The sequence below is a fragment of the Trachypithecus francoisi genome, unplaced genomic scaffold (genome assembly GCF_009764315.1).
Source record: "Trachypithecus francoisi isolate TF-2019V2 unplaced genomic scaffold, Tfra_2.0 Lachesis_group13, whole genome shotgun sequence".
NCBI classification, from domain to species: domain Eukaryota; kingdom Metazoa; phylum Chordata; class Mammalia; order Primates; family Cercopithecidae; genus Trachypithecus; species Trachypithecus francoisi.
In genome coordinates this window covers 34,982,483-35,050,224 of record NW_022681458.1, presented here as the reverse complement: position 1 = coordinate 35,050,224, position 67,742 = coordinate 34,982,483, and the positions used below count along the sequence as shown (strand labels likewise).

Sequence of the window (67,742 nt, the reverse complement as noted above, 5' to 3'; positions counted from 1 at the left end):
AATGGTCATTTCAAACCACAGATGTCTTCAGAATTTTACAGTGATGAATGATGAAGCATACCATTTTGAAATCTTGATTCCATACCCTTGAATAAAAAATATTTTGATGGTTATCTTTTAACTTCATATTTAAAAAACAGATGGCTGGAAGCGGTGGCTCACCCTTGTATTCCCGGCACTTTGGGAGGCTGAGGCGGGTGGATCACGAGGTCAGGAGATCTAGACCATCCTGGCTAACACAGTGGAACACTGTCTCTACTAAAAATACAAAAAATTTGCCAGGTGTGGTGGCATGCGCCTGTAGTCCCAGCTATTTGGGAGGCTGAGGCAGGAGAATCGCTTGAACCCGGGACACAGAGGTTGCAGTGAGCTGAGATTGCACCACCGTACTCCAACCTGGGTGACAGACGCGAGACTCCATCTCAAAAGAAAAAAAAATAGGTAATATACCAACAGTTCAAAATTCAAGAGCGAATACAGTGAAGTCTCTCCTGTCCCCTAGGCCCTCAGTTCCACTCCATCAAAGCAGTATTACCAGGTTCTTAGGTCTTTCCAGAGCTACTATAAGCTTATGCGTAGACTAATTGTAACCACGTAGACTTCTACACCTTTTTTTTTTTTTGAGACAAAGTCTCGCTCTGTCACCCAGGCTGGAGTGCTGTGGCCAGATCTCAGCTCATTGCAAGCTCCGCCTCCCGGGTTCATGCCATTCTCCTGCCTCAGCCTCCCGAGTAGCTGGGACTACAGGCAGCCACCACCTCGCCCGGCTAGTTTTTTGTAGCTTTTAGTAGAGACGGGGTTTCACCGTGTTTGCCAGGATGGTCTCGATCTCCTGACCTCGTGATCCGCCCGTCTCGGCCTCCCAAAGTGCTGGGATTACAGGCTTGAGCCACCGCGCCCGGCCTGACTTCTACACCTTTCATTTTCCTTATGAAAATGAACACCTTGGGGCCGGGCGCGGTGGCTCACATCTGTAATCCCAACACTTCCGGAGGCCAAGGTGGGCAAATCATGAGGTCAAGAGATCTAGATAATCCTGGCCAACATGGTGAAACCCCGTCTCTACTAAAAATACAAAAATTAGCTGGGCATGGTGGTCCACACCTGTAGTCCCAGCCACTCGGGAGGCTGAGGCAGGAGAATCACCTGAACCTAGGAGGCGGAGGTTGCAGTGAACTGAGATCTCACCACTGCACTCTGTCTCAAAAAAAAAAAAAAAAAAAAAAAAAAGGGCCAGGCTCGGTGGCTCATGCCTGTAATCCCAGAGGCGGGTGGATCACGAGGTCAGGAGTTTGAGACCAGCCTGGCCAACATGGTGAAACCCTGTCTGTACTAAAAATACAAAAAAAAAAAAAAAAAAAAAACAGAAAAGAAAATGAACACCTTGGAGATTATCCCTTGGATATCCCATTAATAGTACATCATTATTTAATAGATGCATAATTCATGTTCTCGTTTCATAATTCATTTTCTCATAGTTCATTTAGACAGTCTCCTGTTGATTGGATCCTTAGGTTGCTTTTAATGTTTTGTTATTATGGGCAGTGCTGCAGTACAAAACCCTGATAATCATTTTCTTGAGAGCCAGTATACTGAATGAATTGTTTTGTTTTGTTTTGTTTTTTTGAGGTGGAGTCTCACTCTGTCACCTGGGCTGGAGTGCAGTGGCGCAATCTCAGTTCACTGCAACCTCTGCCTCCCGGGTTCAAGCGATTCTCCTGCCTCAGCCTCCTGAGTAGCTGGAATTACAGGCTCCTGGCAGTATGTCCAGCTAATTTTTTGTATTTTTAGTTTGATGGGGTTTCACCATGTTGGCCAGGCTGATCTCGAACTCCTGACCTCGTGATCCGCCCTCCTCGGCCTCCCAAAGTGCTGGGATTACAGGCGTGAGCTGCTGTGCCCAGTCCATGAACTTGTTTTAAACCAATAGCTCAGAAGGCACTGGTTTACAAAGAGACAGATTTTTTTTTTTTTTCCCTGTTTCTGGCTTTAGAATGGAAGGAAGCAAAGATAAAAAAGAGCCTACTTTTTTTTCTGCATTCCCCATAAATGATTATAATGACTATGAAAGTTTTTCTTTTCTTTTTTTTTTGTTTTTTTGAAACAGGGTCTCCTCAATCTGTCATCCAGGCTGGAGTGCAGTGGCACGATCACGGCTCACTGCAGCCTTGAACTCCTAGGCTTAAGCAATTCTACCTCAGCCTCCTGAGTAGCTGGGACTACAGGTACGTGCCACCATACCCAGTTAATTTAAAAAGAAAATTTTTTAGAGATGGGGTCTTGCTATGTTGCCCAGGCTTTGAACTTCCTGACTCAAGTGATCCTTCCACCTTGGCCTTCCAAAGTACTGGGATTACAGGTGTGAGCCACCGTGTCCAGCCTGAAACAATATTTTGCATGTTCGGCATCCCTAGCAGAGGGCTGGGCACACTGTGGGAGCTCAAAACTGATTCCTTCCATATTGCTTTGTTAGATGAAACAAAAAAACACAAAAGAAGAGAAGAAAATTAGTATAGGTAGGCAATTCAAACATAAAATTGTTAAAAAATAAAAGTCATTTGGGGATTAAGCAAAAAGTTCAGAAGGTCAGAGAAGGCTAGAATTGATGAAAAGTTTTTTGGAAGAATCGGATATAAAGATTTGGGAAGGAATTAGACAAATTCATGAGATTTTGCAGTGTGTGTTTGGAATCTTAGATAGGATGCGGCCAGCCTGTAGACATATTTGAATTACAGACTGGCATGTTATATGAGGTTTCCAAACCAGAGAATATTAACATTAAGACAGCTTTGATCTGGGGGTGATGTGAATGAAAGCAAGGAGATCAAATGACTTAAAATTCTCACAGATGGAAATGTCTAAATTATGGCATATGTATTCAATGAAACATTTTATAAACTTTATTTATTTTTTTGAGATGGAGTCTCACTCTGTTGCCCAGGCTGGAGTGCCATGGAGTGATGTCAGCTCATTGCAACCTCCACCTCCCAGGTTCAAGTGATTCCCCTGCCTCAGTCTCCCAAGTAGCCGGGATTACATGCATGTCCCACAATGCCCAGCTAATTTTTGTATTTTTAGTAGAGATGGAGTTTCGCCATGTTGGCCAGGCTGGTCTTGAACTCCTCACCTCAAGTGATTCACCCACCTCGGCCTCCCAAAGTGCAGGGATTACAGGCGTGAGCTACCACGCCCAGCCTAAACTTTTTATTTTTTAAAAGCAAGTCTATAGCAACATTGAGAAATGCTTGATATTTCATGAAAAGATATGCTTATGGACAAAGGCATAAATACAAAAGAGTTACAATAGTGTTTGAGAATATATGTATAATTTTTTTCCAAACAAATGCAATTTGGCAGTGGCAATTGTTTGTAGAATAAAAACTGTGCCTCATAAACATTTTCTAATTTCAACCCTATTTTATAAGCCTGAGATAAACCAGGCAGACACTGTTATCACCATTTACAGATGAGGAAATGGAACTCTGAAAGATTATTTGTCCATGATTATTCAGTAAATATACTAAGTCACTAGTAAGTGACAGAGAAGGAACACAAACCAGGGTCTTCGTAGGCCAGATGATGTGTTGGTAACAGAATACGGAAGGTTCTTCATCCCTGCTTTTAGACAGTTTAATCCTATTTCATCAGTGTAATCCTTGCTTCATATTCTCAATTAAGGTGAGGGATAAGAAAATATCACATAAGGGTAAACTTTACCTTGTGTAAATTGAGACTGATAGACATTCTCATTACATACACTGTATGAATCATAATGGTTGCATTCAGGAAATGTCTTTTTTTTTTTTTTTTCCTTTCGAGACAGAGTCTCGCTCTTATCACCTGGGCTGGAGTGCAGTGGTGTGCTCTTGGCTCACTGCAACCTCTGCCTCCCTTGTTCAAGCTATTCTTCTGCCTCAGCCTCCGGAGTAGCTGGGATTACAGGCACCTGCCACCATACCCAGCTAATTTTTGTACTTTTAGTAGAGACGGGGTTTCGTCATGTTGGCCAGGCTGGTCTCGAACTCCTGACCTCAGGTGATCCACCTACCTCAGCCTCCCAAAGTGCTGGGATTACAGGCGTGAGCCACCGCACCCAGCCCAGGAAATGTCCTTAACTGAGGGTCTGTTATTTGGAATATTATTAGCAGGCCTGAATAGCTTTCCATAGAATAAAAATCAAAGCAAAATAGACTTCTCAATGTGCATCCCAAAAGAACAGTACTGCCCATATGTAAGAGTACTGAAGAATTATTCAAACCTGACACTAGTGTGTAAATCTTATTTATTTATTTATTTATTTAGAGACAGAGCCTCACTCTGTGGCTGAGACTGGAGTGCAGTGGTGCAATCTCGGCTCACTGCAACCTCGGCCTCACAGGCTCAAGCAATTTTTGTGCCTCAGCCTCCCAATTAGCTGGGATTACAGGCATGCGCCACCACACTTGGCTAATTTTTTGTGTTTTTAGTAGAGATGGGGTTTCGCCATGTAGGCCAGGCTGGCCAACTCCTGGCCTCAAGTTGATCCATCTGCCTCAGCCTCCAGAGTGCTGGGATTATAGGTATGAGCCACCATGCCTGGCCTTTTTTTTTTTTTTTTTTGAGACAGAATCTCACTCTGTTGCCCAGGCTGGAGTGTAGTGGCACGATCATGTCTCACTGAAGCTTTGACACCCTGGGCTCAAGCAATCCTCCTACCTCAGCCTCCCAAGTAGCTGGGATTACAGGTGTGTGCCACCACACCTGGCTAATTTTTTTAATTTTTAGTAGAGACAAGGTCTCACTATGTTGCCTAGGCTGGTCTCGGACTCTTGGCCTCAAGCAATCCTCCCACCTTGGCCTCTCAAAGTGCTAGGATTATAGACATGATGAACCACTGTGCCAGGCAGAATCTTCTATCCTCGCTCTGTCCCTATAAAATGGGACTAGTCTCTTTTTTCTGAACATAGTCCATAGTTTCCAATCTCTGAACATTTGCTATTGCTGTGTCACCTACCTGAACTATCCTCCTTTCTCACCTGCACTTGTTAACATTGTTGGCACTCTTCAAGATGCCCTTCAGATACCTCTTTCAAGAAACCTTTCATTCCTCTCCTTCCCTACCCCTTGCAGCTTGCTAGCACATAGTACTTCTTTTGTAGCACTTATAATAACTCTTGTTTTAGAGTTATTTGTGTGGTTTCCTTATTCTTCTGGTGAGCTTGTTACAGTCATTCAAAAGGAGGAAGTGATCTAACATTTATTGAACAGTTACTGTGTCAGAAGGTGCCAGGCATTTCATTTAATAAGTATAATGCCAGCTATTACTCTGGAAGCTGAGGCAGAGAAAAGAGCCTCAAGGATTGCTTAAGCCCGGGAACTCAAGGCTGCAGTGAGCTATTATCACACCACTGCATTCCAGCCTGGGCAACAAAGCAACACCCTGTCTCAAACAAGCAAACAAACAAACAAACAAAACACCCGCCGGGAACGGTGGCTCGTGCCTGTAATCCCAGCACTTCGGTAAGCCAAGGCAGATGGATCACTTGAGGTTAGGAGTTCAAGACCAGCCTGGTCAACATGGTGAAACCCCATCTCTACTAAAAATAGAAAAATTAGCTAGGCATGGTGGCAGGCGCCTGTAATCCCAGCTACTTGGGAGGCTGAGGCAGGTGAATTGCTTGAACCCAGGAGGCAGAGGTTGCAGTGAGCAGAAATCGCGCCACTGCACTCCAGCCTGGGCATCAAGAGTGAAATTCCGTCTTCGAAAAAAAAAACCACAATAACAACAAACCCAGCTGGTATTATCTATCAAGTATTTCTAGAGCTAAAACACTGTTCTAAATGCTTTAACTGCATTAACTCATTTAATTTTCACAGTAACCCTATCCCCATTTTCCAGATGGGTCTAGAACTTGGAATTAATTTAGCCAAGGTCACAGGACTAGAATGTGTTTAAGTCATAACTCAAATCCAGATATCCTGCTTCTGTGGCCCTGGGACTCACCCTCTATTTCAAAGCACTTCCTTTCATTGAGAGGGAGGCAAGTCTGTCTCATCAGTTCTATGCCCCAGTAGAAAGTATGCCTCTTCTCCAGCCCCTCTGTCCTATAGTGAGTCATCCTGTTCTTGGTCATTAGATCTCTGGAGATCCCTTTCCCTCCCTCACGGATAACCTGATTCCAACCACCAGGGAAGAGGCTTGGAGTCCCCATGCCTATGCCCAAGCTTGGGGTTTTACGTTACTCTTTGGATCTTTCCTTAAACTGAGAATTTGAAAAATTAACTCCTGTTTCTGTTGAGAAGTGCCTACACTATTTGCTACTTTCCACTGGTGGATTCATGTTACATCCCAACTATTAGCTATTTTAAAAACCACCAAAACTAGGGTTCTTAAACTGGGGTCTAGGGACTCCCTGAAGTTTATTTAAAAGCATTTTTCTGGGGAAACAAACTATAACTTGCATTAGATTCTCAAATGGATTCAGAATTCCTCTGAGACTTTTGTAGACCTTCAGACATTTTTCTTTTTGGAAGCTCCACTGCTCAGATCAAACACTGAAACATTTTTATATAATTATGAAGCACTTCATTTGATTAATTGACATAAGGGTATATTTTATAAATGTGATTAAGGATTTATTAGTTTTGACTTTCAAGTTTTCTTTTTGTATTCTAGAGCCTATATATATACATATATATAGTTTGGGTTTTGGTTTTTTTTTTAATTTTTTAGAGATAGGGTCTTGCTCTATCACCCAGACTGGAGTGCAGTGGTAAAATCATAGCTCACAGCAGACTCAAACTCCTGGGCTTAAGGTATCTTTCTGCCTCAGCCTCCCAAGTAGCTGGAACTGCAGACACATGCCAATGCCAATACATTTTTTAAGGTCTCAAATATTTTCTTTTTTTTTTTGGAGGCAGAGTCTCACTGTGTAGTGGTACCATCTCAGCTCATTGCAACCTCTGCCTCGCGGGGTCAAGCGATTCTCGTGTCTCAGCCTCCCGAGGTTAGCTGGGACTACAGGTGCACACCACCATGTCAGGCTAATTTTTTGTATTTTTAGTAGAGACGGGGTTTCACCATGTTGGCCAGGCTAGTCTCAAACTCCTGACCTCAGGTGATCTGCCCATCTAGGCCTCCCAAAGTGCTGTTACTACAAGCATGAGCCACCCGCCCAGCCCAAACATTTTCTTAGGTCCTTAGAAAGCTCACAGGCCCATAGTGTGTGCTGTGCCCATAGTGTCTAATGGGAAAAGTGCCTCTGACGAAGGTTGGGAAGCACGTCCCTGGAGTGTTACCTTCAGAAGACCCCGTGCTGCATAATTCCCTTCTGCTTCTGGTTGCTTAGTTCCCTTCCTCCTCCTCAGTCTTCCTCTTTCACCTACAGCCTTGAGAGTCTCTCCTTTTACCCAGACAAAGGATGAGTTGACAGAATTCTAAACTCTTTTGGATCTTCTTTTCTCTTGATCCTGGGAACCCCAGAATGGAATATTTCAAACCTTGGTGGTGGAGGAGGCAGGGTTAAAGCCTGCACAAAGGGCTGGAAGCTCAAAATGGACTTTTTTTTTTTTTGAGACGGAGTCTCGCTCTGTCACCCAGGCTGGAGTGCAGTGGCACGATCTCAGCTCACTGCAACCTCCGCCTCCTGGGTTCAAGCGATTCTCCCGCCTCAGCCTCCAGAGTAGCCGGGATTACAGGCACGTGCCACCACGACTGGCTAATTTTTTGTATTTTTTTTTTTTTTTGAGACGGAGTCTCGCTCTGTCGCTGGGGCTGGAGTGCAGTGGCCGGATCTCAGCTCACTGCAAGCTCCGCCTCCCGGGTTCACGCCATTCTCCTGCTTCAGCCTCCAGAGTAGCTGGGACTACAGGCGCCCGCCACCTCGCCTGGCTAGTTTTTTGTATTTTTTAGTAGAGACGGGGTTTCACAGTGTTAGCCAGGATGGTCTCGATCTCCTGACCTCGTGATCCACCCGTCTCGGCCTCCCAAAGTGCTGGGATTACAGGCTTGAGCCACTGCGCCCGGCCTATATTTTTATTAGAGATGGAGTTTCACCGTGTTAGCCAGGATAGTCTTGATCTTCTGACCTCGTGATCCACCCACTTCGGCCTCCCAAAGTGCTAGGATTACAGGCATGAGCCATTGCGTCCAGCCTCAAGTCACATCTTATGTGAATGGTGGCAGGCAAAAAGAGTTTCTCTTGTGCAGAGAAACTCCCACTTTTAAAACCATCAGATCTCGTGAGACCCATTCACTATCACAAGAACAGTACAAGAAAGACCCAACTCTGTGATTCAGTCATCTCCCACCAGGTCCCTTCCACAACACATGGAAATTATGGGAGGTACAAGATGAGATTTGGATGGGGTCACAGAGCCAAACTATATCATTCCACTCCTGGCCCGTCCCAAATCTCATATATTCACATTTCAAAACCAATCATGCCTTCCCAACAGTATCCCAAAGTCTCAACTCATTTCAGCATTAACTCAAAAGTCTAGAGTCCAAAGTCTTATCTGAGACAAGGCAAGTCCCTTCTGCCTATGAGCCTACAAAATCAAAAGCAAGTTAGTAACCTCCTAGATACAATGGGGATACAGACATTAGGGAAATATAGCTGCTCCAAATGGGAGAAATTGGCCAAAACAATTTGGGGCTACATGCCTCATGCAAGTCCAAAATCTACAGGGCAGTCAAATCTTGAAGCTCCAAAATGATCTCCTTTGACTCCATGTCTCACATCCAGGTCATGCTGATGCAAGAGGCAGTAAGTTCCCATAGCCTTGGGCAGCTCCACCCCTGTGGCTTTGCAGGGTACATCCTCCCTCCCAGCTGCCTTCATAGGCTGGCATTGAGTGTCTGCAGCTTTTCCAGGTGCATGGTGCAAGCTGTCAGTGATCTACCATTCTGGGGTCTAGAGGACAGTGGCCCTCTTCTCACAGCTCCACTAGGCGGTGCCCCAGCAGGGACTCTGTGTGGGGGCTCCCACACCACATTTCCCTTCTGCACTGCCCTAACAGAGGTTCTGCATGAGGACCCTGCCCCTGCCGCTACAGGAAACTTCTGCCTGGGCATCCAGGCATTTCCATACATTTTCTGAAATCTAGGGGGAGGTTCTCAAACCTCAATTATTGATGTCTGTCCACTTACAGGCTCAACACTACATGGAAGTTGCCAAGGTTTGAGGCTTGAACCCTCTGAAGCCATGGCCCAAGCTCTACGCTGGACCCTTTCAACCATGGCTGGAGTGACTGGGATGCAATGCACCAAATCCCTAGGTTGCACACACTATGGGGACCCAGGGCCTGGACCATGAAACCACTTTTTCCTCCTATGCCTCCAGGCCTATGATGGGAGGTGCTGCTTCAAAGGTTTTTCTGACATGTCCTAGAGACATTTTCCCCATTGTCTTGGTGATTAATATTTGGTTCCTCATTACTTATGTAAAGCTCTGCAGCCAGCTTGGATTTCTCCTCAGAAAATGAGATTTCCTTTTCTATCGCATTGTCAGGCTGCAAATTTTCCAAACTTTTATGCTCTGCATCCCTTGTAAAACTGAATGCCTTTATAGCACCAAAGTCACCCCTTGAATGCTTTGCTGCTTAGAAATTTCTTCTGTATCATGCCACTGCAATCCAGCCTGGGTGACAGAGTGAGACTCTGTCTCAAAAAAAAAAACAAAAAGAAATTTCTTCTGCCATGATATGGTTTGGCTGTGTCCCCACCCAAATCTCATCTTGAATTTCCATGTGTTGTGGGAGGGACCTGGCAGGAGGTAATTGAATCATGGGGGCAGGTCTTTCTCATACTGTTCTCATGATACGCAGTCATGGGTATGTTTTACTCATGATTTAGGGCATCTGGTGGAATAAATTTCTAAGCAGCAAAGCATTCGAGAGGTGACTTGGGTGCTGTTAAAGGCATTCAGTTTTGTAAGGGAAGTAGAGCATAAAAGTTTGGAAAATTTGCAGCCTGACAATGTAATAGAAAAGAAAATCCCATTTTCTGAGGAGAAATTCAAGCCAGCTGCAGACATTTGCATAAGTAACAGGGAGCCAAATGTTAATCACCAAGACAACAGACAAAGGGAAAATGTCTTCAGGGCACATCAGAGGTCTTCATGGCAGCCCCTCCCATCACAAGCCTGGAGGCCTAGGAAGAAAAAGTGGTTTTGTGGGATGAGCCCAGGGTCCCCGTGCTGTGTGCAGCCTAGGGACTTGGTGCCTTGTGTCCCAGCTGCTCCAGCCATGGCTGAAAGAGGCCAATGTAGAGCTTGGGCCATGGCTTCAGAGGGTTTAAGCCTCAAGCCTTGGCAGCTTCCACATGGTGTTGAGCATTCAAGTGCACAGACATCAAGAATTGAAGTTTGGGAACCTCTGCCTAGATTTCAGATGTATGGAAACACCTGGATAACCAGGCAGAGGGGCAGGGTTCTCATGGAGTACCTCTGCCAGGGTAGTGCAGAAGGGAAATGTGGAGTGGGAGCCCCCACACAGAGTTTCTACTGAGGCCGCCTAGTGGAGCTGTGAGAAGAGGGCCATTGTCCTCCAGACCCCAGAATGGTAGGTCCGCTGACAGCTTACACCCTCCGCCTGGAAAAGCTTCAGGCACTCAATGTCAGCCTATGAAGGCAGCCAGGAGGGAAGCTGTACCCTGCAAAGCCACAGAGGCGGAGCTGCCCAAGACTATGGTAACCTACTACCTCTTGCATCAGCATGACCTGGATGTGAGACATGGAGTCAAAGGAGATCATTTTGGAACACTGCCACTATGCCCTGCTAATTTTGTATTTGTAGTAGAGACGGGGTTTCTCCATGTTGGTCAGGCTGGTTTCGAACTCCTGATCTCAGGTGATCCACCCACCTCAGCCTCCCAAAGTGCTGGGATTACAGGTGTGAGCCACTGTGCCCGACCTGGACTGTGGACTTTTGAGTTAATGCTCAAATGAGATTTTGGAGGACTGTTGGGAAGGCATGATTGGGTTTGAAATGTGAGGACATGAGATTTGGGAGGGGCCGGGGTGGAATGATATGGTTTGGCTGTGTCCCCACCCAAATCTCATCTTGAATTTTCATGTGTTGTGGGAGGGACCCAATAGGAGGTAATGGAATCATGGGGCAGGTCTTTCCTGTGCTATTCTCACAATCGCAAGGAAGTCTCACAAGATCTGACGGTTTTAAAAAGGAGAGTTTCCCTGTGCAAGCTCTCTTCTCTCGTCTGCCCCATGTGAGAAGTGACTTTCGCCTTCCACCATGATTGTGAGGCCTCCCCAGTCAAGTGGAACTAAAAGTCCATTAAATCTCTTTCTTTTGTAAATTGCCCAGTCATGGGTATGTGTTTATCAGCAGCCTGAAAACGGACTTTTACAAGTCAGATACCCTAAATCATCTCTCTCAAGTTCAAAGTTTCACAAATCTCTAGGGTAGGGGCAAAATGCCACCAGTTTCTTTGCTAAAACATAACAATAGTCATCTTTGCTACAGTTCCCAACAAGTTCCTCATCTCCAGCTGAGACCACCTCAGCCTGGACCTTATTGTTCATATCACTATCAGCATTTTTGTCAAAGCCATTCAACAAGTGTCTACGAAGTTCCAAGCTTTCCCACATCCTCCTATCTTCTTCTGAGCCCTCCAAACTCTTCCAACCCCTGCCTGTTACCCAGTTCCAATGTTGCTTCTACATTTTCAGATACCTTTTCAGCAGTGACCCACTCTACTGGTGCCAATTTACTGTATTTGTCTGTTTTTGTGCTGCTGATAAAGACACACCTGAGACTGGGCAATTTACAAAAGAAAGAGATTGAATTGGACTCACAGTTCCACATAGCTGGGGAGGCCTCACAATCATGGTGGAAGTTAAGGAGGAGCAAGCCACATCCTCTGTGGACGGTGACAGGCAAAAAGATTGCTCCCTTCATAATTTTCAAAAGAAAATTGAGAAATTGTAGAAACTGAAAAATGTTTTTACACTTGTAGCGAATAGCAGAGTCAGACAAGACAAAGACTCTAGCAGCGACTGGAATAAGAGGTGGATCTTTGGGAAACCTCAAAGACAAGGATATAGATTTCCAGTGTTTCTTCACCTCCATAGTTGGATGCAATCTCTTTCCTCTGAACAATCTGCACTTCTCCTTGGCTCTCTTATGGCACTTAATATTTTCTACCTTATTTTAGGATTTTTAATGCAGGTTTAATCTCACTTTCTAAACCCATTCCACGCTGTGCAGGTCTATGCAAACCAACCATCAAAGTCTGAGGAAGCTGAGAGGCTAAAGAGGCTGACATATCCAGTTTCTCAGAAAGAAACATCTGATAGAGACTTATGAACAGAAGCCGTATCTGTGTCTTGGATGGTGGCGAGACAAGATGGTGGATCCCTGCACCATTACCCCCAAGACCCAGGGCTTATATACTTTAGGGAAAAAGTAATTTGGAAGGGATGTATAGTCTAAAATTCAACAGATTTGCACCATGAAGAGGTCACTGACCTAAAGGTATGCTTTATTGATCTTACAGTGGTGTCTACATAAATATAGGAATAGAAGGTGAAATACATCAATATGTCCATGATTTTTGTGAAATCATTCTGAAATTAGACTAATCTGTTTACCATCTGAATGTCAGTGTTTTCATATACACACTTAGTTTATACACGTTTACATACCCATTTCCTTTTTTTTTATTTCAACTTTTATTTTAGTTAGGGGGGTACATGTGCAGATTCGTTACATGGGAATATTGTGTGATGCTGAGGTTTGAAGTATGAATCCTGTCACCCTGGTAGTGAGCACAGTACGCAACAGGTTTTTTGTTTGTTTTGTTTTTTGAGATGGAGTCTCACTCTGGTACAGTGGTGTGATCTCAGCTCACTGCAACCTCCACCTCCCAGGTTCAAGTGATTCTTCTGCCTCAGCCTCCTGAGTAGCTGGGATTACAGGCACATGCCACCACGCCCAGCTAATTTTTGTATTTTTAGTAGAGACGGGGTTTCACCATGTTGGTCAGGCTGATCTTGATTCTTGATCTTGTGATCTCCCCTCCCTCGGCCTCCCAAAGTGCTGGAATTACAAGTGGGAGCCACTGAACCTGGCTTTTTTTTTTTTTTTTTTTTTGAGACAGAATCTTACTCTGTTGCTCAGGTTGGAGTGCAGTGGCATGATCGCGGTTCACTGCAATCTCCGCCTCCTAGGTTCAAGTGATTCTCCTGCCTCAGCCTCCCGAGTAGCTGGGATTAGCACCTGGCTAAATTTTGTATTTTTAGTAGAGATGGGGTTTTACCTTGTTGACCAGGCTGGTCTTGAACTCCTGACCTCAGGTGATCCGCCCATCTCGGCCTCCCAAAGTGCTGGGATTACAGGCATTAGCCACTAAGCCCAGCCTTAGCTCCCACTTACAAATGAGAACATGCAGTATTTGGTTTTCTGTTCCTGCACTAATTTACTTAGGGTAATGGCCTCCAGTTACATCCATGTTGCTGCAAAGGACATGATTTCATTCTTTTTTATGGCTGTGTAGTAGTCCATGATGTACCATACTTTCTTTATTCAATCTACCATTGGTAGGTACCTGATACACAGAATTTTCTGAAAGCATTTCTGTTTATAATGATACTGTAGAGGATTAAAGATGAGTGCAATTTTTTTTTTTTTTTTTTGACATTCTTCCTGTTGAGAGGTGGGGATCTATGTCTCTTCCTCTTAAACCTGAGATGGTCTATGCTTGCTTTGACCAATACAATACAGTAGAAGTAATACTGTACCTGTACCAGTCATAGCCTTTAGGAGGACTAGAAATGTCCACCTTGGCCTCTTGGAGCCCTGAATTGCCACATAAGAAGTCTGGCTACCCTGAAGTGCCATGGTGGAATAGCTGTGTCGGAAGGGGAGAGGGAGGGAGTGAAGGGGATGTCTTAGGCAGCTTCCAGCTGTGATTTGCATCATCTCAGTCCAGCTGATGCTCCAGATATTGCAAAGCAGAGAGAGATGAACCTCCCTTCTGACTTCTTTGAATTCCTGACCCTCAGAATTGTGAGAATAATATCACAAGCATAAATTGTTTTAAGAACTAGGGTTGGGAGGAGTTTATTAATCATCGTTAGTTAACTGGGTTTTTGGAGTGTAGCGACAGTATCTGTGGACACCATCTCAGGAACATGAGCTGTCATATCCCCTCCTCTTCCACTTCCCATCGCAACCAATAAAGGCTGTTCCTACTATAAAAAAACAGAGAGAAAGAAAGAGGGAGAAAGAAGAAAAAAATTCCAAATCATTAACTAAAACAGATGTTTTAAGATCACCAACAATTACTTTAATTCATAAATGTATATACATAGATTACATAAAGAAATTAAGTACACATGTTGCATTTTAAAAATGTGTCTAGTAGGTTATTTGTACAAAATTAAAATGAATTTAAGAAAACATTGTAATGTTTTAAAAATTAGTTAATCATATATTTATTTATTTTTGAGACAGAGTTTTGTTCTTGTTGCCCAGGCTAGAGTGCAGTGGTATGATATCGGCTGACCACAACCTCTGTCTCCCAGGTTCAAGTGATTCTCCTGCCTCAGCCTCCTGAGTAGCTGGGATTACAGGTATGTGCCACCATGACCGGCTAATTTTGTATTTTTAGTAGAGACAGGGTTTCTGCATGTTGGTCAGGCTGGTCTCAAACTCCCAACCTCAGGTGATCTGCCCGCCTTGGCCTCCCAAAGTGCTGAGATTACAGGTGTGAGCCACCGTGCCCAGCCAATCATATACTCAGTATTAAGACTTAAGGCTTTAGAAAAGTTATTATTTAAAAAATAACTGATATTGCTTCAAAAGTGATTAATTCACCATGGTATAATTAGCAAGAATGATGCATTTCATTTAAGTTGCAGAAAAAATTATGTGGATCCTTCCTAAGTATTTTCAGTTTTTAAAAATTTTTTATTGCCACATCATAAGGAGTCAAGAGGATCCTTCCTAAGTTTCATGTCCACACAAAAATGTGATGCCTATATAGTCACCAGAAACAATAACAATAAAAGTAGAGTCAGCTCTCTATCTTGGAGACAATTTTAATCTGAAAGCATCAGTCAGAGGACCCACATAAAAAGCCATATACTGATTTGTGGAAAAGTAATAACTTATTGGGCTGTTTCCAGGAGACACAGATTCTTGGTTTCTGAGTTCCTGAGCTGTTCACTCACTGTGCCAGAACAGCCGACTTCCCACAGTGTGTACTTGAGTATCTCAGCAACTGAGGACTGGAAGTGAGCTTGGAACTTCTTACTAATTAGGACATAAAGGATGGGATTCAAGCAACTATTGAGGAATGCCAAACCAGTGGAGAGAGGGATTCCAGCCTGCATCACGTGGTGGGAATAGCTATTGTGATGAATGGTGAGCTCCCAAATGCTAAACAGGTGATAAGGAGTCCAGCAAACCACAAAGGCCACAACCACAACCAGAATTGTCCAGAAATGCCTACTGGAAATCAGGATGCTTCGCTTCTTCACCTTGAAGATGAGACACAAGTAGCAAATACTCATTGTTAGCAAAGGGAAGAGATAGCCAACAATAAATTTCACCCAGGTCAGAACATGGTGCCTGATCAAAGTGAGGTCAGGATCATGCTTCTGAAAATTGTTATAGCAAAGAGTATGATTATTGAACTCCACAGTGTCCCGGAAGTATAGGGCGGGACCGCCAATTAGAGATGCCAAAAGCCAGATGAATATAATGACAATCAGAGAGTTCTTGAGGGTTCGATGCCGATGAGATAAGACAGGATGGATCAAGTGGATATAGTGGTCCAGGCTGATTACCGTCAGGAAAAAAACACTGGCAAACATGTTCAACTGGGCAGTGAAGGAATTGGCTTTGCACAGCCAGATGCCAAAGGGCCAGTGGAAATTCATGACCACATACGAGATGTACAGGGGCAGGAAGAGAAGAAAAATGAAATCTGCAATGGCTAGATTGAGGAACCACAGAGTGGTGACTGTCTTCTTCCACTTGAACCCCGTGAACCAAATAACAATGGCATTTCCTGGAATTCCCAGAACAAAAGATAAACAATATAACACCAGGGAGACCCAGTGAACAACTCCCAGCTGGACTTTTTCCTCCAAATCAGACTCCAGAGAGTAATAGTCTAGGGCATAGGAATAGTTTTCAAATTCTTCAAATAATGTTTCCTCCAAATCTTCCATGACCTTGCTAAATGGAGAATGAAGAAATCTGTAGAAGCAAATTTAAAAAGAAAGAAAAAAAATTTTTTTAAAGGAAAATAAAAGTTCAGTGAATGATAAGGAACATGAAGATAAAAATATTTCAAGTTATGGACTAGACATAGTATTTTTTTTCTTTTTTTTGAGACAGGGTCTCACTCTGTTGCCCAAGCTGGAGTGCAATGGCATGATTTTGGCTCACTGCAGCCTTGACCTCCTAGGCTCAAGTGCCTCCTACCTCAGTTTCCCCAGTAACTAGGACCACAGGTGCTCACGACCATGCCCAGCCAATTTTTGAATTTTTTTAGAGACAAGGTCTCACTATGTTGCCCAGGCTGGTCTTAAACTCCTGGGCTCAAGTGATCCTCCTACCTCAGCCTCCCAAAATGCTGGGATTACAGGCATGAGCAATTATGCCCAGCAAACACAGTATATTTTTTGATAGGACTTGTGGTTATACTCCATATGTTCAAGTCTTGGTGAGCCTCAGTTTCACTCTGATTATCATTCTCCCAGCATGAGAGTTCATTTCTGTAAATTATTTAGTAATTGGTAAATTAAAATGACAGACTACAGTTATAATTCTTCTGTTTGTAATGCTTGTAGGGCTGACTAGAGAGAATCTAACATTCAACAAGCATTTATTAGATTCCTATATGCATTATGATTTTATGACAAATGCAAAAGAAAACAGATTAATACTTACAGAGTGATAACTTCACAATCTGTATTTCAGCCAGGCACAGTGGCTCACACCTGTAATCCCAGCACTTTGGGAGGCTGAGGCAGGGAGATCACTCGAGACCAGCCTGGAAAACATAGCAAAAACCTGTCTCTACAAAAAAATTTTTTTTAAATAGCCACGTCTGGTGGCTCATACTGTAGTCTCAACTCAGATGGCTGAGGCAAGATGATTGCATGAGCCCAGGAGTTTGAGGCTGCAGTGAGCTATGATCAAGCCACTGCACTCCAGCCTGGGCAACAGAGCAGGACCCCACCTCAAAACAAAAAATTTTCCTGAAAAATCTGGATTTGTTGTTGCCCTGACTACTTAAACTCTAGATAAAGAGTTCCAACTACTTCCTAGATCAATGCACCTGCAGGTCACTGGAGATTTTGACCTGAGATTTTGCATCCAAGGATGTTTTGAGTCCATGTTTATGAAAGCAAACATAGTAATCAGAATTATATCAATATAGATGGCTTCTCATCCAAAAGGTGGCTTTTGGAGTAAATTTGATTATGACCACTTAATTTCTATATTAATTTCCTACAGAATGCAATTAAGCTTTATTTAAATTTTTACCTTATTAATTCTTTTCTATAATAATTTATGACAAAGATTAGATTTTTTTTTTTTTTTTTGAGACAGCCTCCTGTTTTTTTGTTTTTTTGTTTTTGGGACAACCTCCTGTTACCGAGGCTGGAGTGCATGGCATGATCTCGGCTCACTGTAGCCTCTGCTTCCTGGGCTCAAGCAATTCTCCTGCTTCAGCCTCCTGAGTAGTTGGGATTACAGATGCCTGCTACCATCCCTGGCTAATTTTTGTATTTTTAGTAGAGACAGGGTTTCACCATGTTGACCAGGCTGGTCTCAAACTCCTGATTTCAAGTGATCCACCCATCTCAGCCTCCCAAAGTGCTGGGATTACAGGTGTAAGCCAGAGTGTCTGGCCAAAGATTGTATTTATTAATCAGTTTTACTTTAATTTTTGCCCATATCAAATTTTGTCTCTTAGAATTTCTACCAAAGTAAGTTTTATTTTGTGCCCACCGCCCTGCCCTTTTTTTTTTTTTTTTTTTGAGACGGAGTTTTGCTCTTGTTGACCAAGCTGGAGTGCAATGGCGTGATCTTGGCTCACCTCAACCTCACCTCCCAGGTTCAAGCAATTTTCCTGCCTCAGCCTCCTGAGTAGCTGGAATTACAGGCATGTGCCACCATGTCCGGCTAATTTTTGTATTTTTAGTAGAGACGCAGTTTCTCCATGTTGGTCAGGCTGGTGTCGAACTCCCAACTTCAGGTGATTCGCCCACCTCTGCCTCTCAAAGTACTGGGATTATAGGCATGAGCCACTGCACCCAGCCTTTTTTTTTTTTTTTTTTTGAGACGGAGTCTTGCTTGTTGCCAGCCTGGAGTGCAGTGATGCCATCTCGGCTTATTGCAACCTCCACCTCCCGGGTTCAAGCAATTCTCCTGCCTCCGCCTCCAGGTATTTTTAGTAGAGGTTTCACCATGTTGTCCAGGATGGTCTCAATCTCTTGACCTCGTGATCCACCCACCTCGGCCTCCCAAAGTGCTGGGATTACAGTAATAAGCCACCCCGCCTGGCCCCTCTGCCTTTTTTCTCATCAAGGCCAGTTTTCTGGGTTAAGAAGACTTGAATGTCAGTTTTTCAATCAGCACAAAAGTGTACTGTGTGCAACTCTGTCTTCTTCCATTTTATTTTGTGCTATTTATATCTGTAGTATTGAAGATCAAGCAGAAAAAAAGATTAATAGTTATATTCATTTCGTGGAGCTACAATCATACATGAGGCAAATATGTAAAATTTTAGATTATAGTATAAAGAGGTCAAAACATCCTGTGTTGCTCACAGTCATCTCAAATTCAATTTGACTATCACTGAATTCATCATCCTACCTAAAACGTTCTGAGAAATCTAGCAGGACATAATTAAAAAACAAAAGCAATTTATTTCCTTCCTCCCAACCCTAACCCAGCAACTTTTTGTTCTTCAATATTCAATTCAAATGCCACCTTTCTTAGAAAATTTTCTGACTTACATTCCTGCAGATAATAATAATTATTATTATTATTAAAACAATTTACAATAAAATAATAGTCAATGTTATTGCGAATTTACTAGATGCCAGACATACATGATCTAATTTGATCCTCATAAGAATCTTACATACACTTGTAATCCCAGTGCTTTGGGAGGCTAAGGCAGGAGGATTGCTTGAGCCTAGGAGTTTGAGACAAGCCTGGGCGAAAAGTGAGAAACTGTCTCTTAAAAAAAAAAAGATCTTACATTGTAGGTAACTACAGGTGACCCTTGAAAAACATGGGGGGTGCCTAGAGGCACTGACCCCACACACAGTAAAAAAATCTACATAAAGCTTTTCATCATTATTGAGACATAGTCTCCCGCTGTCACCCAGGTCAGAGTGCAGGGACACAATCATAGCTCAGTGCAGCCTCAAACTCTGAGACTCAAGTGATTCTCCCACCTCAATCTCCCAAGTAGCTGGGACTACAGAAGTACACCACCATGTCTGGCTGATATTTTTATTTTTGTAGAGATGGGGTCTTGTTATGTTGCCCGGGCTGGTCTTGAACTCTTGGCCTTAAGTGATTCTCTTGCCTTAGCCTCCCAAAGTGCTGGAATTATAGAAGTGAGTCACTGTGCCCAGCCTATAATAATAAGCCCTGTTGCCCAAGCTGGAGTGCAGTGGCGCAATCTTGGCTCACTGTAACCTCCACCTCCTGGGTTCAAGTGATTCTCCTGCCTCAGCCTCCCTAGTAGCTGGGATTACAGATGTCCGCCACCATGCCTTACTAATTTTTATATTTATAGTACAGATGGGGTTTCACCTTCTTGGCCAGGCTGGTCTTGAACTCCTGACCTCAGGTGATCTGCCCACCTTGGCCTCCCAAAGTGTTGGGATTATAGGCGTGAGCCGCCATGCCTGGCCTTATTATTATTATTATTATTATTATTATTATTATTGTTACTGAAACCAACTCTCTCGCTCTGTTGCCCAGACTGGAGTGCAGTGGTGTGATCTTGGCTCACTGCAACTTCTGCCTCCTGGGTTCAAGAGATTCTCCTCCCTCAGCCTCCCAAGTAGCTGAGACTAAAGGCTTGTGCCACCATGCCTGACTAATTTTTGTATTTTTAGTAGAGACAGGGTTTCACCATGTTGGCCAAGCTGGTCTTGATCTCCTGACCTCAAGTAATCTGCCCATCTCAGCCTCCCAAAGTGCTGGAATTACAGGCGTGAGCCACCACGCCTGGCCCTATTTCTTTTTTTTAGAAACGAGTATCACTATGTTGCCCAGGCTGGACTCAAATTCCTGAGCTCAAGGGTTCTTCCTGACTCAGCCTCCTCAGTAGCTGAGACTACAGGAACACACCACCAAACTTGGCTTGCATATAACTTTTGACTCCCCCAAAACTTAACTATTAATAGCGTTCTGTTGATCAAAAGCCTTACTAATGACATAAAGCATCAATTAACACATATTTTGTATGTTTTATATATTATATACTATATTCTTGCAACAAAGTAAGCTGGAGAAAAGAAAATGTTATTAGGAAATCATAAGGGGCTGAGAGCAGTGGCTCTTGCCTATAATCCCAGCACTTTGGGAGGCCGAGGTGGGTGGATCACCTGAGGTCAGAAGCTCGAGACTAGCCTAACCAACATGATGAAACCCAGTCTCTACTAAACATACAAAATTAGCTAGGTATGGTGGTACATGCCTGTAATCCCAGCTGCTCAGGAGGCTGAGACAGGAGAATTGCTTGAACCTGGGAGGTGGAGGTTGTAGTGAGCCGAGATCGTACCATTGCACTCCAGCCTGGGCAACAAGAGCAAAACTCCATCTCAATTTAAAAAAAAAAAAAGGGAAATCATAAGGAAGAAAACATGTATTTACTAGTCATTAAGTGCAAGTAGACCATCATAAAGCCCTTTATGATGGTCTTCATCCTCATCATCTTCACAACAATAGGTTGCAGATGAGGAAGAAGATGGGTGGGTCTTGCTGTCTTGGGGTGGTAGGGGCCGAGGGAAGAAAATCTATGCCTAAGTGAATCTGCACAGTTGAAACCCATGTTGTTCAAGGGTCAACTGTACTATTATTGGTCTCATTTATAAGAAACAACACTGAAGCTTATAGCAGCTTAGTAACTTACTCAAGATCACACAACCTGCAATTGCAGAGTCAGGATCTAAAGTCAGATCTGTTGGACCCATGGCCTGAGCTTTTAACCACCACAGCATTCCCCTCTTCTGTCATACTTGTCTTATCACACTTAACACATTATGTTGTCATTAATTTATTTTTAATTTCTCCCCTAATAGACTGTGAACTCTTTGAGAATAAGGACTGTCATTGCTGTACCCCCAGTGCCTTGTAGATCTTAATATATCACAGGTGATTAACAGATGCTTAATAAATGATTGGCTCCCATTCCAAACCAAAGATCATTTTAAAACTTTAAGTGAGATTTTGTGAGTTCACCCCATGTCAGTGTCACTGCCAGACTCTCTCTAACCTTGACCCACAGTTCCAGTTTTTTTTTTTTTTTTGAGATGGAGTCTCACTCTGTCGCCCAGGCTGGAGTACAGTGGCGTGATCTGGGCTCACTGCAATCATTGCCCCCCGAGTTCAAGCGATTCTCCTGCCTCAGCCTCCCGAGTAGTTGGGATTACAACTGCCACCACACCTGGCTAATTTTTTTTTTTTTTTGTATTTTTAGTAGAGACAGAGTTTCACCATCTTGGCCAGGCTGGTCTTGAACTCCTGACCTCGTGATCCACCCGCCTCGGCCTCCCAAAGTGCTGGGATTACAGGAGTGAGCCACCGTGCCCGGCCAACCCACAGTTCTATCACCAGGATCTTGGCTTATTCCTCAACACCAAATCCCTTCCTTCGCAGGTCCCACTCCAGTGAGCAAGGATTGGCTCCTGTGGTGGTGCCCCGTTCTTTCAGGCCTGAGATCTTGCTCTGCCCTCTCACTCACTCCTTCTGGTGACTGACTCTCCCCAGTGTCAGATCCTTGCCAGCTTAGTCTAAAACTTTGTCTTTTCTGTGTACTAGGACATCCTTACCTTCCAGGTGCCTATGATCTGTTCCTTTAGGCTATTAGCAATTCAGAAGCCATATGGCCTATGGGGTGGTATGAATCACCTTATAAAACCCTAAACAGAATCTCATTCCCCAAAAAAAGAAAAGCCCATGGAAGACCCCTAATAGCTTCTAACCACTATCCTCACCAAAAGTCAGGAGCCTCCCCTTCCAATGTCATTACTGCCCGCTGGGACAGTGTGATCATCTCAGGGCCTGTTGAAGGCAACCATCTTCTTCTGCATTCTGTTGGGGAAGGGGGTTGGAGGGTGGGATAGTGGTATGTTTACATGTGTGTGCGTATGCCTTGAGGATGAGTGATCTATCTGAACAGAACACCTTCAAACAGAAAGCCCTGCACCAGAGAGGTTCTAATCTTCCAGGAAGCAGATGAATACATTAGATTTAAGGTGTAGTTCAGGCTTGGAGAAAAAGCTTCAAGAACAGCTGGTTGATGCTCACCTGAATCTTTTATGGGAAACAGGTGCTTAGGAAGTCCCCTAAGACTTACAGCAGATGTTTTTGTGTGATGGTGATGGTGAGGCGTAGGGATAGATTGGAGAAAAGAGAGACGGCAGAACTTCGCAACTGTCCTACTGAGTCCTTGAGTGGACACAGTTAACTTTTGAAGACATACTCTTGTTTACCTATTATACTATGTTTGGCTATTGCTTTACAGTTTTCAGTTACTTCCCGATCTAAGTAAGTTTCCAGACCTCATTTAGACCTTTCCAAATATCTAGAGACTAAATGTATTCATTTCCTAGGGCTGCAATAACAAAGCACCAGAAACTGCTTGGCCTAAGACAACAGAAATGTATTGTCTCACAGTCTGGAGGCTAAGTCTGAAATCAAGGTTATTTCCTTCTGAGGGCTATCCTGGAAAATCTTTTCCATGCCTCTTGCCTAGCTTCTTGTGGTTTGCTGGCAAACATTGGCTTTCCTTGGCCTGTACACGTGTTACACTGATCTCTGCCTACATCTTCACATAGCATTCTCCCTGTGTGACTCTGTGTCTAAATTTCCCCTTTATATAAAGACAGCAGTCATTTTGGATTAGGGCCCACCCTTACCTCATTCTATTTTCTATTCTATTGCCTCTGTAAAGACCCCATTTCTCTCTCTCTCTTTTACATTTTTACTTTTTTTACTTTTTTATTTTTTTAGACAGGGTTTCGCTCTTGTTGCCTAAGCTGGAGTGCAGTGGCATGATCTTGGCTCACTGCAACCTCCATCTCCTGGGTTCAAGTGATTCTCCTGCCTCAGCCTCCTGAGTAGCTGGGACTACAGGTGTGTGCCACCACATCTGGCTAATTTTTATATTTTTAGTAGAGACGGGGTTTCACTATATTGGCCAGGCTGGTCTCGAACTCCTGACCTCGTGATCTGGCTGCCTCAGCCTCCCAAAGTGCTGGGATTACAGGCATGAGCCACTGTGCCCAACCTAGACCCCATTTCAAATAAGGTCACAGTCTGAGGTAATGGGGGTTAGGACTTCAACATATCTTTTTTTGGTGGGGTAGGAGGGTTACCATACAACCCATAAGACTAACTCAGGAGTGGCAACCACCATTTTTGAATCCCGATCACTCATTCATTCAGTCAATATTTGGTGTGCTCACATTGTTCAGGCACTACTCTACCTGACTGAGATACTTCACTAAATAAGACAACTATTTCTTCCCTCTTAGATTTTATATTTACCAGGTAGGGATAGATAGTAAAAAAAAAGTAATTAAAATTACATAGTATATTAAAATATGGTAAGTGCTATAGAAAGATGAAAAAATTGAACAGGATAAAGGGAATAGAAGGTGGTTTTAACTTACTTTCTTTCTTTTCTTTAAGACAGAGTCTTGCTCTGTTGCCTAGGCTAGAGTGCAGTGGCATGATCTCGACTCACTGCAGCCTTTGCATCCTGGGTTCCAGTGATTCTCCTGCCTCGGCCTCCAAGTAGCTGAGATTACAGGCATGAGTCACCACAGCCAGCTAATTTTCATATTTTTAGTACAGATGGGGTTTCACCATGTTGGCCAGGCTGGTCTCAAACTGCTGACTTCAAGTGATCTGCCTATCTCAGCATCCCAAATGCTAGGATTACAGGCTTTAGCCACTGCACCCAGCCTGGTTTTAATTTTCAATATGGTGGTCTGAGAAGGACTCATTGAGAAAATAACAGCAAAGGCTTGATGGAGGTGAGGGAATTAGTCTTGGATATTTCCAGCAAGAGTGTTCCAGGCACTCTTGCTATGGCAGAAGTGTGTCTAACATATTCTAGAAGCAATAAGGATGCCAGTCTGTCTAGGATAGAATGAGAAAACCAAGCAAGAGGAAGACGAGAAGGAAAAAATTCAACAAGAATGTAGGAGGTTACATCATATAGATATGCTTGTCAGCCTTTGAAGGATTTTTGCAAAGGGAAAAAGCAATCTGATTTTTATTATAGAAAGATCCCTCTTTCCGCTCTGTTGAGGATAGACTGTTAGGTACAATGGTGGGGCAAACAAGTAAGAAATAGGCAGACCAGATGGAAAATTATTGCAATAATCCTGGCCAGAGATGACAGTGGCTTGGAATAGGTGGTAGCAGTGAAGGTGATGGGAAATGATTAGATTCTAGGTATATTTTGAAGAGAGAACCAACAGTTTTCTTGAAGTCAAATATAACCCCAGACATTGGAGCCTTCTGTACCAGAGTCCAAGGACTTCTACATCCCCTTTCCTCCTCTTCTTGTGGAGTAGAATATAGATGCAGTGATGAGCCACCTTGCACCATATAAATGAAGAAAACATGGTTTTTCATTAATAGAAGTTTGGGCCCCTGGGTGACCTCATGGAACAGAGCTGCCCTACTTTTCTGGACCACTTCCTTTGGATTACTAAGTGAAAATATTCTCCTGGAATCCTTTTGGGCTATTTATTTTTGTCTTACAAAACTGAGTGGGTCTGTGGAATGGGCTTTTTTTTTTTTTTTTTTTTAAACGGGGTCTCACACTGTCACCCAGGCTGGAGTACAGTGGCACGATCTCGGCTCACTGCAAGCTCCGCCTCCCGGGTTCACTCCATTCTCCTGCCTCAGCCTCCCGAGTAGCTGGGACTACAGGTGCCCACTACCACGCCCACCTAATTTTTTATATTTTTAGTAGAGACAGGGTTTCACTGTGTTAGCTAGGATGGTCTCAATCTCCTGACCTCGTGATCCGCCCATCTCAGCCTCCCAAAGTGCTGGGATTACAGGCCTTAGCCACCGCACCCGGCTGGAATGGGCTTTTGTTAAAGCAGCTGAACCTGTATCCTAACTAATATAACTTCTCTAGGCCCTACCTTTGAGCACTGTGGTGGAGCCCTGGCAGTGCTCACCTCCTGTGACAAGATGTTATAAGAAGTCTTCGAGGTAGGAGCTATTTCTCACAATGGTTATGGCTTTAGAAGCTCACTGGAGGAGGCAGAGGGGAGCTTCCTTTAGAGGGGACAGAAAGGGAAAGAAGCTGGCCTTAGGAGGAGGAACTCTTACCCCAGCAATGGTTAGGGAGGTATTTAGGAAATCCCCTTTTTAGCCATGAAGACTTAACATGAAGGAGGTTTTGCAGTTGACTATGGTGGGTTAAAGAGGTGCTGCTGGTAAGACTCTGCTGCCTTTTTTTCTGCTGCCTTTTTTTTTTTTTTAAGACAGGGGTTTTGGCCGGGCGCGGTGGCTCAAGCCTGTAATCCCAGCACTTTGGGAGGCCGAGACGGGCGGATCACGAGGTCAGGAGATCGAGACCATCCTGGCGAACACGGTGAAACCCCGTCTCTACTAAAAATACAAAAACTAGCCGGGCGTGGTGGCGGGCACCTGTAGCCCCAGCTACTCGGGAGGCTGAGGCAGGAGAATGGTGTAAACCCGGGAGGCGGAGCTTGCAGTGAGCTGAGATCCGGCCACTGCACTCCAGCCCGGGCGACAGAGCGAGACTCCGCCTCAAAAAAAAAAAAAAAAAAAAAAAGACAGGGGTTTTGCTCTGTCACCCAGACTGGAGAGCAGTGGCAGAATCATAGCTCACTAGGCAGTCACCCAGTTACCCTGATTAGAGAATGAAGTAGGCCAGGCACAGGGGCCCACACCTGTAATCCCAGCACTTTTGGAGGCTGAGGCGAGGGCACTGCTTGAGCCCAGGAGTTCAAGACCAGCCTGGGCAACATAGTGAAGACCCTGCCTCTATGAAAATAAGAATACATTTTTTTCCAGAAAAGAGAATGAAGGCCAAGCCTGGTGGCTCATGCCTATAATCTCAGCACTTTGGGAGGCCCAGACAGGCAGATCACTTGAAGTCAGGAGTTCGAGACCAGGTTGGCCAACATGGCAAAACCCCGTCTCTACTAAAAACACAAAAATTAGCCAGGTGCAGTAAGGCGGAGGTTGCAGTGAGCTGAGATCACACCATGGCACTCCAGTCTGGCAACAGAATGAGACTCCATCTCAAAAAATAATAAAAAAAAAAGAATGAAGTAGAAGTGGGTGAGGTGTCTGGTAAGTTATATTTTGAACTAGAAACATGGTTGAGTGCAACTTTGGGGCAGAGCACAGCTTACAGGTAGGAATTGACAGACCCAATCTGTGGAGATTAGAGGGTGAAAATGAACTGTGTAATAATGCGATCTCAGAGGAATATTGGTGCTTTCAAAGGAAAAATGTGTTTACAAAGAAAGCTTACTACCTTGAGCATTTCTGCCAACTTAAATTTAAGGGCCTATAGAGATGTTTCTTTAAATTATTAAAAAGTGGTATTACACTGTATAATCAATCATGTCGTGTTGTAGTTCCCTGTTTATTTTTGGTGGGATAAGACAGAAAGGACAAAAAGAGACACAAAAAGAAAATGGGGAGGCCGGGCGCGGTGGCTCAAGCCTGTAATCCCAGCACTTTGGGAGGCCGAGACGGGCGGATCACGAGGTCAGGAGATCGAGAGCATCCTGGCTAACACGGTGAAACCCCGTCTCTACTAAAAATACAAACAATTAGCCGGGTGAAGTGGTGGCGCCTGTAGTCCCAGCTACTCGGGAGGCTGAGGCAGGAGAATGGTGTGAACCCAGGAGGCGGAGCTTGCAGTGAACTGAGATCCGGCCACTGCACTCCAGCCTGGGTGACAGCAAGACTCCGTCTCAAAAAAAAAAAAAAAAAAAAGAAAATGGGGGACATATTTCCTCAATTTAGCCATGTGAAGATATACATATATACATGCACACACATATACATATGCATATATACAAATAGTTTTTGAGGGCCAATGGGAGGATGTGAATGAAGGATCAGAGGTAAATAGGAGGGATGTCTGGGCAATAGAAAGAAGCTGTGGTGGGCAGTAATCAGAAATGAAGACACATAGTAGGTGGATATTAGGTCTCTTTTTTTTTTTATTTTTGAGACAGAGTCTCTTTCTGTCATTCAGGCTGGAGTGGAGTGGTGCAGTCTCAGCTCACTGCAACCTCCACCTCCCAGATTTAAGCAATTCTCACTCGAGAATCAAGTGTGAAAAATCAAGTGATTTTTGTGCCTCAGCCTCCCAAGTAGCTGGGATTACAGGCATGTGCCACCACACTGGCTAATTTTTGTATTTTTAGTAGAGACAGGGTTTTGCCATGTTGGACAGGCTGGCCTTGAACTCCTGACCTCAAGTGCTCCACCCCCTTTGACCTCCCAAAGTGCTGGGATTACAGGTGCGAGCCACCACACCCGGCAGCATTAGGTCTTTAAATCCAGGTTTAAAATAAAGAGGATCATTAAACAGGCAGGATCAAGTGGTCTTGGTGGGCAGTGACTTTCCATTGAGATGTCCATGTAGTTTTCTCAGTTTGGAAGAGCACAATAACAATGCCAGGATGAGGCTTTTCAACTTGACAGAAAAGAGGAAATAGCTACTGTATTTGTCTTAAACCATAGGTGCTGCTGAAAGGCACATAAATAATTCTGACTGAAATAAAGACTAATAAAGGTCTCTATGATCATGAAAAGTTTGTGTAGCCACTTAACCACCAAGCTGTACTATGAACAGGGATATATGTAGGGCCACCCAAGTCTATTAGAAGTGTGTGAAAAATGCTTGGTGTGAAGCAAAGTTCAGAGAACCTCCATGAAGTCTCTGGTTTAAGTTCCATAGAAAGTGAAGGGGCATATTTACTGCAGGGATGCAGCTGCTTCGAGGACCCACGTTATCACACTCCTGGGTTACTTCTACCTAGATATTCAAATGGCAAATCGTGTGCTTGTGGAGTAGAGAACTACCTATTGAATTAAACAATCTGGTGTCTGATCTATTCAGATTTAATAGATGGCAAAGCTGAAACTCTTTTCTAAATAAATTCATTTTACTGCAAGAAGTCTGGCAGAAAGTGTAATAATAAACGGTCTATAAAATCCAGATGATTTTGGGGAAGGACACCTGGTAGGAGTGTGTAACATTAAACTTTTAAGTGTGGCTTTAAACAAGGCTTGGCTGTAGAGGGAAACATTTTGTTCATCTACCTTGACAAAACACAAAGATTCCTTCTGGCAGAACATTTGGTGAATGAAGAGAGATTTAATTTAATTCTGTATTGTTGAGTTAGATGGGTTTTCATGGACCACTGCAAAAAACGTACACCTCACAGAATCTTAAGGCAGTTTAGGCTCTAAGCTGGTTTGAACAGAGAGAAGGACTTGATATTGTGAACTTTGTCTATGTAGGTTGCCTGTGTAGGGTTCTCCACACACTCTGGTAAAAAGAACTCAAGCTCTGAATATGTCTCCTGTTAACACCACAGCGGCCATTGGGGGAACATGTATTTTGCTTCTGACTAGATAACAGGAAGGAATAGAAAAGGCAGGAGCAGTGGCTCACGCCCGTAATCCCAGCACTTTGAGAGGCTGAGGCAGGCGGATCACTTGAGTCAGGAGTTCAAGACCAGCCTGGCCGTCAACATGGTGAAACCCTGTCTCTACTAAAGATACAAAAATTAGCCAGGTGTGGTGGTGTGTGCCTGTCCCAGCTACTCAGGAGACTGAGGGTGGAGAATTTATTGAACTCAGGAGGTGGAGGTTGCAGTGAGCCAAGATGGTGCCACTGTACTCCAGCCTGGGCAATAGAGTGAGACTTCATTTAAAAAAAAAAAGAAAAAAAAGAATGAATAGAAAGAATTGATGGACTCAAGAGAGAAATTCTCCAGTGAAAACCACAGATCCATGACCTATCAAACATATGGTCAGCAAGCTATTTTTCAAGGGCTGTCTTCTTAGGGAAGAAAAATTTTTTGAAACATGTATATGTGTGTTTTGCCCTGGGGAGGTGGTATTTGGGACATTGCTGAGTATTTTCCACTGTCAAACATAAACTATACTACACCCCAGAATGTACTCAAGATGTTTGGCATCAGTAGAGTATTTTGTTGCCATTCAGATGAACGATCTCTGCTTGGAAGGCGTTGAGGCACAACAACATTTTAAAAAGAGACCCTGTTTATTCACCCAAGGGAAGGAAAGGGAGGTTAGATGGAAATTGAAGGTTGGGTGGTGATATTGTCGCTGCTGCCAGTTGGGAGGTGGTAGACTAACCCTCACACCCCAACCCCTGGCATAGCTTATCCTGTAATAGAGACGCAGCTTGCCTAGCTGTAGCTCCTGTGTCATTTATTACTTAATGCCAGGCGTTAAGACAAATGACAATATTCTTTGGTATATTAGGAAGAATGAAAGTATTTTGATTTGGCTCGAGAAGGGATAACATCAATGGGAGTGTTCTGATGACAAAGGCCTTTGAATGTCATGCTTAAGGGTTTGGATTTTATTCCATTGCTCCCAAAGCACGTAAAAATGTTTGTAGCAGGGAGCGACGTGACAGAATATTTGTTTTTGTAAAGATCATCTGGTAGCAGTTTGCAAGATGGTTTGGAAAAGAATTTGAATGGAAGTAAGACAATCATTCAGGAGCCTATTACCACAATGGAAGTCAAAGATGGAAGGGCCTTACACAGTGAGAGAACTGAGATGAGGGAGATGTATTTGAAAGACACTGATTTGAGAAATGAATAGAATCTTTCAGGAAGCTTAGATGAATTGCGAATAATCTTCACAATAACGTTTTTCTTGAGTTGGCATTGAAAACCTTGAACAGAAAAGCGAGCTAATTTTAGGCATACAAATGTTTTATCAGTTTTAACGGCAGTGAGATTGGGAGAGAGAAAGTTTTTCCTTTTCAAAGAATAATTGAATCAAATGGAAATTAATAATACCTATTTTCATGATGCTGGGATCGAATTCTTGTCATAAAAGGCATTTGCAGCCTCATCCGCGTGTCAGCCCTCATGCTTCACTTTGACAGTTTGAAAAAGAGAACACAGCACATGTACGGGAAGTCAACGCCCACTTATGTACCTGTTGTTTTAATGCTCCACCCAGAAATTAGTGTTCTAACTTGTACAATCTGTATGGCTCTGTTGATTGCTGGGGGTGAATGATTATCCTTAGGTTATGAAGAAACTTTTAGGCTTAATTCCTTTGCAAGACTTTAAGATCATTAACACACATGTATAATGTAAATATCAGGCATTATCACAGTCTATGGGTTGTAGAATTAGACTGCCCGCTCTCAAATCCCAGTTCTTCCTGTTTCTGGCTGTGGGATCATGGACAAATCACCTGCTACCAAGAAACCTGTTTCCTCCCTTGTAAAATGGGAATAGTAATAGCACCTAACTCATAGGGTTGCCGTATGATCACATGAGGAAATCCTTAAAAAGTGGTTACCTCAGTGCCTGGCACACAAAGCATGCTCAATAATTGTAGGTATTGATCATTATCTACAAGATTTAGCTTAGGACTTTTAAAAGCAGTGGAGAGGCCGGGCGCGGTGGCTCAAGCCTGTAATCCCAGCACTTTGGGAGGCCGAGACGAGCGGATCATGAGGTCAGGAGATCGAGACCATCCTGGCTAACAAGGTGAAACCCCATCTCTACTAAAAAATACAAAAAAAACTAGCCGGGCGAGGTGGCGGGCGTCTGTAGTCCCAGCTACTCGGGAGGCTGAGGCAGGAGAATGGCGTAAACCCGGGAGGCGGAACTTGCAGTGAGCCGAGATCCAGCCACTGCACTCCAGCCTGGGCGACAGAGCGAGACTCCGTCTCAAAAAAAAAAAAAAAAAAAAAAAAAAAAGCAGTGGAGAATAAAAGGGAAGGAGAGAGAGAGAGTGGGACTTCTTTGAGTTACTTCATGAAAAGGGTGAGAAGATAGTATACTATTTTATATCAGGGACTTGAACATTCTTGGATTTTGGTATGCATGGGAGGTCCTGAAATGAGTCTCCTGTGGATACTGAAGGATAACTGTACTAATTTGGAAATTTCTATCTATGATCAAGACTTTCAAACATTACATTGTTACATTGTGATTCTTTCTAAGACTTGAGATAAAGTCTGGGAAGAAGTTACCACTTGTTTCGGTTTATAAACTAGAAAAAAAAAACCTATGCACATCATCCCATATACTTTAAATCCTCTTTAGATCACTCATAGCACCTAATACAGTATAAATGCTATGAAATAGTTGTTGTATTGTTTAGGGAATGACAATAAGAAAAGAAAAGCCTGGGCATGTTTAGTACAGATACAGCCATTGATTTTTTTTTCTTCTGAATATTTTTGATCTGTGAACTTACAGATACGGAGGGCCAACTGTGTTTTCTTCTTTTTTGAGACCAAGTCTTGCTCTGTCACCCAGGCTGGAGTGCAATGGCACAATCTTGACCCATTGCAACCTCCACCTCCTGGGTTCAAATGATTCTCTTGCCTCAGCCTCCCGAGTAGCTAGGATTACAGGTGTCCACCACCATGCCCAGTTAGCTTTTATATTTTTAATAGAGACGGGGTTTCACCATGTTGGCCAGACTGGGCTTGAACTCCTCACCTTAGGTGATCCACCTGGCTCAGCTTTTCAAGGTAGTGGGATTACTGGCATGAGCCACCACACCCGGCCCCAGCTGTGTTTTCTTAAAAAGAGATCTGTGTGTACAAGTCACTTTTTATCAGGAAGAATATGGGCACTGAATTTGGAAACCTTGATGACACCGAACTTCTGTAACTTTACATTTGTAGGGCATGTGACTGGACAACTGTTAGAGATCTGAAATGTTTAGCTTATGTTGCAGATATGTTCATCCACATAAACAGTCAGAACTAAAGCTTTCATCCTCTTTTGTGTCTTCTGGGCAATGTTATGTATCGTAACATAACAAAGAACTGATTTTGGAAGCGAGTATCATGGCAGGGTACCTACCAGATTATAAAACTTCTCATAAATAGATATTACCCATGGTTTAAAAATTTTTTAAAGGCTAAAAGTGACTATGTCTGAGACTAGAATATTTAATCATGACCTGAAATCTCTGCAGGCCAAGACAGACTTCCAAAAAGCCCAGGAAACGTGGTGGAAATTTGTATTCCTGTATCTCTGCCTTCTATTTCATTATTATTTGGCACTGAAGCTGTTTTGGTTCTCAATCACACACTGTCAGTGACATTTATAGAAGTCCAGGGAGAATATCCGGTTTAGGGTGGAAACTGAATTGGTGGTCAATGTATTCTTATTTTAATTTACATCAAGATACTTCCTCTCTTAAAGAAAGAAAAGGCTTTCTCCTAAAGGGGAGGGAACAGTAATCAGGGAACTTGCAGAATATATTGAGATTGCAGCCACTTCACAAAACAATACTATTCATTATCCAAAGAGGTAATACGTGAACTCAGTGAAGGGGAGGGAAGGGAAACTTGTTTTTGTAGCAACAGTAATGCTGTTTCAACACAGCAGCAAAAGGAGGGGGAGGAGGACAATTCTAGAACTTCCTTTCATTCGTATAGATTATGCTTGAAAATATTTTTGCCTTTTTTTCTCCTAGGAGGAAATACAAAGGAGTATAGGATAAAATGTAGATATAAAAGATAAAGCACAGGTTAAAAGACTTGCTCATTGATCACAACTAATCAATGGGGGTGCCAGATTCATTATTGTGATGATTTAATGGTTTAAGATGTTGTTATAGGCTTTTTTTTTTTTTTTTTTGGAGACAGAATTTCGCTCTGTTACCCGGGCTGGAGTGCAGTGGCGTGATATGGCTCACTGCAACCTCCACCTCCCAGGTTCAAGCAGTTCTCATGCCTCAGTCTCCCAAGTAGCCACACCCGGCTAATTTTTGTATTTTTAGTAGAGATAGGGTTTCGCCATGTTGGCCAGGCTGATCTTGAACGCCTGGCGTCAAGTGATGTGCCTGCCTCAGGCTCCCAAAGTGTTGGGATTACAGGCATGAGCCACTACACTGGGCCATCATAGACATTTTTTTTTTTTGAGACGGAGTCTCGCTCTGTTGCCCAGGCTGGAGTGCAGTGGCACAATCTCGGCTCACTGCAAGCTCCACCTCCTGGGTTCACACCATTCTCCTGCCTCAGCCTCCCGAGTAGTTGGGACTACAGGTGCCCACCACCACGCCCGGCTAATTTTTTTTGTAGTTTTAGTAAAGACGGGGTTTCACCATGTTAGCCAGGATGGTCTCGATCTCCTGACCTTGTGATCCGCCCGCCTTGGTCTCCCAAAGTGCTGGGATTACAGGCATGAGCCACCATGCCCAGTCCATCATAGACATTTTAAATTATTTTATGGTAATGAAAACAAAGCTAGTAACTGCAACACTCTTTTTTCTCATGGCCAATCTATATTTGGAACAGTTTGTTGAGTTCTGCAAAACAGACATTGGAGAGACCATTGGAAAACAAAAGCAGTGCAAAAGAAAGAACTCTGGAGGGTTATGGAGGGGACTTGAAATTAGTCTTTGTTGGAATGCTTAAGGAACCAGTGAGAAAGGAAGACTTAAGCAGTTTGATGACTATCTTCAGATACTTGAAGATGCCAGGGCAGAAAATGTTGGTGTAATAGTCAAGAAAATTTTGGCTTAAGAGAAGCAAGACGTTACATCTGTTTAATATCGAGAAAGTTAAAAGTCTACCAAACAAGCAAGCAAGCAAGCAGAATGCATTGCATTAGGTGGGCACTAAGGGAGTTTGATCACAGCCTGGATACTGCTGACTGGGGATACTCCAGAAGGCACTGACTCATGCACTAAGCAGCTTTTCACATCATCCTTCAAGGGCAAGACTCTATGATAATGGATATCATTTTTGAGCTCTTATTCTCTATTTACAGATGAGGAAGCTGAAGATCAAGAAAATTAAAAAATTTGTAAAAACTATTCAGAGGCCAGGTGCGGTGGTTCACGCCTGTAATCCCAGGAGGGGATTTGGGAGGCTGAGGCGGGTGGATCACCTGAGGTCGGGAGTTCAACACCAGCCTGACCAACATAGAGAAACTCCGTCTCTACTAAAAATATAAAATTAGCTGGGAGTAGTGACGCATGCCCATAATCCCAGCTTCTAAGGAGGCTGAGGCAGAAGAATCACTTGAACCGGGGAGGTGGAGGTTGCAGTGAGCCGAGATCATGCCATTGCACTCCAGCCTGGGCAACAGGAATGATACTCCATCTCAAAAACAAAGAAACAAACAAAACCCCCAAAACTATTCAGTGGCATGTTTAGCATTCTTGTCTAAATTGGTAAATGCCTATGTTCTTAACTACCAGGCATTTGGGGCACAAGAATCCTTCTTCAAAAGTGCTTAAACCAGGCTGGGCACAGTGGCTCATGCCTGTAATCCCTGCACTTTGGGAGGCCAAGGCAGGTGGATCACGAGGTCAGGAGATCGAGACCATCCTGGTTTACAGGGTGAAACCCTGTCTCTACTAAAAATACAAAAAAATTAGCCAGGTGTGGTGGCAGGCGCCTGTAGTCCCAGCTACTTGGGAGGCTGAGGCAGGAGAATGGCATGAACTGGGAGGCGGAGCTTGCAGTGAGCTGAGATCGCACCACTGTACTCCAGCCTGGGCGACAGAGTGAGGCTCCGTCTCCAAAAAAAAAAAAAAAGTGCTTAAACCAGGCCAGGTGTGGTGGCTCATGCCTGTAATCCCAGCACTTCGGGAGGCATCACTTGAGCTCATGAGTTTGAGACCAGCCTGGCAAACACAGTGAAACCCTATCTTTACTAAAAATACAAAAATTAGCCAAGGGTGGTGGCACACGCCTGTAATCCCAGCTACTTGGAGGTTGAGGCAGGAGAATCGTTGGAACCCTGGAGATGCAGGTTGCAGTAAGCCAAGATCACACCACTGCATTCCAGTCTAGGTGACAGAGACTCTGTCTCAAAAAAAAATAATAATAATAAATAAAAAATAAATAAATAAATAAATAGTGTTTAAACCAGGAAAGAGCGATGCTGAATTTTAGAGAATAAACCTACATTCCTTTTCTAGAACTGTACCTGTGGCTGAATGAAAAAACAAAACAAAACACAAAATAAACCATTCTTCCCTGCAGAGGAGGATGACTTGATAGGAGGAAGCCCAGAATGATGCATGGAAAAGAAAGCGACTTTGGTTCTTTCTTAGACTTTTCCTCATCACTCCCCTCTTCTCATCTCCACCTCCAGACCCAGTGGAATAGCCAGTTTGTAAGAACAGTTTTTAATTTTGAGCTTTTATCATAGCTTTATTTTAGTACTATGTCAGAAGTCCACATTTGCCCAGGGTCTGCTCTGTTCCTTGGGCTCGTTCTGACTCTGTTGTTAAAGTCACTGCAGGATGACTTTACAAGAACCAAATTGCCAGACATAAACCAACTCTCATCCAGCCTCTGGAAGCTGGATTCTGAGGAATAAATGAAGAGAGGACACTCAGGCAAATGCATATTCTTTTTTTGTTTTTAGACCGAGTCTTGCTCTGTCTCCCTGGCTGGAGTGCAGTGGCGTGATCTCGGCCCACTGCAACCTCCGCCTCCTAGGCTCAAGCAATTTCTCCTGCCTCAGCCTCCTAAGTAGCTGGGACTACAGGCATGCACCACCACACCCGGCTAATTTTTGTATTTTTGGTAGAGACGGGGTTTCGCCATATTGGCCAGGCTGATCTCAATCTCTTGACCTCATGATCCGCTGGCCTCGGCCTCCCAAAGTGCTGGGATTACAGGCGTGAGCTACTGTGCCCAGCCCAAATGCATATTCTTTACTGCTCCAGAGCTGGTTAAGTCCCCAATGCCTTTTCAGCCTCTCTTGGTGACCTGTAGGACTCCTATGTAAACCTGTAGGATTGCATTTGTCCAAGGGCCTGTCCTTTCCTCTGGGACCCAGTGTGATTGCTTTTAGGTTTTTTCCTTCCAGGTTTTCTAAGGGAAAGGGTACTTTCAGATGGTGCAAATCCAGGTGCTCGTTAACACTTCAGGCACAGGACATGGATGAGAGAGAAGAAAATCAAACATGGAAAGAAAAATTTTAACCCAGTATCTTGCTCTAATCAAAGCCCTCCAACTAAACTCCTTTGTAGGATTCTGGGGATTCCATTCTGTGCTCTGCCTAGCAGTGCTCTTGAACGGAATGGGGTTCATTATGGGAGCAGTGCCCTGTAGAGGTTATGATCCACTGTCACATCTTGAGTCTCCCCTTTACTCTTCAGTTTCATTTTAAAAATTTCATTGTAATTAAACAATTTTTTTGTAGAAATGGGGTCTTGCTATGTTGCCCAGGCTGGTCTAGAACTCCTGGGCTCAAGCAATCCTTCCATCTCGGCCTCCCAAAGTGCTGGGATTACAGGTGTGAGCCACCATGCTCAACCCAGTCTCAGTTTCTTTTTGTAGTTTTACCCTCAAAACTGCCATCACTTTTTTATTAAAACAAATGAGAGCCATTTTCTCTCAATACACTTGTGCACAAAGGTTTGTGATCCATCTTCGAACATGTGGACAGCTCGCTCTACACATCCAGGGATTCCAGCCAGTGGAATATTGTCCATGTTGGTTTTCCCCCTTGATCCACCCAAAAGTTCAGATTGTATGATAGATGGCTGAGATTAGAGTGAGACAGGTGAAGCTGGGTTATGGGAGAGCAGGGTAGGACCTTGTCTTTGTTTAAAAATTTGGTATTTTGTTAATCATGGATTATTTTCCGTTAATTTTAATTACTGAGGCTTTTGGTACCCTGTTAAATTTTGCCTCAATTGCCTGATCCTAGTTCTGACCTGCCATAATGCTTGATCCTGTTTAAGTCCATGGATATTAGGCAGTCCTGTGTGTTGAAAAAGCATTGGAACTTAGGAAAGATGCTTCTAAAATGTAGCTCTGAATATCACTAGCTATGTAACTTTGGGTGGGTCAGTGGCCCAATTGGGACCCCAGGTGTCTCATGTGGAAAATACAGGTGACATCTAATTCTAAACTTTTATGATTCTGCCCCTGGTGTTTCCTAACTGAGAAGCTCAAAGATGGCAGCACCATATATTCTAGCTCTTGTATTACTCTCTATTCCTCAAACAAGCACCAAATCTAGTCCCTTGCACAGAGTGGACATTCAAACAACGTCTTCCAGTAAATGGTTTTTTGCACATTGGAACAAAAATATAGATCAAGGTCCAAACCAAAAAGCCTACACAAATTAAAAACATTCTGCAAATGAAAACAAAACTTTCCCAAGCAAGACTATTGTACCTCCCTCATTCCTCCCACAGAAAAGAACCAACTGAAATCATTAGTGTTTCTGATTCGTTAAAGTATGGCAAAGTCTTACTGCTTCCCCCCGCCGCCCCAGGAAATATTCTATTCCAATATTTCAGGTTTTGAGTGAAGCAGACTTATGTAATCATCCTGCCCTTCGGGATTTCTGTCCATCTAAAGATGCTAGAACCACCCTAATGAGTCACAGTTCATAAAATGTAACATCTGTGAGAGAAGGTTATAAACATCAGTAGTGCCCAGAACAGCTGTAGAATTTTAGAAGAAACAGAATTTCCACTTCCCAACTAGTTCTTCATATTTCAGCTCACATAACTAGAAAGCAGGGAGACAGAGCATTTGTGCGTATAGCCTAAACCCCCTTTTCTTTTCTCCTCTTTTTTCCTTGAGAGAGAGAGAGACTGGGTGCAATGCCTCACACCTGTAATCCCAACACTTTGGGAGGCCCAGGTGGGTAGATTACTTGAGGCCAGGAGTTCGAGACCAGCCTGGCCAACATGGTAAAAACCCATCTCCACTAAAAATACAAAAAATTAGCTGGGCGTGGTGGCACATGCCTATAATCCCAGCTACTCGGAGGCTGAGGCAGGAGAATTGCTTGAACCTCAGAGGTGGAGGTTGTAGTGAGCCAAGATTGCACTACTGCACTCCAGCCTGGGCAACAGAGTGAGATTCTCATTTAAAGAAAGAGAGAGAAAGGAGAGGGAGAGAGAGAGAGAGCATGAGTGCGAGCACATGCGCAAGAGTGCTGGGAGGGAAAGAGGCAAAGAAAGAGGGATGGGAAAAGATCCTGGTTCAGTGGTAAAATACATGACCTTAAAATAGAAAACATATTTTAAGAGCTCTTTTCTTTATTCTTAGCCTATTTTGTATTATGGCTTATTTATTTATTTATTTATTTATTTTTGAGATGGAGCCTCTCGCTGTGTCCCTAGGCTGGAGTGCAGTGGCTCAATCTCAGCTCACTGCAACCTCTGCCTCCTGGTTTCAAGCAATTCTCCTGCCTCACCCTCCCAAGTAGCCAGGACCAGCTGGCACGCGCCACCACACCTAGCTAATTTTTGTATTTTTAGTAGAGATGGGGTTTTGCCATGTTGGCCAGGCTGGTTCCAGGTGATCCACCTGCCTGGGCCTCCCAAAGTGCTGGGATTACAGGCGTGAGCCACCGTGCCTGGCCCTATGACATCTTTTCCACATACCTATTCTCTAACCAGTGGTAGAAATGAGAGGGCAAGAACCACTTTAGAGAGACCTCTTGACATATTATAAATTGCTTCTGGACATGAAGAATATATACCAATAGCTGTATAGTAAGTCATTTTAATTTACTTAATCTTTCTTTCATAGTTGATATTAATCACCTTGTCCCAGAAACAAAGGTCTTGTACTTGAGGGGAAAAAAAGTGACCTTCTAAAGGCCATTAAGAATGGTGGGTCATAGAAAGGATGGATATAGGCACATATCTGCACTGTCTATGGTCTTAATACTTTAGACAACTCAAAAGCCAAGTATATCTCCAGGTATTCAAATTCAAGAAAGTGGTCACAAAATATTTTGATACTTATACCAGTAATACAATATATCTTCACTGAAAGATAACACAAGCACTTTTCCTTTTTATGTTTCTTTTTTACTTTTATAGAGATGGTTTGTTGCTATGTTGCCCAGGCTGGACTAGAACTCCTGGCCCCAAGAGATCCTCCCTTTCAGCCTTTGGAGTAGCTGGGATTACAGGCACACACCATCATACGTAATAGGCAATTTATTTCTGACAAGGAACTTGGAAGGAACATGGTAAAAAAACATCTGATACAAGAAAATTTTAAGAAATTCTACTTTTAGATAATTTCCTGTATCTTTTGTTCTCATCACAGATTTTCTCTAATAAGGCAAAATCAGACAAAGCATGTTTTCTCCTTTTCTTTTATTGATTGATTGATTGATTGTATTTTTTAGTTGAGACGGGGTTTTACTGTGTTAGCCAGGATGGTCTCGATCTCCTGACCTCGTGATTCTCCTGCCTCGGCCTCCCAAAGTGCTGGGATTACAGGCGTGAGCCACTGCGCCCGGTCTCTTTCATTTTATTATTATTATTATTTTTTAGAGGCAAGGCCTCACTCTTTCTCCCACGTTGGAGTGTAGGGGCACAATCATAGCTAACTGCAACTTCAAACTTCTGGACTCAAGGGATCCTCCCACCGTAGCCTCCTGAGTGACTGAGATGATAGGCATCCACCACCACTCCTGGCTAATTTTTGTATTTTTTGTAGCGATAGGATTTTACAATGTTGGCCAGTCTGATCTCAAACTTCTGACCTCAAGTGATCCTCCCAAAGTGCTGGCATTATAGGTGTGAGCCACCCTGCCTGCTCAACATTCTCTTGTTAAGCAGCACCTTCACTGAACTTTATGCCAGTTGCCATGCAAAGCAAATAATCTCCAACAGGTTTTCCTAGCAGATAATGTGTCTAGGCAGCAATTGCAGGCCCTGAGTTATTTCCTTAAAATGGATTTCATAATTCTACATTAAAGAGATATGTAATATTGACTAATGGCTTATTTAGTGCCTTTTCACCATAAGAAGGAAGTAAATGTAGTGTACCCCAGCGGGGTCCCAATCAACCACTTTTCATATACATTTCCTTTGAACACACACCATTCACCAAGGGCATCCAAATGAGTGCCCTGTGATGACCTGTTCTGTGATTTAAACATCCTAAATTTCTGCCCAAACACAACCTTTCTCCTTGACCTTGAGCTCAATGTGAGTCAACAACGGGATAAGACAACAACAACAACAACAACAAAAAAGTAACTTTGCCCTTGGGCTGTCTTAATAGAATTGGGGGAGTGTTTATCCAATTCTACTTGAACTGATCAGACAGCACCTAGGGGTACTGTGTTCTTTTCTGGAAATTACAGTTTAAGAGAAACAATGATAAACTGAAATATATCCAGAGGAGAGGGAACCGGATGGAGAGAACTGTATCATGTGAGGAGCATTGAGCAAACTGGTGGAAGCTATTTACACTGGAAAAGAAAGAGCAGGGTAACAATTTTTTCAAATGCCCAAGGGCTGGCATTTGAAAGAGAGAACTGTTCAAAGTGGCCTCAAAAAATTGAGGGACGTTAATGTTAGCTCAATGTAAGGCAGAATTTCCTAAAGATTATAGTTGTTAAAAATTTAAAAACTAAATTAAATGAATTATTTATTCAGCACCTACTATGTATTCTAGGCCCTGGAGAGAGAGTAGGACACAGAACTTATGGATCTTTCATTCTTCTGTAAAGCTACGTCAGAGGGTGATACATTTCTCATTCTTGGAGATGTTTAATGACGCAACCATAAAGTCAGGAGTTTTAAGCAGGAAATCAGACATTACACGTGATTGGACTTGTCGATGTCTAAAGTTCAGTCAACGCTGAAACCCTAAGGTTCTGTTAGGTTCTACTAAGTTTTCTGAAGGGATGGGATGACATGGAGGGTAGGTATATAAAGAGGACGGTATGAAATACACATATTTTTAATATTCTTTAGCCTGTTTGAAAAGGGGTGGAGTGAGATTGGCTAAAGATCCATAGGATCACAGCCTTGGTTTTGTGTGTGTGTTTTTCCCTTTGACGGGTCTCGCTCAGTTGCCCAGACTGGAGTGCAGCGGCGCAATAATGGTTCACTGCGGTTTCAACCTCCTGAGCTCAAGCGATTCTCCTGCTTCAGCCTCCTGGGTAGCTGGGACTGTAGGCACAGCACCCCGTTCCGCACTAGCCTGGTTAAAGCTGGATGGCGTCCATAGCTATTTGCCCAGGGCGCCCGCCTCATTCAGATGGGGATGGGGGAAGTGGGTGGTGGCAGCGGCGGGGGGCGGGGTTTCTTTTTTTTTTTTTTTTTTTTTTTTTGAGACGGAGTCTCGCTCTGTCCCCGGGCTGGAGTGCAGTGGCCGGATCTCAGCTCACTGCAAGCTCCGCCTCCCGGGTTTACGCCATTCTCCTGGCTCAGCCTCCGGAGTAGCTGGGACTACAGGCGCCAGCCACCTCGCCCGGCTAGTTTTTTTTTTTGTATTTTTTTTAGTAGAGACGAGGTTTCACCGTGTTAGCCAGGATGGTCTCGATCTCCTGACCTCGTGATCCGCCAGTCTCGGCCTCCCAAAGTGCTGGGATTACAGGCTTGAGCCACCGCGCCCGGCCTGCGGGGGGCGGGGTTTCAACCCACCCAGGTCAGGCGGCCAGTTTACCTTACTACGAAAGAGGAAAACTCTGCTCCTGTCAATGCCTAGGTCCACATGGCACTGCAGACCTCAGATGCTGCCAGCCCCTCCAGGCCTGTCACCCCTCCATGCACTGCGCCCACTCCAGCGCCTTTCCTTTCCTATGGCAGACACCTCCCAAACTCACCTCCCGCCCTAGTTCTTTCCTGCTACCAGATCGACCTCTTTTCCCTCCTAGATAACCCTGTTTTGTGCCCCTTTGTAGGCACAAACTTGAACCTTGCTCCGTTTGAAAGAGCCCAGGCCGGGCACGGTGGCTCACACCCAGCACTTTGGGAGGCCGAGCCGGGCGGATCGTTTGAGGTCAAGAGTTCAAGACCAGCCTGACCGACATGGTGAAATCCCTGTCTCTTTTAAAACTACAAAAAAAAAAAAAAAAAATTAGCCGGGCCTAGTGGCGCATGCCTGTAATCCCAGCTACTCGGGAGGCAGAGGCAGGAGAATTGCTTGAACCCGGGAGGTAGAGGTTTGCAGTGAGCCGAGATTGCGTCCTTGCACTCCAGCATGGGCGAAAAGCGCGAGACTCCGTCTCAAAAAAAAAAAAAAAAAAAAAAAGCGCAACGCGGGTGTCTTGCACTAATTACAAATCGTATCCACAACCCACTCCCCAACTTCCACTTCCAGGGGAGGATTGGGGGCTGGAGATTGCATTAATCTCCAATGGCCAGTGGTTTAATCAATCATGACTAAGTAATGAGCCTCCGTAAAAACCAGAGCTTCCGGTTTGGTGAACACACCAAGGTCCTGGAAATGGTGGCGCGCCTAAAGGGCATGGAAGCTCCGCGCCCCTTCTCACAGACCTTGTCCCGTGCATCGTTTCCATCTGGCTCTTCTTGAGTTCTGGCCCTTGTAGTAAACCTGCAGTCTTGTAAGTACGCCATTTTCCCAAGTTCTCTGACCTGATCTAGCAAACTAATGAATGTGAGGGGCGGTCGCGGGAAGCCTGATTTGTATTGTATTTTAGAACAGGTAACAACCTGGACTTGCAATTGGCTTCTGAAGTGGGGAGAGTCTCGTGTAAAGAAGCCCTTGATCTACGTGGGTCTGTGCTATCTCCAGACAGAAAAGGTCAGAACTGAGTTAATTTTTAGGACACCAGTTTATGTCCAAGCCCGGCAAGGTGGCTCATGCCCGGAATCCCAGCCAGGCGAGAGGATTGCGTGAGGCCAGGAGTTGGAGACTGATTTGGGCAACATAGCAAGACCCAGTCTCTAAAAAACATTTTTTTTTTTTTTTTTGAGACGGAGTCTGGCTCTGTCGCCCAGGCTGGAGTGCAGTGGCCGGATCTCAGCTCACTGCAAGCTCCGCCTCCCGGGTTCCCGCCATTCTCCTGCCTCAGCCTCCGGAGTAGCTGGGACTACAGGCGCCCGCCACCTCGCCCGGCTAGTTTTTTTTTGTGTTTTTTAGTAGAGACGGGGTTTCACCGTGTTAGCCAGGATGGTCTCGATCTCCTGTCCTCGTGATCCGCCCGTCTCGGCCTCCCAAAGTGCTGGGATTACAGGCTTGAGCCACCGCGCCTGGCCTAAAAAACATTTTTAAGAAAAAATTTTTTGAGACTAAATGTCGCTCTATTACCTAGGCTGGAGTGCAGTGGCAGGATCTCGGCCTCACTGCAGACTCGACCTCCCCAGACTCAGGTGATCCTCCTACTTCAGTTTTTGCATTTTTGTAGAAACAGGGTTTGGCCATGTTGCCCAGGCTGATCTTGAACTTTTGAGCTCAAGTGATCTGCCCACCTTGGCCTCCCAAAGTGTTGGGATTACGGGCATGAGCCACCAACCTGGGCCCAAAAAATTTTTTTTAGGTTAGCTGGATGTGATCGTGCATACCTGCAGTCTCAGTCACTTGGAAGGCTGACGGAGAAGGATCACTTCAGCCTAGGAGTTTGAGGCTGTAGTGAGTTATGATCCTACCACTGTACTCCAGACTAGGCAGACCAGTCCAGACCTCACAGTCTCTAAAGGAAAAAAAAAAAAAAAAAAGATGGGCACAGTGGCTCAGGCTTGTAATCCCAGCACTTTGGGAGGCTGGGGGGTGGGAGGATCACTTGAGGCCAGGAGTTTGAGACCAGCCTGGGCAACATGGTGAAATCTTGTCTCCACAAAAAATTAGCCAGGTGTGGTGGTGCACACCTGTAGTCTCAGCTGCTTCGGGAACTAAGGCAGGAGAATTGCTTGAGCCTAGGAAGCCGAAGCTGCAATGAGTGGAGATTGTACCACTGCACTCCAGCCTGGGTGACAGAGAGACCCTGAATAATAATTAAAAAAAAAAAAAAGAGTTAAAGAATTGCTTGATGTGGGAAAAACTCTCTAACCTGGTGGCAGAAGTATTGAGAATATTTTGAGTGTAGAAAAAAGTTTATTTATCCCATCATATACTCAGGATATATAAACTATTACTCTAATTTTCTTTTCTATCTCGAGTCCCTTCCAATTTCCTATCTTCCCTCTATTTCCAGTGTCCTTCTAGTTCCTATGTTCTTTTTCTTTTTTCTAGAGACAGGATCTTGCTCGGTTGCCCAGGCTAGAATATAGTGGCTTGATCATATTTAATTGCAGCCTTAACTCCTGGGCTCAAGTGATCTGGCCTCATCCTCCCAAGAAGCTGGGACTCCAGGCATGTGCCACCAAGCCCAGCTTAGTTCCTGTTTTCTTATTTGTAGATACTGCTTTGCATGTTTTTCTCAGCCCAGCATAGATACTATATCAAATACATTGATCAAGCTTACCATATAAACGTTTTGGTACAATCAGTTCCTGTTCCTTCATCGATGATCTAGGGAACTGGGGAAGAAACCATGACTAAACCGTTCTAGGTTTATTGTGAATGACAAAAGATAATATATGTTAGGGCATAGCACAGTGTCTGGATCATAGTAAGAGCTCAATAAATGTGCAATATCATTGTTATGACTTTACTTGATTCTTTCATTAGAGTGTATTATGAAATATTTCACATGACTTACATGACTTTGCTGAAACATAGCAAATTCTTGGGTTTCTAGCTAATTTAATGATCAATGGTTCTAATTAGAGAACTCATTTGTGGTTACTGGTTTTTTTTTTTTGTTTTTTTTTTTTGAGACAGAGTCTCGCTCTGTCACCCAGGCCAGAGTGTAGTGGCATGATCTCGGCTCACTGCAACTTCCGCCTCCACGGTTCAAGCAATTCCTCTGCCCTCAGCCTCCTGAGTAGCGGGGATTACAGGCGTGAGCCACTGCACCCAGTTTGCGGTTACTTTTGATGGCATTTTGGATCTGGGTTTCATCCTACGAGAAAACATCAACTGAAAGACTGCTGTGAGCCACAAAATAATGGTTTTCTGCTGCTACAGTAAAGCTACCCTGTGTTTATTCCGTCCTTGACAAAGTGGCACATTCTGATCTTATGATAATGTTCCACCAAAGGAGTTATTTATTTTGCAGCAAAAGATTTGCATAGATTAGTTCATTTCTTGTGATAAATATCAGTACAACATAACCAGGCTACTTGCTAAGATCTCACTGACCTCCTATAATCCAGCTGGCTCAAAGGAGCAATCAGTTGTTTGCCTTAGCAAGAGATACATTTTGTTTACTCTCTTAAGTTTGATGAATATATCATTTACTGATTGCTAGAGAAAAAAGTAAAAAGAAGTGGTCATCATGTGGGAAATTAGTAAACAGCATCTAGTGATTCTGAGCAGATTCCGTTTACCATATCTAGAAAATAGGTCTTTATTTTCAAAAATCAGTATTTTATTTATTTAAGGCTGAAAGATGTGTGAATATTCTTGTAAATGTTCAAATAACAAGTTAAAATAGCTAAACTTTTTTTTTTAACTTACTTCATTTTGGGAAATCTAACATATTTCTGAGGAAGTCTCAAAATATGACTTTTTTTCTTTCTGTTTTTGGAAACAGAGTCTGTCTCCAGGCTAGAGAGCACTAGCACGATCATAGCTCACTGCAGCCTCGAATTCCTGGGCTCAAGTGGTCCTCCCACCTCAGCCTTCCCAGTAGCTGGGACTACAGGTGTGCACCACCACACACAGCTAATTATTTTTTTTTTTTTTAATTTGGGGTAGAGACGGGGGTCTTACTATGCTGCTCATTCTGCTCTTGAACTCCTGGACTCAAGTGATCTTCTTGCCTTGGCCTCCCAAAGTGGTGGGATTTTAGGTGTGAGGTGAAAATGCCACTTTCACATAGTGTTTGGTGTATTATTATTATTATTTTTTTTTTTTTTGAGACAGAGTTTCGCTCTTGTTGCCCAGGCTAGAGTGCAATGGCGCGATCTCGGCTCACCGCAACCTCTGCCTCCCAGGTTCAAGTGATTCTCCTGCCTCAGCCTCCCTAGTAACTGGGATTACAGGCATATGCCACCACGCCCAGCTAATTTTGTATTTTTAGTAGAGGTGGGGTTTCTCCATGTTGGTCAGGCTGGTCTCGAACTCCCGACCTCAGGTGATGCGCCCACCTCCCAAAATGCTGGGATTACAGGCATGAGCCACTGCGCCCAGCCTGTTTGGTGTATTATAATCCTTCCTACAAGACAAGCAGTTTTCAGTGTGTGCTGAAATACACCCTTCCCCACTCAACTACCAAAAACCCAAAAGGAAGATCATGGAGAAACACCATATTTATCTATGAAATATCATTCCAGAACAAGGAGTCTCTCCCAGACAAGAAAGAAACCATTTCATTTTACCATCTAAATTTTTCCCAACTTGTTTGTTGTATGTAAAGAACTGTAATTAAGTATGCATTTATATGTGTGTGTTAATAGGGATAAAATCATTCTAAAGGTAGACGGTTTTATTTTGAATACAGTTAATAAAATGAGAGTCCCATTGGGGCACAATGACAAATGGAAAGGCCATGTTTAATGTTATCAATACAACTGGGTGATAGAATAAATAATTTATATCAACATGGCATTTTCCATATAGCAACCAAAAATTTATTTGACTAAGCTTTTATCTTCTAAGCTTACTGGTGGTTTTGGAATTAAAGAGAAAATCGCCAGCTCTTCTAAAGGGTAAGTGGTACTTTTAAATGTTACTTCCCTAAATGAACTCTTCCCTGCCTCCACAAACCTATGCCCCAGCCTAAATCAGGGCCCCTACTCTAAGCTCCTCACTTAGAGCAACTATTATTATGTATGTGGAGGCTTATTTCAAGAATGTCTGTCTCTGCCACCAGCCTGTGGTTTTGCTTACCTTCATACTCCCAGAGCCTAGCACAGTGCCTGGCAAACAGTAAGGCTCAATCGTATTTATTGAAGGAAAGACTATTCAGTAGTCTTTTATCAAAACCTACTATTCAGTAGGTTTTGATAAAGGCATTCATGTGCCTGGGCATCTTGGCAATAACTATTTTGTCTGAGAAGACAAACGTGAACTGGAGAAGAGAATTTGAATTCTTGATTATCATCAAATCCATTAGTTCCTGTTTCAGTTCCCCCCAATCTTGTTTTTTTTTTTTTTTGTTTTTTTTTTTTATCAAAAGCATTAAAAGAATGTTGAATACCTAGAAAAGCCAGCCCCGCTCCTGAGAGGTGTGTTCAATCTGTTTAGTCACTTCCCTAGACCAGCACTTCTGACTGACAACAGGTCCCATTTCCAGGAAAAGATGATGAGATTTTTCTCTAAACTGGTATGAGGAGCAAACCAGTTCACTATAAGCCATTGCCACTGTCATGTGTTGCTTATAATTTTTTTTTTTTTAGACAGAGTCTCTTGCTTGTTGCCCAGACTGGAGTGCAGTAGCATGATTTCGGCTCACTGCAACCTCCGCCTCCAGGGTTCAAGCGATTCTCCTGCCTCAGCCTCCAGAATATCTGGGATAACAAGCATGTTCCACCCCACTTGGCTAATTTTGTATTTTTAGTAGAGATAGGATTTTGCCATGTTGGCCAGGCTGGTGTCAAACTCCTGACCTCAGGTGATCCATCTGCCTTGGCCTCCCAAAGTGCTGGGATTACAGGCGTGAGACACCATGCCCACCCAGTTGCTTATAATTAAAACCAGTTGACCTAATTCCACTCAAAGGAAGCAAGTACCAACCACATCTAATTATGCAAATAGCACTTAACACATATAGTAATACTCAGCATTTCCTGAGTGCTTGTTAAATACAGTACAATGCTAAGCAATTCACATGCATTGTCACATTTAACTCTCACAAGAATCCTGGGAGGTACTGTTATTATTTCCACAAGGCTAAGAGAACTTTGGCACTTAGCAAAAGTGGTGAAGACCAGACTAAACATCTGAGTCTGTCTGACCTCAGGGCCTTTAAGAGTTTTACTCTTGTTGCCCAGGCTGGAGTGCAATGGCACGATCTCGGCTCACTGCAACCTCTGGCTCCTGGGTTCCAGCAATTCGCCTGCCTCTGTCTCCCAAGTGGCTGAGATTACAGGCATTTGCCACCATGTCCAGCTAATTTTGTATTTTTAGTAGAGACAGAGTTTCTCCATGTTGGTCGGGCTGGTCTCAAACTCCTGACCTCAGGTGATCCGCCCACTTCAGCCCCTCAAAGTGCCGGGTTTACAGATGTAAACCACTGTGTCCAGGCAGGACCTTCCTTCTTAATCCCTGCACACACAGTCTCTCTGAGGAATGATCTTTTAAGGTGTTCATCTCCCTTACTAAACTAAGAACATCAAGGGCAAGGAATAACTTTTACTTATCCTTTTATCTCACAAGGAGCAGTGTGCTCAGTAGGTGCTCAATGAATGTCTTGTGAAAGAAGACGGAAGTGCTTTCTCAATCATCAAAACTATGTTATGTTTAGGCTGGGTGTGGTGGCTCATGCCTGTAATCCCTGCAGTTTGGGAGGCAGAGGTGGGAGGACTGCTTGAGGCCAGGAGTTTGAAACCAGTCTGGGAAACATAATGAGACCTCCGTTTCTACAAAATCGAAAAAGTAGCCAGGCATGGTGGTATATCCCTGGAGTCCTAGCTACTGAGAAGTGGGAGGATTACTTGGGCCCAGGAGGTCGAGGTTACAGTGAACTGTGATAGTGCTACTGTACTCCAGCCTGGGCAACAGAGAGAGCCATGTCTCAAAAACAAACAAACAAACAAACGTTATGCCTACTATGGTTTTAATGTGTAGAAATACACAAAACAAATATTTATATAAAATGAGACAAATATTTACATATATAAATCTATGTAACTTTTTTTTTTTTTCCAGACAGGGTCTCACTCTGTCACGCAGGCTAGAATGCAGTGACATGATCACATCTCATTGCAGCCTCCACCTTCTAGGCTCCAGCAGTCCTCCTGCCTCAGCTTCCTAAGTAGCTGGGACTACAAGGAATGTACTACTATGCCCAGATAATTCTTAAATTTTTGGTAGAAACAAAGACTCACTACGGTGCCCAGGCTGGTCTTGAACTCTTGGGCTCAAGCAATCCTCCCATCTTGGCCTCCCAAAGTGCTGGAACTACAGGTGTGGGCCACTAGTCCCAGCCTTCTATTTTTATTAAAATTTAATCCACTTTTTATGTCAAAGCATAAGAAACTGCCATTTTGTTAGATCAAAAATGGTCAAGGTCACAGCTAGTCTCGGTGACTCACACCTGTAATCCCAACACTTTGGGAGGCTGAGGTGGGTAGATCACTTGAGGCCAGGAGTTGGAGACCAGCCTGGCCAACATGGTGAAACTCTGTTTCTACTAAAAATACAAAAATTAGCCAGGCATGGTGGCACACGCCTGTAATCCCAGCTACTCTGATGGCTGAAGCGTGAGAATCGCTTGAACCCAGGAGGTAGCGGTTGCAATGAGCTGAGATTGCATCCATCACACTTCAGCCTGGGTGACAGAGTGAGACTCTGTCTCAAAAAAAAAACAAAAAACAAAAAAAACCACTTTTTTGTTGTTGTTTTTTTCAGCTTTTAAGTTCTGGGATACAGGTGTAGGATGTGCAGGTTTGTTACATAGCTAAATGATTTGTGTCAGGGTGGTTTGCTGCACAGATCAACCCATCACCTAGGTATTAAGCCCAGCATCCATTAGCTATTCTTCCTGATGCTCTCCTTCCCCCAGCCCTCCCACATGCCCCCAGTGTGTTGTTACCCCTATGTGTCCATGTGTTTTCATCATTCAGTTCTCACTTATAAGTGAAATATAAGTGAGAACATGCTGTGTTGCCGTGTTGCCATGTTTGGTTTTCTTTTTTATTTCTTTTTTTTTTTTTTTCTGAGACCGAGTCTCACTCTGTCACCCAGACTGGAGTGCAGTGGCACAATCTTGGCTCACTGCAACCTCTGCCTCCCAGGTTCAAGCAATTCTCGTGCCTCAGTCTCCCAAGTAGCTGGGACTACCGGTGTGCGCCACCATGACTGGCTAATTTTTGTATTTTTAGTAGAGACACGGTTTCGCCATGTGGACCAGGCTGGTCTTGAACTCCTGACTTCAGGTGATCTGCCTGCCTCAGCCTCCCAAAGTGCTGGGATTACAGGCCTAAGCCACCGTGCCTGGCCCCGTGTTTGGTTTTCTGTTCCTGTATTAGTTTGCTGAGGATAATGGCTTCCAGCTCCATCCATGTCCCTGCAAAGGACATGATCTAATTCCTTTTCATGGCTGCATAGTATTACATGGTGTATATGAGCCACACTTTCTTTATCCAATCTATCACTGATGGGCATTTAGGTTGATTCCAGGTCTTCGCTATTGTGAATAGCAAATAGCATTTTTACTCTTTTTTTTTTTTGAGACACAGTTTCGCTCTTATTGCCCAGGCTGGAGTGCAATGGCACAATCTCAGCTCACTGCAACCTCCGCTTCCCAGGTTCAAGCAATTCTCCTGCCTCAGCCTCCCAAGTAGCTGGGATTACAGGCATGTGCCACCATGCCAGACTAATTTTTTTGTATTGTTAGTAGAGACGGGGTTTCTCCACGTTGGTCAGGCTGATCTCGAACTCCCGACCTCAGGTGATCCGTCCGCCTCGGCCTACCAAAGTGCTTGGATTACAGGCGTGAGCCACCATGCCCGGCCTGCAAATATCATTTTTATATGGCACAACAGAATAAAGAAAAGGCTCTGTCAACTCTCACTTATACAATTAAGTAAAATGTTTCATTGCCAGATTTTTCCACTCAATTAGAGGTTTATCATTATAAACTGTTAAAGACAGAGTTTTGTGAAAAATTAAGGATGTCATATCTATATGCCATGTTTTCTAGGTTCAATGATCTAACATTGATTCAACTTCGTATTTTATTATTTTTCATGCCATCAGGGACAATTTGGTCCTAATGAAAATTCAAGCAGGCACGTATATATTCCTACTTGGATTCTCCACTTTTTTCAAGCTGCCAGGTTGTCTACCTCCTTTCAAACTCATTCTCCATGAAGTCTTTTCTTTTTCTTTCTTTTTCAGATTAACTCCACCTTTATCCCATGCCTGACCCACCCCTTAGTGTTCCTCAAGCACTTTCATAATGACGATAGTTCACATGTTTATGGTGATCACTTTTTGTTGAATATTGGTCTCCACTGTATCCAGTTATGTAAAGCACTTAACATGGAGGAACTTTACCCAATTCATTCAGTTACTTTTTGTTTTGTTTTGTTTTTTGAGACGGAGTCTTGCTCTGTCTCCCAGGTTGGAGTGCAGTGGCATGATCTTAGCTCACTGCAGCCTCTGCCTCCCGGGTTCAAGCAATTCTCCTGTCTTAGCCTCCCAAATAGCTGGGACTGCAGGTGCATGCCACCACTTCTGGCTAATTTTTGTATTTTTAGTAGAGACAGCACCTCTACTAAAGGCTGGTCTCAAATTCCTGGCCTCAGGTGATCCGCCTGCCTCAGCCTCCCAAAGTGCTGAGATTATAGGCCTGAGCCACCATGCCCAGCCTTTATTCAATTATCATACTAGGAGATTGACTGGTTGACTTGGAAGGTTAACTTTTTTGTGTTTTGTATAAAAAGAAACATAAAATTAGCATTTCAGAGAGTGACCTTGGGTGCCATTTAAACACATGTGAAATCTGCTTTGCTTTTGCATGATTCCGGAGGGAAGACTACAACCTCTCCTTATTGAATTCCTTATGTGCTAAACTTTGTGAAAAAAATTACTTTTTCCATTTCACTTTACACAAGACTTTGTCATCTAGGGACTGCCAGTGATAACAACAGGGCCTCCTGTTTCTAGTGTTCCAAGAACACCTCCCCAACCCACTGGTAGGCCTCTGTGGAATTTTAAAACTCCACTCAGTGCAAACAATGGGAGCTTCGTGATCCTAGTTGGGTGACCTGGCTTTGTGCACAGCTGGATTATCTGGCCTGGTTAAATTCTGAAATTGTATATGCAGATCAGCAACACTGGGGTTACAGGATTTAAATACTTAAGTCAGAACCTTCATTACACATTTGAGTTAGATGTGTATTTCCTAGAAGATAGTAATAGGCAGTCTTGTCAAGAATAGACAGTGAAAAATGTCAAGTGCCATACAAATATATTTTGGTTGTAACCTGAAAAATTCCTCAATTGACAGTGGGTACAAATGGGGTAGTATTTACAATTGTAACTCCGGAGTCATTGGAGTGTCCCCATTGACTGGTACATTGACTTCTGTGTTTGCCAGAGAAACATTCTCGAAAAGAGTTCTCTAAAAAAAAGTATTTGCAGTCCCAGCTACTCAGGAGGCTGAGGCAGGAGAATCACTTGAACCTGGGAGGTGGAGGTTGCAGTGAGCTGAGATTGCATAACTGCACTCCAGCCTGGGTAATAGAGCGAAAACTCTGTCTAAAAAAAAAAAAAGTATCTCCAGGGCCAGGCGAGTTACATGTGTTTGTGTACAAGTCTGCTCCTCCTTGGGTGCCATGTTTCTACAGGTACGCTGCCATATCACTGGGCTTCTTGTCTTGTCAAAATTGGGTAGAGCTTTAGGATGATGTGAAGGTAGGAGGCCAGAGATTTCCATTCTCTTATGATATATATATTTTTTGTTGTTAAAGTCGTCCCAAAATAGGGCTGCCTGTGCTCCAAGATTTTAGTGGAAACAACTCTTTCCATTTTTATTTTTATTTTATATATTTTTTTGAGACGAAGTCTTGCTCTGTCACCCAGGCTGGAGTGCAGTGGCGCAATCTTGGCTCACCACAACCTCCACCTCCTGGGTTCAAGTGATTCTCCTGCCTTAGCCTCCTGAGTAGCTGGGATTACAGTGTGCACCACCACGCTCAGCTAATTTTTGTATTTTTAGTAGAAATGGAGTTTTGCCATGTTGGCCAGGCCGGTCTCGAACTCCTGACCTCAGGTGATCCACCTGCCTCAGCCTCCCAAAGTGCTGAGATTATAGGCATGAGCCACTGTGCCCAGCCTTTCCATTTTTATTTGCATACTGATCTCACATTTCCTCTCCTCTCAGAGGTCAAAGGCTGTGCCAAGCTCCTCCCTCCCAGTAAGTTCTTCTGCAAGGCTACTCAGGCCAGGAAGGACTTCTGGTATGCCCCAGCAGCTGGCCAAAGTCAAGATCTTCTCATCTCACTAGGACCTATGATGGCATACCAAAACCCTCACACCTTCTCACCTTCCCCATGAACTGTGAGCCTTCATACTTCAGTTCAGATCCAATCCCTTCCTTTTCTGAACTCTATATTCTCTAGGCACTACACAATTTTAAAACTTCTTAGTTTATGAACTTAATTCTGCATCCCAGGCAGCACAACTCAAAGCTTTCTGAGGTTAACAACTCACCATTAAAATATCCTGTCTTCTCCCATCACACTAACTGAGGGTTCAGTCAATATTTGCTTGATTGACAATGACAAATATAGGTGGATTCTCTTAGTTAAGGCTAAACACCTCTCCGACAGGGGAAAATATTAGACTTCTAAATAAGTATCCCAAATTTTATAGTTTCCATCTTCCTCTGCCTGACGATGAAGGTGAAAACTGAGAGTAAAACAAACATATTACATCATCCAAAAAGCCCTAACATACCTTATTTATTTGCTTTGTTGAATTCTTTTTATCACAAAACAGGTCTTTATTTGCACCTGTCCTGTAGAGAGTTGCTGTTTGCAATGTTTCACACACTCGATTTACATGGCTAGCTGAGTTTGTTTGCTGAATAAAAGGCAAAGAGACCAAGTTTGGGCAATTGGATCTCCCCTAGGTCAATTTGCTTCGCCCAGAGATAAACTTTTCTGTAGGCAAAGCCAGGTCCCATTCCTCACCCCTGCCCTTCTCCACTCCAATGAAGGGAGGATTGCATAATTTCTAGCAAAAATTTGTGCCTGATTCATGTTATATTTTATTCCTATTGATGCCACTTTCTTTAACAATGAAGAACATTTTTCCACTTATTTGAGTCTCAGTAAAATAATCGGAACATAATAAGATCAAGTTCATATTGAAAAATATGAAAACAGTGTCTGAATAGATCTTTTTCACTAAATATTAAGTACCCATTGTATATGCTAGATATACATTATACATATTAACCCATTATATAGATCACACTGAGTAATGACTTAATAAGAAGGGGTAAAAAAAAAATCCAAAAAGGAATTGGAGAGTTTTGGAAGGAATCTTGTCCATTTGATTTATTGTAAAGGAAAGGAAGCTGAGGTCCAGAGAGTTTACACTGCCTCATGCCACGAGACAAGTTAGAGGCAAAGCTCAGGACGACTTGGCAAAATCAAAATTACAAGTATAAAGATATCATGCAGTTATAGATTTGAGGCATATTTGGAAATTGTCCGAGTTCAAGGGAGTGCTATGTTATTAATCTTAATTTAACTAGTTATGCCTTTTCTACCTTTTAATTTTGTACTACCAGTTTTTTTTGTGGCATAGTGTCTATTACTTTTGTTAAATATTTGATGAGGCAGTAGCCATACTGAAGTTAATGTCACCAAAGAAACCAGGTGAATTAGGACTGAATATCACCACCAGATTTAAAAGTTTAACTTTGTGGTTTATATGGTAATTCAGACCTGAAAAAAAATAGATGGTTTTTTTTTCCCCTAGAGACAGGGTCTCACTATATTGCCCAGGCTGGACTTCATCTCTTGGGTTCAAGAGATCCTCCTGCCTCAGCCTCCTGAGTAGCTAGGACTCTAGCTGCACACCACTGCACCTGGCAATATTATAAAGTTTTAACGTTATAAAAATAATGTACCATTAGACTAAGTTTGGGGAAAAGGAATGGATATATTGCCTGAAGCAGTATAGAATACACAAGGGTGGCATAAAAACTATTTTGAGCAGAAGGGATTTGAGTTCTGAAATCTCTTATCTGCCTAAAAGCAGAGACTTCCAAAAGAACTCAAGAGGCCGGGCACGGTGGCTCAAGCCTGTAATCCCAGCACTTTGGGAGGCTGAGACGGGCAGATTACGAGGTCAGGAGATCAAGACCATCCTGGCTAACACGGTGAAACCCCGTGTCTACTAAAAAAAATACAAAAAACTAGCCGGGCGAGGTGGCGGGCGCCTGTAGTCCCAGTTACTCAGGAGGCTGAGGCAGGAGAATGGCGTAAACCCGGGAGGCGGAGCTTGCAGTGAGCTGAGATCCGGCCACTGCACTCCAGCCAGGGCGACAGAGCGAGACTCCGTCTCAAAAAAAAAAAGAACTCAAGAAACCTTAACTTGCCATAGATTAGATTCCCTCCCTGGAAGCAATCAGGGAAGACTGACCCTTATCACCAGAGATGAGAAGTCTGCACCACACCTGAACAGATACTGTCACCAAAACTATCATATCACTGGTCTGTTCTCCTAAGGACCCATTTATGTTTCCAAAAAGTCATTTGTTTTCCCATAAGTGCCCTTCTCTTCCATTTCTCCTATTCTATTAAGATGGCATATATAAAGCAAAACAAAAAACAAAAAAACACACACATAAAAAAAAAGAGAAAAAAAAAGATGGCATGTGAGCCCCAAATTCTAACTGCCCATCTGAGTCACTTTTTTATTTTTTATTTTTTATTTTTTTTTATTTTTTTAAGATAGGGTTAGGTTCTGGTTGCCCAGGCTGGAATGCAGTGGCACAATCATAGCTCACTCAGCAACTTCTGAGTCACATTTACTTGGGCACGCCCATATCTACATACATACAATTAAATTTTGTTTTCTCTTGCTAATCTTTCTTCTGTCAATTTCATTTGCTGGTGCCTAATAATAAATCTAAGAGGGAACAGAAGTTTTTTCTCCTTGACACATCTATAATCTCACCATCAGAGTAACACATCTATTATCAGTTTTGCATATTCAATCTTTTCTACTTCATTTATTTTTACATGATTATAATTCTGGTTAACATGATCTGTTATTAAATATGTATTTCAGGGACATGACAATTAGTGGTCAAGTAACAGAAAATGTATGACCTTTTATAAACTAAGTGACTTAAATCAGATAAAATAATAAAATAGGCCATGAAACACATAATAATCTAGTGTCTGGAAGATGTACAAATATGATGAGAATTATTCACTAAGAATAATTACTTGTAACTTGAGACCCAGGAAAGGTCCCTTGGCCTTTTTTTTTTTTGTTTAAACGAAAATACCATCGGATTCATGTAACAACAGGTTTGTGGATTCTTGAGTGAATGAGTCTGCCTTAAGTGAAAAAGGCAGTTTAAGAGCATTATTGCCAGTGAAAGTTCTGTTGTCAAACTTTATTTGGTTTTCATTAGTTTTCTTTTGGAGGAAAAGATAAAAGGCAATCGGTGCTCACAGTTTCTGACTAGAAAAGGAACAACTGAATAGCTGAACCCTTCTCTCCCACAGTCTTCCCTGCATTTAGCCGTCTACCCCTTGTTGGGAGAGCCCAGATGCCAATTATTCTAACAAGAAATTGATAGCGAGATTCGACAAGGCAACAACAACAAAGAAATGGGAGAGCACAACAAACCACAAACCTTTCATCGTAAAAATGGGGAGCCAGTGGCAGGGAACCGCATTACAACTCAGTTTAGAACTTTTTTCCCACCTTGTAATCTAAAGAGGGCGATATCAATTTTCCTCTCGGAGTACCAATTTTTTTCTACTAGTTTCTCAACAGTGAGTCTTCCACAAACGATGTTTGACTATTTCTAGATCACAACTCGTTAAAAGCCAGATTTATGAGCTGTAATTATGTAGGTAAAAGCTGAGAAAATTACTGAAAGTTCTTCTTTGTCCGCCCACCCCGGCAACATGCTCATTTTCTCTCTTGCAGTGTTTTAGGATTAATCAGCAGCTGTAGCGAACCCTGTAGGATCGTCCCTAAACACTTTTGCCAAGACCAAAAATATGAATCTGCAGACAGAGCATTTTGTAAACGATCAGTAGTCCTTTTCCTTTTTTGCCAGCTGATAGTTAGTCAAATACTGTTTTGTAAATAAATCATCTGCAGGAATCCTCATCCGGTCAGCTGTAAATGTGTCAGTTTGAGGAAAACAAACAGGACAGCACTTACCAGTTAATTTTCTGTGAGGAGAGAAGCTATTGTCATGCCTGGGTGTACCTTCCCGGTTCCAGAATGAAATGGAGGGTGGTGTTCAGAACGGCTGCATTCCTCATTCCACTTTTATCTGGCTTTTGAAATGACAGTGTAGAGAAGAATGATGTTGGGTTTTGAATGTGGTTCTTCCCTTCCCCCACCACCCTCCATAAAAATTCATCATGCAATCCTAGAGAAAAGTAAGCAATGAGCATATTGTACAAATTAATTCTTTCGACCAGCATGTGTTGGTGTAACAAGTTTGTTTTTTGAATGGAAATCACTGCTACTAGCTGTTCTGCAGGCTGAAAATCAGTTACGGATGGGGGGCACCCACCCCTCCTTTATCTGGGTAGGCTTTTGCTTATGAAAAGTGAAGTTAAATTAGCAGAGATGGAATGTTCTTCAAATGCATGGTATAAGGCTCATCAGGAGATTTTACTTTCTGTGCTTCAGTGTGTCCTGATAGTGAAGAGATGGAATCACATATTGGTTAATTGTGAATTTTAACTTTTTTTTTTTTTTTTGAGTCGGAGTCTCACTCTGTCACCCAGGCTAGAGTGCAATGGCACAATCTCGGCTCACTGCAACCTCCGCCTCCCAGGTTCAAGTGATTCTCCTGCCTCAGCCTCCCGAGTAGCTGGGATTACAGGCACCCGCCACCATGCCCGGTTAATTTTTGTATTTTTAGTAGAGACGGGGTTTCATCATGTTGGCCCTGCTGGTCTTGAATTCCTGACCTCAGGTGATCCACCCACCTCAGTTTCCCAAAGTGCTGGGATTACAGGCATGAGACACCATGCGTGGCCTTAAAGATTTGATTTTTTTTTTTTTTTTTGAGATGGAGTCTCGCTCTGTTGCCCAGGCTGCAGTGCAGTGGTGTGATCACGGCTCACTGCAACCTCCACCTCCCTTGTTCAAGGAATTCTCCACGTCAGCCTCCTAAGTAGCTGGAATTACAGGCATGCCCAGCTAATTTTTTTGTATTTTTAGTAGAGACGGGGTTTCACCATATTGGCCAGGCTGGTCTCGAACTCCTGACCTTGTGACCCACCCACCTCAGTCTCCCAAAGTGCCCAGCCTAAAGGTTTGATTTTTATCCCTGGTCACCATCTGTGGGCCTGGCAGATGTGGGCACATCTGTGTACCTGAGGCAGGACTCAGAATTCATAAATTCAAGGGATGAGAAGTGTGGAGCTGGAAGGTAGGCACGCCTTGATGTGGCGAGCTTACCTCTGACAGCTAGCTATCTTTATTTTTTTTTTATTTATTATTATTATTATTATTTGAGATGGAGTCTTACTCTGTTGCCCAGCATGGAGTGCAGTGGCGCAATCTCGGCTCACTGCAAGCTCCGCCTCCCGGGTTCACGCCATTCTCCTGCCTCAGCCTCCCGAGTAGCTGGGACTATAGGCGCTCGCCACCACACCTGGCTAATATATATATATATTTTTTTTATTTTTTTATTTTTTTTTATTTTTGTATTTTTAGTAGAGACGGGGTTTCACCATGTTAGCCGGGATGGTCTCGATCTCCTGACCTCATGATCCGCCCGCCTCGGCCTCTCAAAGTGCTGGGATTACAGGCGTGAGACACTGAGCCCGGCTGCTATCTTTATTTTTGAATGGTCTAACTTCAGCTTAACAATGTGATACCTGAAATTGCACATTGTTAGGCCGTGAAAGGTCAGCTGCCAGAGAAGCACAGGATTTTGTTTTTGTCCACTGTTAAAGACCAAGTGTAGGAAATCTAAAGCAGGAATTCTCACGGTGGGGGTCGGAAAAAGTGGGGAGCACTTTTTCAAACTATAAATATCCCTCTGCTCTATAAGAATATATGCTCTTCCACACCTACCCGCAATCCCTTGATTCAATCTTGGCATATTTTTCAGTGTTTTGTGAGACCGGATGAATAGATGTGGTCAGTGAAGGGGGTACTTAGTAGAGCTCTGCTAGTTTCCATTCCTTTGCATTAGCAGTATTAATATTTACTATAGTCTATACTATGTTCTGTAATCACACAAAATCACAATTTCATCTGTAAAAGTCATTATTGAGGAGAATCTCAGGAAGTTTTGGTTACTTTATATGAGTTTATTTTTGGCTGTAGAGCAGGAACCATTGAGTAGCAAAGAATATAAAAAGCGACAAGAGAAATGACATTGATCAAGGACTGTCCTATGTGCCAAGGGTAGTTTAAGCACAGTACACAATGAAACCCAGGAAACTGTATGCATTTTTATGTTTTAGCCACCACCTAAAACAATTAAAACATATGCTTTCTTAGCTTTGAAATTAGTCTAAGAAACAATAAATAAAAGGAATAATAAATAAAATATCTCTGCAAATGTGCCTTATAGTTTGATGTATGTTTGAAGAGCTTCCCTTTGACACCCTAAGGCATGACTTGCAGTTGATCTGTTATGCAAAAGGAGCTGAAGTGCTCAGGTGTACTAGAGATAAGCTACTTGCCACCTCGGAGCATTAAGGGTATAGTAGATACCAGCCAGGTGGTTGGTGCATCGGTTAAGCTGGTGGGCCAGTTAATTGGAGATCTGTTAAGAGAGCCTTTCGTGTAAGTGGCAGAGTTGGGGTTTGGTTCCAGATGTTCTGACTTCAAATACCGTTATCTTAAGAGACTTAATCATTGGGCTATCCATCTCCTTATTGGAAGAGACATTTACAGAATTGAGTGTATGAGAGGAAGGGATAGCAAAACTTCTGCCAGGTAGAAGGATTTCAGGATAGTTTTGCCACTTTTTAAAAAATCATTTGCAAATTTTCTGAAGGCTGTTATGGCTAGTATTTCAAGGGGTTTCTTTTTATAATATATATTTTTTATTTTTAAAAATAGAGACAGGAACTGGGCGTGGTGGCTCACACCTGAAATCCTAGCACTTAGGGAGGTGGAGGTGGGTGGATCACCTGAGGTCTGGAGTTCGAGACCAGCCTGACCAATATGGTGAAACCCTGTCTCTACTAAAAATACAAAAATTAGCCAGAAGTGGTGGTGTGCGCCTGTAGTCCCCAGCTACTTGGGAGGCTGAGGCAGGAGAGTCGCTTGAACCAGGAGGTGGAGGTTGCAGTGAGCCGAGATAGTGCCACTGCACTCCAGCCTGGGCAACACAGCAAGATGCCGTCTCAAAATAAAAATAAAAATAGAGACAGGGTCTCACTCTATTGCTCAGGCAGGTCTTAAACTCCTGGGCTCAAGTAATCCTCCTGCCTCAGCCTCCCAAAATACTGGGATTACAGGCATAGGGCACCATGCCTGGTCTCAACGGGTTTTTGACAGGAGAATGTGTGCAAGGAGGTCTATAGGGCCAACTGGGCTCAGAGATGGAAGATACACAATGCCACTATCATATTATTCTGGGGAATAGGATCTCCCATTTCATAAAAATAGCACTTCTCCACTAATGCTTGAAATATCACTATTAGAAAACTGTTCTTTTGAAGATATTACATTGTAAAAGAGAAGATTCATATTAATCTAATGAAGCTTCAATAGTGAGAAAGGGTTGGGCGATTTTAAGTGGGTCATCCCCTCCCCTCCCATCAACCCCATGAGAAAAATTGGGGTTGCCAACTTGGCCTTTCATCTTTTGATATCATTAAGGTTAGTATTATTCTTTCTCTTTCTTGTGTGATGTTAGAATAGCATATTTCCCCCAAACATCTGAAAACTCTGATGACAGAAATTTTAGAAATAGACATTTGGGAGAATATTATATCATCAGGTCATATTAATTTTTGTCAATTATCTTTTCTAACCTTTTTGTTGTTGTTTGAAAAAGAAATCTGTCTGGAACAAAAGCATTGGAAAAGATATATACAAAAGGACACTTTCTTACAAAGAAGCTGATTAATGAGAAACAAAGACACCAGTTTTTTCCTCCTGTCATACAGGGTAATGACTATCTTGCGTAAATGCCTTTCTTAGGCCTGGCTCTTCAGGGTAGTCAGGTTGGAGATTACACTTGGGGGGCCCTTACTTGGTTAAACTGTGAGGCTGGAGACACACAAAGCTTTTTCCAGAGACTGAAATGAACTCACAGTGGCAGGCTCAGTAGCCCTGGGGGTCACAGCGAGGAACCATGGCAACCCAGCCATACAGGGAAGTTTTCATCCACTTAAAGCAGAGAATTCTTAAAGGCTTCTAAATGAGGACGAAGCCTTGTCTAGATTCTCGCTTCTAATTCTGTTTTGCCCCATGTAGAAAGTAAGTCTTGAGGGTACTCAGTGGGAAAGTCTGCGGAGGACTTAGTTCTCCATCTCTTCCACTAAGATTTCTGAAGTTCTAATTACCTGTAGAAATGCGGGGAACAGCTTCTGTTTTATCTCTACTTTGAATAAACCTTCTTTTAATATGCCAAATGCAAATTCAAAAGAGATCCAGATTCAAAACATTTTTAGGTTGGTTTTCTTAACTACAATCTACTGACTCAGACACATGGCATGCAGGCGGGGTGTGAAGCTTTGGGGGGCAAGGCAAGCACTCACCTCTCGGAAGTTGCCGGTGCCTGTGGCTGCTGCGGGAAAGCGCCTGACCAAAGTTTTCAGGGCTCTGGGCTCTGTCTGAATCCTTGTGGTTTAATGATTTCTCTGGGAGAACAGGTCACAGCTGCCCTGAGTCTAGGAAGTATTTCCTCTCTTTGCAACAAAGGGAGATACATAATCTTTTAAGTTATTGCCCTGGAAAAGGAAATGTGGTTTGCCAGTGGTTAAGTAAATCTGTTGTACATCAGTTAGTCAACAGCATCTGGGTGACACCATTGTTGGCCCTGATTTAAGAGAAAGGGCTGCTGTGGACATTCAGGTCACTCCCAATTACCTACTCTAATTATGCTACTTTTCTCATTAAACTGCAGATAATTGTGGCTATGATGTAAGTGTATCTGGAGTTTTCCAAAATGCCACATTTTAGGAAAGGAAAAGGATTAGATAAAACAGCATATTTTCTCAACCTCTTTAAACTTGTTCAGCTGCTACTTTTGCATTTTTCATTAGGAAATTGGTAGCCTGGGGGCTCACTGCAGCTGTGAATGTGTTTTGTTTGTGAAGCAGTGTTTTCTAGAGTTTGAATTAATTTCCAACCTTTAGAAGTCAGGAATCTTAGCCATCTAGATTATTGGCTCCTCATGAAAAAATCAGCAGATTTGGGTACACTGGACCCATGTCCCAACAAGGATACTGTTTGAGCTGCCTGCGTAGTGGCTTACTCCCAGCACCACCTGCCCGCTTTTGGCAGGGCATTGCGTGCCAGCTCCACACCTTTCTCCTCTGTCCTCCTCACTCATGGACACTGTTTGGATCCTCCAGCAATTTGCACTTTCAATTTTTGTATCTCTTTCTGATTCTTTTCCTATTGAGTTTCTTCCATTTAGGAAAATTGAATATGCAGAATGATAAGTCACTGGGTGCTTATTTTTATTGCATAAGGAACTTTAGATTTGTTCATTAAAAGAAAATGAATCCCCAATGTTTCCCTACTAAAACCTGAATGCATTATAAAGCATTATGAAATTAACAAAACCAACCATGCCGAACTTAACTATGGAATGGAGGTATGATGAAAGGCCATGTAGGAGGAAGCAGTCCACCCAGGTGTAGGCAATAAAGGGACTACTGTCTGTAGCGAATTTAAAAAACGATAATAAAACCAACTAAAGCCCTTCTGCTTTTTGTTGACACCATATGCCAGCAATTCTCAACTCAATGAACTACTCCTCCCCTCAAGAGACCTCTTGTTGGTTTTGGTTTAAGTTGTGAACAATTACTGTGATTATAATGAGCTGTAGTTTCATGAATATGTATAATCTACTCTTAAATAGACAATGTATTTTACATAAAAAATAACTATTCTTATTTTAATGTTTGTTACTTCTCTTTAATTGACAATGTATTTTACATTGAAGATAACTGAAACAACTCCCATTTATAAAGATGCCCCGATGCCATGTGTTGATTCAGATATGCTTTCTCTTGAGATTAAGTTGATAATGGTTCCAAAACATTGGCACAGCTTGTATTTTCCCATTGCGATCTATGTGCCTGCATTCAAGCAATAGATTCAAAATACATAATGATAGCACAACCATGGCAAAATAAAGAAGTTGGCATTTCAACTTCTTTATTCCATATTTTCTCTTGGAAGTTTTAGTTTTTTTTTTTTTTTTTTTTGAGACGGAATCTCGCTCTGTCGCCCAGGCTTGAGTGCAGTGGCTGGATCTCAGCTCACTGCAAACTCCATCTCCTGGGTTTATGCCATTCTCCTGCCTCAGCCTCCCGAGTAGCTGGGACTACAGGCGCTCGCCACCTCGCCCGGCTAGTTTTTTGTATTTCTTTTAGTAGAGACGGGGTTTCACTGTGTTCACCAGGATGGTCTCGATCTCCTGACCTCGTGATCCGCCCGTCTCGGCCTCCCAAAGTGCTGGGATTATAGGCTTGAGCCACCGCACCCAGCCGGAAGTTTTAGTTTTTAAAAATTTTAAACAGTGAAACCAAAAGTCCTTCAAGGTGTACTATTTTTTTTCCCCTTTGGCAATTGTAAATTTTAGTCCATAGATGAAAATTTTGGCTGAATTTGGATATTTTTTACATTAATTTTTTTTTTTTTTGAGATGGAGTCTCACTCTGTCGCCCAGGCTGTAGTGCAGTGGCACGATCTCGGCTCACTGCAACCTCTGTCTCCCAGGTTCAAGCGATTCTCCTGCCTCAGCCTCCCCAGTAGCTGGGATTACAGGCATGCACCACCACGCCCAGCTAATTTTTGTATTTTTAGTAGAGATGGGGGTCTCGCCATGTTGGCCAGGCTGGTCTTGAACTCCTGATCTCCAGTGATTTGCCCGCCTTGGCCTCCCAAAGTGCTAGGATTACAGGCATGAGCCACAGTGCCCGGTCTAAAAATTATTTCAAAAAATGGTCACTCTGGGAGCTGAGGCAGGAGGATCACTTGAGCCCAAAAGTTCAAGACCAGCCTGGGCAACATAGTGAGACTCTGTCTCTACCAAAAAAAAAAAAAAAAAACTGGGTATGGTGGATTGTACCTGTGGTCCCAGCTACTTGGGAGACTGAGGTGGAAGGATCGCTTGACCCTGGGACTTTGAGACTGCAGTGAGGTGTGATTGTGCCACTGCATTCTGGAGCCTGGGTGACAGAGGAAGACCTTGTCTCAAAAAAAAAAAAAAATTTAAAAAAAAAGAGGAGGGAAAAAGTTAAAAAAAAGAATTTTAAAAAAAATTCTATTTTAAAACTACAAACTGAATCAAGAAGTAAAGGCATTATGGCAATGATGTGATTAATAGTTGCCTAAATTGTACGTTCTGCAGACATTTCAATTTTTTAAAAATTTAGTTATTAATTGCTGGACAATTATTTGCATAAAATATTATTATGTCATACTATAAGCAAGAGAGCTATGGTCAAATTGTTAGTTAGATATAAAAACTGTGAGGAAATCATTGTCCATTTTTTCTTTTCTTGTACTGTGGCTATATATTACTCATTTATTTTTAATTTAGCTTCCTGGTATAATTATATATTATGAGGTTCAATTAAAAAAAAATTCTGTGGTAGCTCATGCCTTAGTGTGGTGGCTCACACCTGAAATCCCAGCACTTCGGGAGGCTGAGGCGGGAGGATTGCTTGAGTGCAGAAGTTCGAGACCAGCCAGAGCAACATAGTGAGACCCTGTCTGTAAAAATTAGCATGGCAGCACATGCCTGTAGTCCAAGCTACTTGGAGGCTGAGATGTGAGAATTACTGGAGCCCAGGAGGTTGAGGGTGCAGTGAACCACGATCATGCCACTGTACTCCAGTCTGGGCAACAGAATGAGACTCTAAAACAAACACACAAACAAAAAAACACCTCACCATCTGCAATTTTTGTTTCATTTCATGATATTACTGAAATTATTCTGGTCATATTGAAAAAGGGGGTACTAAAAATTGATCTACTATAGTTGCCAGCCTAGATACACCACTGCAATGGTACACAGAGACATCAAAGTAATGTAGGAGGAAAAAGTTCCTGTGTACCCTCTTAAATTTGGAAGCTGGGGCTTGCAAACTGAACTGACAAAAGACAGATTAACAGGAGAAAAGATTTATTTCACGAGCACACAGGGTCTTCACAGAAAAGAATAAAAAACCCAAAGAAGCAGTTTGGAGCTTATATACCATTTTAACAAAGGATGATAAATTGTAGAGGAGTGACTAGACAAAGGGAAGTGAGGTGGTTTGGGCTTCTAGGGGCAGTAAATTGTGGGCAGGTGACTAGGAAATGTATAGTAGACAAGGCTTGTTAAGTAAAGTTTGTTATGCAGGATGTGAGGGTGATCTGGTTGTGACATCTCTCACCCCATTGATTGCCAAGGTTGATTCAGCTGATCTGGATGGCTAGGCGGGTGTCCTCTTCCTCCCTCACCACCCCATGTACATCCTCCCAAAGCTGCATGCTTGGTGGAAGAGGATGACCATCCCTGATAAAGAAGGACTGATCTTTGGTCAAGGGTATAAGAGTAACCGTGCTCCCCTGCTAGAACCTCCAAACAAGCTCCCAAGTTTGTTATGCAGACTCAATTCAGTGTCATCTCCAGTGATGATAGTCTGGTGGTTAAAAATTGTTTTCTTTGTGGCTCACGCCTGTAATCCCAGCACTTTGGGAGGCCAAGGCAGGCGGATCATGAGGTCAGGCGATCGAGACCATCCTGGCTAACATGGTGAAACCCTGTTTCTACTAAAAATACAAAAAATTAGCCAGATGTGGTGGCGGGCGCCTGTAGTCCCAGCTATTTGGGAGGTTGAGGCAGGAGAATGGCATGAACCCAGGAGGCGGAGCTTGCAGTGAGTGGAGATCGCACCACTGCACTCCAGCCTGGGCGACAGAGTGAGACTCCATCTCAAAAAAAAAAAATTTTTTTTTAAATTCTCCTCTCCTGGTACTAGAGACAAACACATCTTTATAAATGGAAACTTGTGTTATCTGTACAAAGGGAAACTTATGCACTGGTTTTAGGCAGAAAGGAAGAGAGCAAAGGTTCTTCCTGTGTCCACTATTTCTTAATTGCCTTCAGCTCAAAATAAACCTTTTACCAAAGTGATATATTTGGGGGTGGCATATTCTGATCTGCTTCACAAACTTATCAATGTATGTCCAGGTTCATTGGGTTTCTTCTGTTCTGTTGGAGCTCTCTGTACTGAATTTTTAGAAAATTTTCTTTCTAAAAAAAATTGTAGTAAAAAACACATAAAACTTACTGTTTTAACCATTTTTAAAAAGAGATGAGGTCTTGCTATTTTGCCTAGGTTGTGCAGTGGCTATTCACAGGTACTATCATAGTGCATTATAGTCTCAAACTTCTGGGCTCATGTGATCCTCTTGCCTTAGCCTTCTGGGTAACTGGGAATACAGATACACACCACTGTGCCTGACTTATCTTGACCACTTTTATTTTTACTTACTTATTATTATTATTATTATTTTTGACAGGATCTCAGCCTGTCACCCAGGCTGGAGTGCAGTGGCATGATCATGGCTCACTACAGCCTTGACCTCCTGGGCTTAAGTGATCCCGTCACATCAGACTCCCAAAGTGCTGGGATTACAGTTGTAAGGTGTGTGTCTGGACCCTAACCATTTTTTGGGAGCAGGTATGGGGATGGAGTCTCACTCTGTCGCCCAGACTGAAGTGCAGTGGGATTACAGTTGTAAGGTGTGTGTCTGGACCCTAACCATTTTTTGGGAGCAGGTATGGGGATGGAGTCTCACTCTGTCGCCCAGACTGAAGTGCAGTGGCACGATCTTGGCTAACTGCAACCTCTGCCTCCTGGGTTCAAGCGATTCTCCTGCCTCAGCCTTCCAAGTAGCTGGGATTACAGGCGCCTGCCACCACACCTGGCTAGTTTTTGTATTTTTAGTACAGACAAGGTTTCACCATGTTGGCCAGGCTAGTCTCGATCCACCTGCCTCAGCCTCCCAAAGTGCTGGGATTATAGGTGTGAGCCACTGCACCTGGTCCCCTGATTTTCAAAAGGAGATCTCAACTGATCTTTTCAGCCATCCTGAAGAAGGGAGTCAACCTCACAGTGGCAATGTAAATAGACAGAAAGAACAGTCCAAGCAGGTCCCGACAGGACAGCCTGATTTGCCTGGAGTGGCAGAGGTCCAGATGGAGTTGCTGGAAGAAGGAGGATAGAAAAGAGCCCAGACCATTATCTTTACCACAGGCTTTGGAGATGCTTGATATCTTTGGAATGAAACTGTCCATAGAATAAGATGCTAGTGGCTTGTTTAGACTTTACTGAGTTACAATCATGGTCACACTGTAGCACCTTCCACTCACCCATTCAAAGGAACTTTTAAAATAATAACTTTGGTTGAGTGCAGTGGCTTGCACCTA

At 43.2% G+C, this 67,742-nt stretch overlaps 1 protein-coding gene across 7 annotated transcripts; it reads right to left on the bottom strand.

Moving 5' to 3' along the window:
• Nucleotides 1-14,040: 14,040 nt before the first annotated feature.
• On the bottom strand, nt 14,041-62,078 carry GPR1 (G protein-coupled receptor 1). Of its 7 annotated transcripts, none has more exons than XM_033230569.1 (4): nt 61,843-62,078; nt 61,396-61,647; nt 57,317-57,435; nt 14,265-16,206 (listed from the first exon to the last, which is right to left on the bottom strand). In XM_033230569.1, the coding sequence occupies exon 4, from the start codon at nt 16,176-16,178 to the stop codon at nt 15,111-15,113; it is 1,068 nt and encodes a 355-aa protein (XP_033086460.1). In that variant the 5' UTR covers nt 16,179-16,206; nt 57,317-57,435; nt 61,396-61,647; nt 61,843-62,078; the 3' UTR covers nt 14,265-15,110. The 7 variants fall into 7 exon arrangements, 5 of the variants coding, with proteins under 5 accessions (XP_033086460.1, XP_033086461.1, XP_033086462.1 ...); XM_033230570.1 differs by having other exon boundaries at nt 57,317-57,431; XM_033230571.1 differs by lacking the exon at nt 61,396-61,647.
• Nucleotides 62,079-67,742: the final 5,664 nt, after the last annotated feature.

Excerpts from the sequence above, each read along its gene's own strand:
- GPR1 (XM_033230569.1), bottom strand. The coding sequence starts at position 16,178 with ATGGAAGATTTGGAGGAAACATTATTTGAAGAATTTGAAAACTATTCC.